Source organism: Vitis riparia, chromosome 18, assembly GCF_004353265.1.
Source record: "Vitis riparia cultivar Riparia Gloire de Montpellier isolate 1030 chromosome 18, EGFV_Vit.rip_1.0, whole genome shotgun sequence".
NCBI classification, from domain to species: Eukaryota; Viridiplantae; Streptophyta; class Magnoliopsida; order Vitales; family Vitaceae; genus Vitis; species Vitis riparia.
In genome coordinates, this window is record NC_048448.1 from 16,689,631 (window position 1) to 16,761,719 (window position 72,089).

At 40.2% G+C, this 72,089-nt stretch overlaps 1 pseudogene; it reads right to left on the bottom strand.

The window, feature by feature from the left end:
* Nucleotides 1-51,089: 51,089 nt before the first annotated feature.
* Nucleotides 51,090-57,149, bottom strand: LOC117905468 (annotated as a pseudogene).
* Between the last annotated feature and the right edge of the window lie 14,940 nt (nucleotides 57,150-72,089).

A 72,089-nucleotide genomic window follows, 5' to 3' on the forward strand; every position in this document is an offset into this window, starting at 1 on the left:
GCTTAGGGCTTTTGACATAATGAACAACTTTAGATAGTAGTTGGCTTGAGTGACTTCAGGTCATCAACTTACAACTTTAGATACTATGAAAAGCTCAAGGCTATGAATGACATGAATGACTCTGGGTCATAAGATAAGGGCTTTAAATGTTCTGAATAACATAGGACTGTGGATGACATGAACAACTTTGGGTCTTAAGATCAAGGCTCTATATGCTATCAATAGCTAAGGGCTATGGATGTGGAAAATAAATTTGGGTTGTGAGCCTAGGGCTCTAGATGCAATGAAAAGCTTAGGGTTATGGATGACATGAACGACTCCCAGTCATGAGCTCAAGGTCTTAGATGTTATGAACAACGCATGGTAGTGGTTGACATGCACGACTCTGGGTCATGCATTAAGCACTCTAGATGCCATGAACAACTTATGATTGTGGTTTACATGAATGACTCTGTGTCGTGAGATGAGTATTCTAGATTTGATGAACTACTTAGGGGTGTGCATGAAATGATCAACTTGGGGTGGTGTGCTTAGGGCTCTAGGTACTATGAATAACTCATGACTATGGTTGACATGAATGACTCTTGCATATGAGCTCAAGACTCTAGATGCTATGAGTAAGTTAGGGCTATAGATGACATGTGCTACTCCAAGTAGTGAGCTTAGGGCTCAAGATGCTATGAGTAGCTCAATATTATGGATGATATGAACGACTCGAGATCTTATGAGCTCAGGGCTTTAGATGTAATGAATAGTTCAGGGTTTTGCTTTACATCAACGACTCTAGGTTGAAGGTTCTAGATTATAGGAATAGGTCAGGGCTACAGATGACTTGAACGGCTATAGGTCATGAGTTGAGAACTCTTGAAGCTATGAATAGCTCATGGTTATGGTTAAAATAAGCGATACTGGGTCATAAATCAAGGTTTGAGATGCTATGAACAACTCAAGGCCGTGCATGATATGATCAACTTGGGGTCATGAGCTCAGGGCTTTAGATGTTATGAATAACTCAAGTTTATGGTTGACATGAAAGACTTGGGGTCACGATCTCAATGCTCGAGCAACTTAGGGTTATGGATGACATGAATGACTCCAAGTCGTGAGCTCAGGGCTATAGATACTATGAACAACTTAATGTTTTTTATGACATGAGTTACTCTGTGTCATGAGCTCAGGGTTCTATATTTTATGATCATCTTAGGGTTGTCGATGATATGAATGACTCGGGATCAAGTGAGCTCAGCCTCTAGATGTTATGACCAGCTCAAGGTTGTGGATGATATGAATGATTCTTGGTCCTGAGCCCACAGGCCTAGATGCTATGAATATCTTAGGGTCGTGGATGACATGAATGACTTTGGGTTATGAGCTCAAAACTCTAGATGCTATGAATAGCTCAAGGTTGTGGTTGACATTAATGACTACAGTCATGAGCTCAAGGTTGTGGATGACATGAATGACTCTGGGTTGTCCGCTCAAGGCTCTAGATGCTTTAAACAACATAGGGTTCCGGATGATAAGAACAACTTAAGATCTCATGAGCTCAGACCTCTAGATTTTATGAATAAGTCAAGGCTAAGGATGATATGGACGATTCTAGGTCATGAATTGAAAGCTCTAGATACTATGAATAGTTCAGGGCTGTGGATGAAATGAAAAACTTTAAGTCATGAGCTAAGGGCTCAAGATGAACGGTTTAGGGTTCTGCTTTACATCAATGACTTTGGGTCGTGAGCACAAGGCTTTAGATGCTAGGAACAACTCACAATTGTAGATGATAGGAACGACTCTAGGTTATGAGCTGAGGACTCTAGAAGCTATGAATAGCTTATGGTTATAGTTGACATGAACGATATGGGGTTGTGACAATAGGGTTTGAGATGTTATGAATAGCCTAGGATTGTGTATGATATGATCAACTTAGGGTCATGAGCTCACAACTCTAGATACTATGAATAGTCCAGGGCTGTGGATGAAATGAACAACTTTAAGTCATGAGCTAAGGGCTCGAGATGAACAGTTCAGGGTTTTGCTTTACATCAATAACTTTGGGTTGTGAGCTTAAGACTCTAGATGCTATGAACAACTCAGGGTTGCGGATGACATGAACGACTCTAGGTCATGAGCTGATGACTCTAGAAGCTATGAATAGATCATGGTTATGGTTGATATGAACAATATGGGGTTGTGAGAATAGGGTTTGAGATGTTATGAATAGCCTAGAGTTGTGTATGATCTGATCAACTTAAGGTCATGAGATCACAACTCTAGATGCTATGAATAGCTCAAGGTTATGATTGACATGAAAGACTTGCGGTCATGATCTTAGGGCTCTAGATGTTATGAAGAGCTTAAGGCTATGGTTGAGAGAAACTTCTTCGGGTCATGAGCTCTAGGCTCTATATGCTATGAATAACCCACGACTCTAGATAACATGAGCTACTCTCGTCGTTAGCAAAAGGCTCTAGATGCTATGAAACTCTTAGGGTTTTAGATAATTAGAATGACTCGGGATCTCATTGACTTAGTACTTTAGATGCTATGAACAACTAGGGGGTGTGGATGATAAGAACGATTCGTGGTCGGGAACCCGTAGCTCTTAATGCTATGAACAGTTAAGGGCTTTGGATAACATGAATGACTTTAGGTTGTAGATGACATGAACTACTCTAGGTCGTAAGCGTAAGGCTTTAGATACTCTTAACAACCTAGGGTAGTGGTTGACATGACCAACTTCATGCCGTGAGCTCATGGGTTTAGATGCGATAAACAACATAGGCTTATCGATGACATGAATGACTTCATCTTATGAGCTTAGGGCTTTAGATGGTATGAACAATTGAGGGTCATGAATGACTTTGATTCATGTGTTGGGGGCTTTAGATCATATGAACAACTCAAGGCTATGGTGGACATAAACGATTCCATGTTGTGAGTTGAGGACACTATATGCTATGAAAAGCTCATGGCAATGGATGATATGAAGCACTCTGGGTTGTGAGCTCAGGGTTGTGGCTAACATGAACAACTTCGAGTCGTGAGCTCAAGGCTTTAGATGCTATGAACAACTCAAGGTTGTGGATTTTATCAACTACTCAACATTATGGATAATATGAACAACTTGAGATCCCTTTAGGTGAAACATATAGAGGCTATGCATAGCTCAAGGTTGTGGATTAGATGAACGATTTTGCATCATGAGCTAAGGGTTATCGATGACATGAATGACTCTGGGTCATGCACTAAAGGCTCTAGATGCTATGAACAACACAGGGTTATGGTTGATATGAGCGACTCTGGGTCGTGAGCTCAAGGCTTTAGATGCAATGAAAAGCTCCAAGCTATGGAGGACATAAATGACTTTGGGTCATGAGCTCAAGGATCTAGATGCTATGAATAGTGTAAGGCTATGGTTGACATGAATGGCCTCAGGTTGTAAGGTAAAGGCTTCACATACTATGCACAACTCAGGGCTATGGTTGACAAGAACAAATCTAGGTTGTGAGCTTAAGGCTTTGGGTGCTATGAACACTCATAGTTATGGATGATATGAATGACTAGGGATCCCATGACCTCAGGCCTCTAGATGCTATGAGCAACTCAAGGTTGAGGATGATACGAACAATTCATGGTCATGAGCCTATGAGTCTAAATGCTATGAAAAACTCAAGGCTGTGGATGACATGAATAATTCCAACTCGTTAGCTCAGACCACTATATGTTATCCATAGCTCAGGGCTATCATTGACATGAATGATTCCGAGTCGTGAGCTTAGGATTCTAGATGCTATGAAAAGCTCTCGAGTATGGAGAACATGAATGACTTTGGGTCATGAGCTCAAGGCTCTAGATGGTATGAACAACTCAGGGTTGTGGTTGACATGAAGAACTCTAGGTTGTGAGCTTAAGGCTCCAAATACTATGAAAAGCTCATGGTGGTGGTTGACATGAACCACTCTGGATCATAAGCTCAGGGTTCCAAATGCAATGAACAATTGAGAGGTGTTGATGATATTCACAACTAGAGATCTTATGAGCTTAGACCTCTAGATTCTATGAACAATTAAGGGCTAAGATTTATATGAATGATTCTTGTTCGTGAGCCTATGAGTTTAAATGCTATGAATAACTCAGAGCTCTAGTTGACATGAATTACTCCATATCGTTATCTTAGGGCTCTAGATGCCATGAAAAGCTAAGAGTTGTGGATGACTTGAATACTCTAGGTTGTGAGCTCAGAGCTCTAAGTGGCATGAAAAACTCATGGTTATGGTTAACATCAATGATTTCGAGTCATGAGCACATGGCTCTAGATACTATGAAAAGCTCCAAGTTATAATGGACATGAATGACTCTCGATTGTGAGCTCAGGGATCTAGATACTATGAATAGCTGAGGCCAGTGGTTGATATGAACGACTCTGGGTCTTGAGTTTAGGGTTCTAGATGCTATGAATAACTCAAGATTAAGGTTTACTTGAATGACTCTAGGTCATGAGCTGAAAGCTTTAAATTCTATGAACAACTTAGAATTGTGGATGATATGAACGACTCGGGATCTTGCGAGCCAAGTCCTCTAGATGCTATGAACAACTTAGGGTTAAGGATGATACGAACAATTCTTGGTTATGAGCCTATGAGTCTAAATGTTATGAACAACTTAGGGTTCTGGCTGACATGAACAACTCCGGGTCCCGAGCACAAGGTCCTAGATGCTATGAATAGCTTAGGGTTGTGGTTGACATGAACGACTCCAAGTTATAAGCTCAGGACGCTAGATGCAATGAATAGCTCAAGGTTGTTGACGACATGAATGATTATGAGTTGTGAGCTTAGGGCTCTAGATACTATGAACAACTAAGGGTTATGGTTTACATGAATGAGTGTTGGTTGTGAGCTTAGGGCTCTAAATGCTATGAACAACTCAAGGCTATGCATGATATGAACAACTACAAGTCATGAGCTCAGGGCTTTAGATACTATGAGAAGCTTAGAGCTATGATTGATAAGAACAACTTTGAGTTGTGAGCTCAAGAATCTAGTTGCAATGAATAGCTCAAGGTTGTGGATGACATGAATGATTTCGGGTCATGAGCTTAGGGTTCTAGATGCTATGAACAACTTAGGGTTGTAGTTTACATGAACGACTCACAGTCATGAGCTTATGGCTCTAAATGCTATGAACAAGTCAAGACTATGGATGACATGAACAACTACAGGTCATGAGATCAGGGCTTTAGATACTATGAGTAGCTCAGAGATATGGTTGACCTAAACGATTGTGAGTTGTGAACTCAGAGCTTTAGATGCTATGCACAGCTGAATATTGTGGATGATATGAATGGCTCGAGATCCCGTGAACTCAGGCTTCTAGATACTATGAATAACTTAGGGTTGTGGATGATATGAACGATTCTATGTCATAAGCTCAAGGTAGTGGATGAGATGAATGACTCTGAGTCGTGATCTTAGAACTCTAGATATCATGAATAGCTCAGGGTTGTGGTTAACATGAACAACTTCAAGTTATGATCTAAGTGCTTTGGATGCTATGAAAAGCTCCAAGTCATGGTGGACATAAACTACATATAGTTGTGAGCTCAGGATTGTAGTTACTATGAACACCTAAGGGTAGCTGTTGACATGAAAAACTCTAGGTCATGACCTCAGGTCTCCAGATACTATGAATAACTCAGGTTGTGGTTGATATGAATGACTCCGGGTCGTGAGCTCAGGGATCTAGTTGTTATGAACAACTTAGAGTTATGGATTATATGAACAACTCGGGATCCTGTGAGCTAAGGTCTCTTGATGCTATGAACAACTTAGGGATATGGATGATATGAATGGTTCTTGGTCATGAGCCTATGAATTTAAATGTTATGAACAACTCAGGGTTATGGATGATATGAACAACTCTAGGTTGTGAGCTAAGGCTCTAGATTCTATGAACGACTTAGGGTTGTAGTAACATGAAGGACTTTGAGTTATGTGCTTTGGGGTCTAGATGCTATGAACAACTCAAAGTTATGGATGATATGAACAACTCAAGATCCTGTGATCTTAGACCTCTAGATGCTATGAACAACTCAAGATTGAGGATGATATGAACGATTCTTGGTTTTGAGCCTATGTCTCTAAATGTTAATAACAACTCAGGTTTGTGCATGGCATGAACGAGTCTCAATCATGAGCTTAGGACTCTGAATGCTATGAAAAACCCAAGGTTGTGGATGATATGGACAACTATGGATCCTATGAGCTTAGGCCTTTAGATGCTATGAAAAGCTCAAGAGTGTTGATTATATGAATGATTCTTAGTCATTTGGCCATGGCTCCAAATGCATGTATAGCTTATGGTAGTTGATTACTACTCAAAAAGTACATTTTTATATGTTGTTATAAACTATTTTAAACACTTTTGAGTAGTAATTAATACCTTTTAACGCAATTGGCATGTTAAGGACCCTTGCAAATGTTTTTAATCAATTTTTGGCTAGTTGATTACTACCCAAAAGTGCCATTTTACACCTTTAAGTCATTACGTTTTAAGCACTTTTGTGTAGTAATTCTTCACCTTTATTCCAATTGGCATGTTAAGGACCTAGCAATGACTTCTAATCATATTTGTGGCTAGTTTTAGTGTTTTGACATCTTTTTGGATCATTAAGACAAGCCAACCAAAGAAGAAAAGCAAAGAGAAGCAACGAAAATCAAAAGAGAAGCAAGGAGGAAATCTGAAGTCAGCAGCTGCAGTGTTCTTTGGCACTTTTGGAGCACTTCCCGAAGTCCATTTTTTACATGCTATATACCGTTTCAAAGCTCAAGAAGTCAAGAATCCAACGCTTCAAACCGTACATGATTTGGATCTGAAACGAGGAAGTTATGACCTTCGGAAGAGAACTGCTCCAGGTGTGCGAAAATTTCGCACACCTTCTGAATGGTGTGCGAATTTCGCACACCTGTGCGAAATCTCCTCTGAATGGTGTGCGAATTTTGCACGCCTGTGCGAAATCTCCTCTGTTTTTGCCGACTCCACTTTAGATATTTTCTTAAGTTTCTTTTGATGTAGTTTCCTTTCTTCTCCTTGTAGCAAGCCAATGAAAAGCTTTGCTTTTGTAAAAACTATATAAGGGGTGGAAATCACCTCTTGAAGACATGGAACACGGGTGTTAAGCTTAACACTTAGCAATATACAGAGCACTCTTATTTTCTATTTTCTCGTTACTATTTTCTCTTTCTTGGAAGCCAAACAACCTCTGAGGATGTTTTCTCAGAGGATGAGAGGCTAAACTCTTGGTTTCTTGGAGTGAAGGAAGCTAGGTGAAAAGTCCAGATGAAAAGTTGGAAAATGCTCGTGCATTAAATTCAGGTAGTTGAAGTTCATAAATGGCTTTTTAATCCAAAGTATTGCTTTAAATCCCTTAGAATCACTTTGAATGGCCAATACATGGTAAGCTTCAGGTCTTTATGGATGCTTATTGCTAGATCCATATTAGTCCATTAGTTATCATGTACGAGCCATTGGAAAGTGGTTCAAGGAGAAGACCTATATAGTGTCTAAAGCCATTAATGGACCTTGACTACCATTTCTATTGATTTTTATGGATTAAATCTTCATTGTTAAACCTACACCGGTTCGGGAAATAACTATAGGTTAAATCCCCAATGCGAGGAGAAAAATCCGGAATTTTCCACTTTGTATTCTAAACTTGATCCTAGCAATCCTTAGCTCCGAGAAACTTTCTTTCTTCCATTTTTAATTAGTTTATGTTAATTTAGGTTCAAATACTTTCAAAACAAATTTTATTTTCTTTTTAAGCTTTAAGTTTTTGATAAAGGAAATCATTAAATTTAATTTCTAATCATGAGTATATCACTGGTAGAATGAAAACCCATCCCAGAGTTCGACCCTAGAGCCACTATACTATAGTAGCTTTGCTACACTAGTATGAGGTCATAGGTTTTATAAATGTTTTTTATTAAATGACCCGACCGGGTATTCATGCGAATCAAAATGGCGTCGTTGCCGGGGATGGTGCCACAATACAGTGATCGAACCTTTTAGAGGCTACTTGTGATTTTCATCATAAGTTTGGTGGATTCCTTTTTCACTAACTTTATTTCCTTTCTTTTAATTCTAGAATTTCTTTTGTTTTCTTTCTAACCTTAACTTTCTTCTAGTTTTCTTTTGTTTTTGTTGTTTTTGTTTTGTTTTCAGATAAGTAGAGATTTGTGCATGCCCTATTGGATTCGGGACCAAGAGGGAAGATTAGTAAGGATTGAGAATCCTCAAGACACAGAGTTGAATATCTGTGTAAACATCATGGACCCTCCACAAGAGGATCAGAATTCTCAACAAGGTCAAGGGGGGGGGGGGGGGGGGGGGGGGGTAATCCAAATGCATATCTATCCATGAGGGATAGAATGCACCCACCAAGGATGAGTGCACCCTCATGCATAATACCTCCTCTTGAGCAGCTGATTATAAGGCCCCATATTGTGCCCCTTCTACCAAATTTCCATGGAATGGAGAGTGAGAATCCATATGCCCACATCAAGGAGTTTGAGGAGGTGTGCAATACCTTTAAAGAGGGAGGAGCTTCAATAGACTTGATGAGACTCAAGCTATTCCCTTTCACTTTGAAGGACAAGGCAAAAATATGGCTTAATTCTTTAAGGCCAAGGAGCATAAGGAATTGGGTTGATCTTCAGGCCGAGTTTTTGAAGAAATTTTTCCCCACCCATAGAACCAATGGGTTGAAGAGGCAAATCTCAAACTTTTCTGCTAAAGAAAATGAGAAATTCCATGAATGTTGGGAAAGGTATATGGAGGCTATCAATGCTTGTCCTCATCATGGCTTTGATACATGGCTCTTGGTGAGCTATTTCTATGATGGAATGTCTTCCTCCATGAAGCAAATTCTTGAAACCATGTGTGGGGGAGATTTTATGAGTAAGAATCCGGAAGAAGCCATGGATTTTTTAAGTTATGTATCTGAGGTAACAAGAGGATGGGATGAGCCCAACTCAAAGGAATTGGGAAGGATGAAAGCTCCTATGAATCCAAAGGGTGGAATGTACATGTTAAGTGAAGACATGGACATGAAAGCTAAAGTGGCAACAATAGCAAGGAGGTTGGAAGAACTTGAGTTGAAAAAGATGCATGAAGTCCAAGCCATTTCCGAGACTCAAGCCCATGCCATGCCATGCACCATTTGCCAATCATGTGACCATGTGGTAGATGAGTGCCCAACCATGCCAGCTGTGAGGGAGATGTTAGGTGATCAAGCCAATGTTGTGGGGCAATTTAGGCCTAACAACAATGCACCTTATGGAAACACCTATAATTCAAGCTGGAGAAACCATCCAAATTTTTCTTGGAGACCAAGACCACCTCCATACCAACCACAAGCCCAAACTCAAGCACCTCAACAAACCTCTTCAGTGGAGCAAGCCATGGCAAACCTAAGCAAAGTCATGAGTGACTTTGTGGGTGAACAAAGGGCAATCAACTCCCAATTGCACCAAAAGATTGAGAATGTTGAGAGTTCTCTAAATAAGAGAATGGATGGGATGCAAAATGATCTATATCAGAAGATAGATAACATCCAATACTCCATCTCTAGGCTTACCAACCTCAACACAGTGAATGAGAAAGGAAAGTTCCCCTCTCAACCAAGCCAAAATCCAAAGGGTGTTCATGAAGTTGAAACCCAAGAGGGGGATTCTTCAAAGTTGAGGGAGGTCAAAGCTGTGATCACATTGAGGAGTGGAAAGGAGGTTGATCAACCCTTGCCTAAGGTGAGGCAAGATGAAGAACCTTTGTCAAAGAAAACCTTGGTTAAAGAGAGCAATAACCAAGAAGAGAAGAGTGGGAAGAAAAGTGCATCCAAATCAAGCATTGAAGAAGAACCGAGGATAGTGATTAAAGAAGATATGATGAAGAAACATATGTCTCCCCCTTTTCCTCAAGCTTTACATGGAAAGAAGGAAATCAAGAATTCATCAGAAATTCTTGAAGTCTTGAGACAAGTGAAGGTGAATATACCCTTACTTGATATGATCAAGCAAGTCCCCACATATGCAAAGTTTCTGAAGGACTTGTGCATGGTCAAGAGAGGGTTACATGTGACAAAGAATGCATTCCTCACTGAGCAAGTAAGTGCTATCATTCAGAGTAAGTCTCCAGTCAAGTATAAAGATCCGGGTTGCCCCACCATTGCAGTCAACATTGGAGGGACACTGGTAGAGAAAGCTTTACTAGACTTGGGGGCAAGTGTGAATTTGCTCCCATACTCTGTGTACAAGCAACTGGGACTTGGAGGATTGAAGCCCACAGCCATCACTCTCTCCTTAGCTGATAGATCTGTCAAAATCCCAAGGGGAGTGATAGAGGATGTTCTAGTTCAAGTAGACAAATTCTACTATCCCGTGGATTTTGTTGTGCTTGATACCGATCCCACTGTTATGGAAGCCAATTACGTGCCAATCATCCTTGGGAGACCTTTTCTGGCTACCTCCAATGCCGTCATCAATTGTAGAAATGGGGTGATGCAGCTCACATTTGGAAACATGACCGTGGAATTAAACATATTCCATCTTTGCAAGAGGCATCTTCACCCAGAAGAGGATGAAGGATTGGAGGAGGTGTGCTTGATCAACACCATGGTTGAAGAGTATTGTGACAAGAACTTAGAAGAGAGCTTGAATGAAAGCCTTGAAGTTCTTGAAGAAGGGTTACCTAAACCCTCTGATGTGCTAGCTATCATGTCTCCTTGGAGGAGACGGGAAAAGATCTTACTACTGTTCGATAGGGAGGAAATCAAAGGAAAGAGAAAGGGGAAAAGTACAGAGAAAGATGACTACATAAATGAAGAACCACAGAGGATAGTCATCAAGGAAGAAATGATGAAGAATCACATCCCTCCACTTTTCCCCCAAGCTTTGTATGGCAAAATCATACAAACCAAGTCTCAAAAGAAGGATGCAAACTTCATATGGGATCCGGGCAAGCTAAATCAGGATCAAATTTCATGGGTGAACTTAGTCTCTCCAAAGACTAAAAAGTTCATCCTCTTTTTGTTTTCTTTTTAAGTTGATTTTAGTTTAACTTAGTGTTTTCTTGTATTTATGCATGTTTTGATTTCTATTTTTGATGTTAAATTCATTCTAATATGGTTTGAATTGTGTTTTTTTGTGTTAACATGTAGGTAGGAAGGCTTGAAGAATGGAGTCTTGGTGGAAACAGGGGAAAACAAGGGAGAAAAATCAAGTTTTAGCAAAATTCGCACACCCCCCCCTACCCGGTGCGAATTCATTTTTGCTCCACTTTTCAAAATTGCATACTCTCTGTCCCCCTGTGCGAATTTCACAGGTATGCGAACCTGGTGCGAATTTGTTTTTGCGCCAATTTTCAAGCATGCCCTCTGTCTTGGAGAATTACATGTATGCGAAATTTTCGCACACCATTTTAAGGTGTGCGAAACTCATTTTTCTCTTTAAAAGCTTTGATTCTCCACTTCAAACTTCAAGCCCCTTCTTCAATTCTCTCAAAACCTCTCTTCCGATCACCCATTCCCATCCATAAAACCCCTTTTCTTCATCAATCATCACCATCAACACCACCAAAGCAGCCCATCTCCAATATTCCACTCCATTCCCGCGGCAATCACTATTCATCATCTTCCAAATTCGGCAATTCCATCCTCCTCCACCATCAAAATCCTTCCAATTCATCACCCAACACTCTAAAAACTTCCATAATCCCATCCAAACCTTGTTCATGCTAATCCAAAGCCCAAACCATAAGCATCCAAGCCTTAATTTCTTCAAAAGAAATTCATTGCCGCCGGCCATGGGAGCTCCAATTCTCCAATTTTCCACTTGAAAAGCTCCAAATTCCAAGCCCATTCACCATGACAAATCCTTTCCTTACCTAAGCCGCCAATTCCCATCCTCAAAAGCCATAAATTCTCACCATTTCAAAATAGCCATCACTCTTTAGCCGCGTGGTGAATAGTGCCCTGTGCAAATTTCGCACACCCCCTTTTGAGGTGTGCGAAATTCGCACACCCCCCCCCCCTGTGCGAAAATTTTAGCTTCTCCACCCTTACCTTCCATAAATCCAAGCCTCTGAGCCTCGTTTCATCACTTCATCATGCCCAAGACCCAAGGAGGATCTACTTCAGCTCCCCAGAGCAGTCAGAGAGCCGCCCCTGTGCGGGCCCCACTTGATGCGCCCTCATTTTTACTTGATTCGGCACCTCAGAGCAGATACCATACGAGGAGAGCATCCGCTACGTCTGTGGCCCCTACACAAATTCCACCTCGGAGTCCTCCTTTAAAGAAAGCGAAGACTACAGAGCCAGGAGAGTCATCCAGAGCACCTCAGCCTTCTTCTGCCAGGCGCCCTAGACCCAGCTCGCCCATTGAGGGCAACTCCGATTGCCGATCGAAAGACTTTCATGTCGAGACATATTTCGATCACTCTCTGATGCGACAGCAGCCTCAGTTGCGGGATTCATACCGCCTACTTGAGAGGTACCATCTTGTACCCTTTATGACTTTGCCCCAGTTCTTCTATCCTCGAGTAGCTCTAGACTTTTACCAGTCTATGACTACTCGTGGCGTCCCGATTCCAGCCTCGCTCCTTTTTACCATTGATGGACGCCAGGGTATTTTGGGGGCTAGACAGATTGCCGATGCTTTCCATATCCCTTATGCACCGGCACATCCCGCTGCATTTAGACGCTGGGCCCCAATTTCTGAGTGGGACATGGTTCGTAGCCTATCTTGAGGGACATCTTCCCAGAGGACCATTTTGAGGAGAGAGCTCCCACCAGAGATGCTCTTAGTCGATGTGGTGCTTCGCGCCAATCTTTTTCCTCTCCAGCATAGAGTGCAGAGGCGAGGGGCCATTTTGGAGGCATTATTTCGTATCTATGAGGGCTACTACTTTGCCCCTCATCATTTGATTATGGCCGCTCTCCTCCATTTTGAGGAGAAGGTGCATAGGCGGCATCTTGCGAGGGCAGACTCCATTCCTTTACTTTTCCCTCGGCTGCTATGCCATGTTTTGGCGCATATGGGTTTTCCTGCAGACCCTCATTCTGAGCCTCGCCGCCATTGTCGAGAGACCTTCTCTCTTGACCAATGGACTCAGATATGGCTCCATCGCCAGTTGCCAGAACTTCCCGAGCCAAAGGAAGTCCCTCCTGCTCCATCCACTTCAGAGCCTCCACAGCCAGTACCAGAGGCCGCATCAGCTGATGCCCCACCTGCTGTTCCTCCTATATCAGAGCCGCCCATTACTATCCCTGGTGCCGAGTATCGTGCTTTGCTCGCTTCTTTCCAGACTTTGACCACTACTCAGACAGCCATTATGGAGCGCATGGACCACTTCCAGCTTCAGCAGGACCAGCAGACTCTCATTCTCCGAAAGATTCAGCAGCATCTCGGTCTTTCACCACCAGTTCCACCTGTAGAGGTTCCTTCCACAGTTGCAGCGGAGGACCCCTCCTATCCACCAGAGGAGCCTACCACTTGATCATACGATCACTCCTCTCCTTTTTTGTATCTATATGCTACGTGTTTAGATGTCTTATATATTTTGGACCACTGTTATACTGGGATTGGATGTACTCCATGTTTATTTTGTATATTGTACTCTCTCAGTTTATATAGACATCTTCTCTTTTTGTGTATTTTAGCTTCCATTTTATTTCCTCTATTCAGTACACTTATGATTTTTCTTTTCTTATGAAGCATGTGGTTTCTCCTGTTCATTCAGAGTCCCTTACTATCAGGAGGTATCACTTCCTCCCTTATTTTATCGTTTGTTTTTGGAACATTGGGGACAATGTTCGTCCTAGTTGGGGGGAGAATTGAGGAAGTAAGTTGTTGAATTGTTGGTTAAATTATTTTGCTAACAAAATTTTTTGCAAACTCTCTTTGTTTTCTCAAAGATAAATTCTCAAAAGTAAATGGGAGAAATTAAATTCTTATCTTATTGCCATAGTCTCAAAGTTTGTATTATACTTATTAAAGTTGATAAATTGTTGAAGCTCCTTTTGTTTTCAATCTTAAGTCCTCCACTCTAATCTTTTCACACACTGAACACATTAGATTCCAGTTATAAGATGGAAAACTTTTTCACTCCCTAAACTTAGGAAATTTTCGACTTGGTGCCATTGACTTCATTCTATTAGTGTTGGGACACCTTATAAAAGACCAATGTGTCTTATGAAAATAATCTTTGCTTCACTTGCTTTGAAACCCGAGCAAAGTCCGAGGGGTATATGGTGAAAATCTTTAAAGCCTGGTGCCCTAAGCCTTTACTGGTTGGGAGTTCACCGACCTCATTGCTCGTTACATGGGTGGATGGGTGAAGTATAAAAAATAAAAATAAAAAATAAAAATAAAAAAAAATAAAAAAAAAAAGAAAAAGAAAAGTGGTGCGTTCTTAGCCTTTTATATATGAGTAGTGTTGCTAAAGTTAGAGAAAAACCTTAGTTGGGGGAGAATATAGTTTGACATACTATAACTGGAAGCTAAGCACCTTAACACTTAGATTTTTGTGGAAGATTAAGTATTGATCCTTTGGGAGTGGAAATTATTTGGATACTCAAATTTGCATAATGCCCACTCTTTGCAAGTTGTGATTGGTAAGTTATTTGATAACTCTTGTTGATGATTGAGTTTTATATCTTTGACTTGCCATGTGAGAGTTTGATCCAATCATGCCACTTGATTATTTTTTGGAGTGATCAGCATGACTTTGTGAATTATTATTATCTATTTTTCTTTCTTTTTCTCTCCTTCATTGCTCAGGGACGAGCAATGTGTCAGTTGGGGGGAGTGATTACTACCCAAAAGTGCCATTTTACACCTTTAAGTCATTATGTTTTAAGCACTTTTGTGTAGTAATTCTTCACCTTTATTCCAATTGGCATGTTAAGGACCTAGCAATGACTTCTAATCATATTTGTGGCTAGTTTTAGTGTTTTGACATCTTTTTGGATCATTAAGACAAGCCAACCAAAGAAGAAAAGCAAAGAGAAGCAAAGAAAATCAAAAGAGAAGCAAGGAGGAAATCTGAAGTCAGCAGCTGCAGTGTTCTTTGGCACTTTTGGAGCACTTCCCGAAGTTCATTTTTTACATTCTATATACCGTTTCAAATCTCAAGAAGTTAAGAATCCAACGCTTCAAACCGTGCATGATTTGGAGCTGAAACGAGGAAGTTATGACCTTCGGAAGAGAACTGCTCCAGGTGTGCGAAAATTTCGCACACCTTCTGAATGGTGTGCGAATTTCGCACACCTGTGCGAATTTCGCACACCTGTGCGAATTTCGCACACCTGTGCGAAATCTCCTCTGAATGGTGTGCGAATTTCGCACACCTGTGCGAAATCTCCTCTGTTTTTGCCGACTCCACTTTAGATATTTTCTTAAGTTTCTTTTGATGTAATTTCCTTTCTTCTCCTTGTAGCAAGCCAATGAAAAGCTTTGCTTTTGTAAAAACTATATAAGGGGTGGAAATCACCTCTTGAAGACATGGAACACGGGTGTTAAGCTTAACACTTAGCAATATACAGAGCACTCTTATTTTCTATTTTCTCGTTACTATTTTCTCTTTCTTGGAAGCCAAACAACCTCTGAGGATGTTTTCTCAGAGGATGAGAGGCTAAACTCTTGGTTTCTTGGAGTGAAGGAAGCTAGGTGAAAAGTCCAGATGAAAAGTTGGAAAATGCTCGTGCATTAAATTCAGGTAGTTGAAGTTCATAAATGGCTTTTTAATCCAAAGTATTGCTTTAAATCCCTTAGAATCACTTTGAATGGCCAATACATGGTAAGCTTCAGGTCTTTATGGATGCTTATTGCTAGATGCATATTAGTCCATTAGTTATCATGTACGAGCCATTGGAAAGTGGTTCAAGGAGAAGACCTATATAGTGTCTAAAGCCATTAATGGACCTTGACTACCATTTCTATTGATTTTTATGGATTAAATCTTCATTGTTAAACCTACACCGGTTCGGGAAATAACTATAGGTTAAATCCCCAATGCGAGGAGAAAAATCCGGAATTTTCCACTTTGTATTCTAAACTTGATCCTAGCAATCCTTAGCTCCGAGAAACTTTCTTTCTTCCATTTTTAATTAGTTTATGTTAATTTAGATTCAAATACTTTCAAAACAAATTTTATTTTCTTTTTAAGCTTTAAGTTTTTTATAAAGGAAATCATTAAATTTAATTTCTAATCATGAGTATATCACTGGTAGAATGAAAACCCATCCCAGAGTTCGACCCTAGAGCCACTATACTATAGTAGCTTTGCTACACTAGTATGAGGTCATAGGTTTTATAAATGTTTTTTATTAAATGACCCGATTGGGTTTTGCGCGAATCACTAGTTTTGGTGTTTTTGGTAGCTTTTTGATCATTGAAGCAAGCCAAGAATGAGGGAGAACTTTGTGCAACCCTTGGGAATGATTTTCCAAGCCAATCAAGAGATGCAAGGAAGAAGATCAGAGAGAGAAATCCATCATGAAGCAATTTTGCATGGTGATGCGAAATCTTCACATGCTATGTGAAATTCAAAGGACAGCAACTGCAAGGAAAATTTGGAGCACTTCCTGGAGTCCAATTTTCACATGCTATATATCATTTTGAAGCTCAAGAATTCAGGAATCCAACGCTTTAAACAATGTGCAATTTAGAGCTGAAACGAAGAAGTTATGGCCATTTGAAGGCAACTGCGCAAAGCTGAAGAGGAATTTCGCATTGACATTTCTTGATGCGAAAATTTTTTACATTCCCTGATGCGAAAATTTTCGCACTGACATTCCCTAATGCGAAAATTTTCATAGCACACTTTCCCAATGTGAAAATTTTCACACTCACTTTCTCCGATGCGAAATTTTTTGCACTACCTGTCTCCAATGTGAAAATGTAATAGCTAGATATTTTACACCGACTATTTTAGATTTTTTGCCTTAAGATATTTGGTGTAATTATCAGTTCTCTCCTTGCAATCAGTTGAAGATCTTTTAAGATATTTAGGATATCTAATTAAGAGGTTGAAAATATCTCTCTTTATATATCCTAAGATATCTCCTTGTAATAGAATCCCCCGAATACAATCCCCGATACTCTCCCATATCAAAGAACCATCTCTGATATCTCTCGTCTCTCTGAAGAGGGGAAGATATTGGAGTGGGGATAACTTGTACATGTTTTTAGTAAGAAATATATAGAGCGTTGCTCTACCTAACCTTATCATTTTGACTGTATTTTTCATTCTAGCCAAACAACCTCTGAAGATGTTTTCTTAGAGGATGAGTGGCTAGACTTTTTGTCTCTTGGACGGAAGGGAGCTTGGTAAGGGACCCGACTACAAAAGTGGGAGTTTTCCTTGTTTCAGTTTTTAATGAAGAGGAAGTTATGACCCGTTAATGGTTTTTATATTTTTAGTTAACTTAAAATCACCTGGGCCAACACTTGATAAGGCAAGTGGACTCCATCCATTGAGTTACACTAGTTTATCTCTTGTGAGCCTCTAGTATGTGGTTTAAAGGTAGTGTTTTCTAGAATAGCCAACACTTGGTAAGCTTTTGCACTCTAAGGAGAGATCCATTAGTTATCTCTTGCGAGCTTGTGAAAGGTGATCCAAGGTTAAGGATCACCTTGAATGGCAAATGCTAGGTGAGAGGCACGAGCCATTGCAAGATGCATCAGTGAGAGGGAATTAGCATTGAAACCATTAATGGGAAGCAACTCTAACACACCAGTTGGGAGGATAACTATAGGTTAAATCCCCAATGGGAGGAAAGATCCGAAAATCTCCATTTTTGGTATAAGGGACCTAAGCTTAGTGACCTGAAAATCCAAGAGACCATTTTCTTTGTAATTAAAACTCAGTTACTATTTTTTTTTTTGGTTAGTTTACAACCAACCTTTTCCAAACCAAAGTTTATGTTTTCTTTTAAAGCTAACTTAGAAAATAAAAAGCACCAAACCAATTCTTTAAACTAATATCTGAGCCACTGTGCTATGCTAGCTGAGCCTATCCTAGTACATGGTGAACTAGGTTATAAATTTTGTTGATTACTCCCGTCTGAGGACTGAATTAGAAGACACCAGCTGGGGCAAATGAATCAGTTGTGCATGACATGAATGACTTCAGGTCATGAGCTCAAGGCTCTATATGCTATAAACAACTCAAGGTAGTTGTTGACCTGAGTGACTCTAAGTCATGAGCTTAGGACTCTAGATACTATGAACAACTAAGGCCTATGGTTGACATGAACGACTTTGAGTCATGAGCTCAGGGCTCTAGATGCAATGAACAACTTAGAGTTAGGATGATATGAACAAATCGACATCCTATGAGTTGAGGCTTCTAGATGTTATGAACAACATAGGGCTAAGGATGATACAAATGATTGTTCGTCATGAGCCTATGATCCTAAATGCAATGAACAACTTAGGGCTATGGATGACATGAATGATTGTAGGTCATGAGCTCAAGGGTCTAAATGCTATGAAAAGCTCAAGGTTGTGGTTGACGTGAAGGACTCTGAGTCATGTGCTCAGGGCTTTAAATGTTATGAACAACTCAAAGTTCTAGACTACATGAATGACTCAATTCCCATGATCTAAGGCCTCTAGAGTCTATGAACAACTCAAGGCTGACGATGACATGAATGATTTTTGGTTGTGAGCTAATGACACTAAATATTATGAATAGCTTAGGGTTGTGCATGAAATGAATGGCTCCTAGTCATGTGGTTAGGACTTTGGATGTTATGAATGACTACGAATCCCGTGAGTTCAGGCCTCTCGAAGCCATGAAAAGCTCAGGGGGTGATATGAACGATTTTTGGTCATGTGCCCATGGCTTTAAATGCTATGAACAACTCTGGGTTATGGATGACTGAATGACTTTGGGTCATGAGCTTAGGGCTTTGAATGTTGTGAATAGCTTAGGGTTGTTTTTTATGTGAACAACTCTAGGTCGTGAGCTTAAGATTCTGGATGCTATGGGCAGCTCAGGGTTGTGGATGACATGAATAACTCTAGGTCATGAGCTTAGGTCTTTCGATACTATGAGCAACTCAAGGTTTTGGTTGATATGAATGACTCCGAGTTGTAAGCTCAAGGCTCTAGATGCTATGAGCAACTCAAGACTGTTGATGATATGAGCTACTCCAGGTTGTGAAGTTAGAGCTATTGATGGTACAAACAACTTAGTGTTGTTGATGATATGAACGACTCAGGATCCCATAAGCTTAAACCTCTAGATGCTAAGAACATTTTAGGACTATGGATAATATGGCCAATTCTATGTCATGAGCTTAGGGTTGTGGATGACATGAATGACTCTACGTCGTGAGCTTAGGGCTTTTGATACTATGAACAACTCAAGGTTGTGATTGACTTCAATGACTTTGAGTCATGAGCTTAGGGCTTTAGAGGCTATCAAAAGCTCAGGTCTATGGATGATATGAGCTACTTTAGGTTGTGAGCGCAAAGCCATGGATGCTTTGAATAACTCAATGTTCTGGATGGTATCAATGACTCGAGATCCCATGTGCTCACACCTTTAGATGCTATGAATAACTCAAGGTTGAGGATGACATTAATGATTCTTAGTCCTAAGCCAATGACTCTAAATGTTATGAATAACTCAAAGCTATGGCTGACATGAATGACTTTAGGTCATGAGCTCAAGCTCAGGGTTGTGGTTGACATGAAGAATTTGGGTTGTGAGCCTAGGACTCTTGATGCTATGAAGAGCTCAAGACCGTGGCTTACATGAGCTACTCCAAGTCGTTAGCTTAAGGCCTTGGATGCTTGTAATAGCTAAGGGTTATGGATGATATGAAAGATTATAGATCATGTGAGCTTATGCCTTTAGATGCTATGAACAACTCAGTGGTGTGGATGATATGAAAGATTCTTGGTCGTGTATCCATGGCTCTAAATTCTATGAAGAACTCAAGGTTGTAGATGACATGAATGGCTCTAGGTCGTGAGCTCAAGGATTTGTATGTTATGAGCAACTTAGAGCTTTGGTTGACATAAACAACTCTAGGTCTTGAGCTAAGGGTTTTAGATACTATGTACAACTCAGGGTTGTGGATAACATGAATAACTCTAGGTCGTGAGCTCAAGGTTGTACAAACTATGAACAACCCAAGGTTGTGGTTGACATAAAAAACTTCAGGTCATGAGCTCAAGCCTCTACATGCTATGAAAAGCTCAGGGTTGTAAATGATATGAACGATTCTGCATCATGAGCTTGGAGTTATGGATGACATAAATGACTTTGGTACATGAGCTTATTATCCTAGATACTATGAACAACTTAGATATTTCGTTGACATGAAAGACTCTGGGTTGTGATCTTAGGGCTCAACATGCTATGAATAAATCAAGGCATTTGATTACATGAGCTACTTTGAGTCGTGAGCTCAAGGCATTGCATGCTATGAACAACTCAACTTTGTGCATGATATGAATGACTCAAGGATCCTATGAGCTAAGGGCTCTAGATGCTATGAGCAACTAAGGGTTGTGGTTGACATGAACGACTAACAGCTCAAGGCTATGGACGATATGAATGATTCTTGGTCAAGATCCTAATGCTCTAGATGTTATAAACAGCTCAGGGTTGTGGATGACATGAATAAGTTTGGGTCGTGAGCTTAGGGCTCTAAATGCTATGAATAGCTCAGGGCAGTGGTTGACATGAATGACTCTGGGTTATGAGCTTAGTGCTTTAGATGTTATGAACAACTCGGGATTGTGAATGAGATGAACAACTCCAAGTCGTGAGCTCACAACTCTAGATGTTGTGAACAACTCAAGCTTGTGGATGACATGAGCTACTCTAGGTCCTGAGCTAAGGGTTGTGGATGAAATGAATGATTATTGGTCACGAGCCCAAGGCTCTAAATCTTAGGAATAGCTTAGGACTATATATGACATGAACAACTCAAGGTAGTGAGCTCAAGGCACTAAATTCTATGAACAACTCATGTTTATGGTAAATATGAACGACTCTGAATCTTGAGCTTAGGGCACTAAATGCTATGAACAACTCATGTTTATGGTCGATGATTACTACTGAAAAAGTGTTATTTTGTAGCTTGTAATTAACTCTTTTAAACACTTCTGAGCAGTAGTTATTACCTTTTAACTCAATTAGCATATTAAGTACTTTTTCAATCGTTTCTAATCAAATTGTGTTAAGTTTTGGTGTTGTTGATAGTATTTTGATCACCAACGCAATCCAAGATTGAGGAGAGTTCTATAGAATCCATGGTAAAGCAATTGGAAGCTCATTTATAAGAATAACCCAAGCCTTGAAGCTTTATAATTCTTTGCCAAAAGAAAATCATGAATGCAATGAGGGAAAGCAAAGAGAGAAATCTAACATGAAGAATTCAAGAGGACAGAAACTATTGGACACTTTTGGAGCACTTTATAGAGTCCATTTCATGAATACTATATTTCGTTTCAAAGCTTAGGAAGTCACAAATCCAACGCTTCAAACGGTTCATGAATCGGAGTTGAAATGAAGAAGTTAGAGCCATTGGAATCCAATCACACCAAGCTGAAGGCCAATTTTGCAGTTGTGAAATCAGCCTTTGGCTGCGAAATGGAGACCTTCAGCTTGCGAAATTTCCCAGCCCATCTTGCATGCCTACGAAATCCTCCTGAGTGCTTCCAGATATTTGTGACTGACTCTTTTATATTTTTTTCTTCAGATATTTGTTGTTTAAATTCCCATTCTCTCCTTGTAACCCACAAATCATAGGATTCCTTAGTTAATAAGTAAGAACTAAGGGGTGAATAACCTCATATATATAGTTTGTAATTTTCTTTACACAGAGATCTCGGGAGCTTGTTCTCAAAGACAACCTTTTGTATAGTTTTGAAGGAAGTAATATACAGAGCTTTGCTCTGCCTTACAAACTCATTTTGATTATATTTTCTTTACTAGCCAAACAAGCTCTAAGGATGTTTCCTCAGAGAATGGGTGGCTAGACTTTTTGTCTTTTGGAGGCAAGGTAGTTGGGTAAGGTGCCAAATGCAAGAATTGGAAGTTTTGCTATTTCAGCTATTAATGAAGAGAAAGTGTGACCCGTTAATGGTTTCTATGTTTTTAGTTAACTTAAAACGCCTTTAAATCACCTGGGCCAACACTTGATAAGGCAAGTGATCTCCGTCCATGGAGATGCACTAGTTTATCTCTTGCGAGCCTTTAAGGTGGTTTAAAGGTAGGATTTTCTAGAATAGCCAACACTTGGTAAGCTTTTGGACTCCAAGGAGACATCCATTAGTTATCTCTTGCGAGCTTTTGAAGGGAAATCCAAGGTTAATGATCACCTTGAATGGAAAATGCTAGGTGAGAGGCACGAGCCATTGCAAGATGAATCAGTGAGAGGGATTTAGTGTTAGAATCCATAAAAAGGAAGCATCTGCACCACATCGGTTAGAGAAATAAATATATGTTAATTCTCCAATGCGAGGAAAAGATTCAAGTGACCGGAACTCTATTTTTATATTAAGAGCCTGACCCCAGTGATCCTAAAACTCCAAGAAACATTTTTCTTTATAAGTAATTTCTGTTACTCTATTTTTTTGTTAGCTTAAAACCAATCCTTTTTAAACCAAAGTTTATGTTTTCTTTTGAAGCTAACCTTGAAATGAAAAAGCATCAATTCAACTTTGAATTATTATTAGTTGTAAGTTGAAAACCCTTCCTAGTGAACGATCCTAGAGCCACTATGCTATACTAGTTGAGGCTATCCTAGTACATGGTGATATAGGTTATAAATTTTGTTGATTACTCATATCTGAGGGCCAAAATCTAGGTACACCAGCGAAACTACGAATCAAATGGCGTCGTTGCCGGGGAAGGTGCTAACTTCACAGTGATATTATCTTTTCAAAGTACTTGTGATTTTCATCACAAGTTTGGTGATTTTTCTTTCATATTACTAACTCTTTTAATCATTTCTTTTACTTGTTTATATTTTAGCATATCTTTTAATTTAGTTTTAGTTAATCTTAGTCTTTTTGTAGTATTGTTTTCTTTTATTTTCTTTTGTTTTTGTTTTTGTTATAGTTGATACTAGTTGTGTATGCCAAATTGGATACGAGACAGTGGTGGAAGGCTTATGAAACATGAAACACCTCATAGCAAGGAATTGGAATTGAGCTTGAACATCATGGAAGCTACACCTGAAGTTCAGCATAGTCACCATGGTCACCAGGACAATCCCAATGCATTCAGATCAATGAGGGACCGCATGCATCCACCTCGTATGAGTGCACCATCATGTATAGTGCCCCCTACAGAGTAGCTAGTGATTAGACCGCATATTGTTCCACTCTCTACCAACTTTCCATGGGATGGAAAGTGAGAAACCCTATGCACATATCAAGGAATTTGAAGATGTTTGTAATACATTCCAAGAATGAGGAGCTTCAATCGACTTGATGAGGCTTAGCCATTTCCTTTTACTTTAAAGGATAAGGCCAAGATTTGACTTATTTTTTTAAGGCTAAGGAGTATCCGGACTTGGACTGATTTGCAAGATGAATTCCTCAAGAAAGGTTTTCCTACTCATAGAACAAATGGCTTGAAAAGGCAAATTTCAAACTTCTCAATGAAAAAGAATGAGAAATTATATGAGTGTTGGGAAAGATACATGGAAGCCATCAATGCTTGTCCTCACCATGGTTTTGATACATGGCTATTGGTGAGTTACTTTTATGATGGAATGTCTTCCTCAATGAAGCAACTCCTCGAGACAATGTGTGGAGGAGATTTCATGAGTAAGAATCCGGAGGAAGCTATGGATTTCGTGAGTTATGTGGCTGAAGTTTCAAGGGGATGGGATGAACTGAACAAAGGAGAAGTGGGGAAGATGAAGTCTCAATCGAATGCCTTTAACACTAAGGCTAGGATGTATACCTTGAATGAAGATGTTGATATGAGGGCAAAGTTTGCAGTTATGACAAGAAGATTGGAGGAGCTAGAACTGAAAAAGATACATGAAGCTCTAGTTGTTGCTGAAACACCAGTGCAAGTCAAGCCATGTCCTATTTATCAATCTTATGAACACTTGGTGGAGGAGTGCCCTATAATTCCAGCTGCTAGAGAAATGTTTGGAGATCAAGCAAATGTCATTGGACAATTCAAGGCCAACAACAGTGCTTCGTATGGAAACACTTACAACTCAAGCTGGAGGAACCATCCAAATTTCTCCTGGAAGCCAAGAGCACCTTAGTACCAATAGCCAGCTCAACCATCTCAACAAGCTTCAAATCTTGAACAAGCAATAGTGAATCTAAGCAAGGTTGTGGGAGATTTTGTTGGAGATAAAAAATCCATCAATGCTCAACTCAGTCAAAGAATTGACAGTGTAGAGAATACATTGAATAAAATGATGGATTGAATGGAAAATGACTTATCTCAGAAAATAGATAATCTCCAATACTCAATCTCAAGGCTCACTAACTTGAACACAGTGTAAGAGAAGGGTAGATTTCCTTCTCAACCTCACCAAAACCCCAAGGGTATCCATGAAGTGGAAAATCATGAAGGAGAGTCTTCACAAGTGAGAGATGTCAAAGCCTTGATCACTCTAGGGAGTGGTAAAAAAGTTGAGTTTCCAACACCTAAGCCACATGTTGAAGAAGAAGAAGAGACAGAGAAGAGGGAGGAAATCAGAGGAAAGAAGAAAGAGACTAGTGAAAGGAAAGAGGACCATGATTCAATAGTGAATGCAAATCCGGAGAAAGTACTTATCAAGGGAGATGTGATGAAGAAACACACACCTCCACCTTTTCCTCAAGCTTTGCATGGGAAAAAGGGAATCAGAAATGCATTAGAAATTCTTGAAGTATTGTGACAAGTGAAAGTCAATATCCCATTGCTGGATATGATTAAACAAGTTCCAACATATGCAAAATTCCTAAAGGACTTGTGTACTATCAAAAGAGGGTTGAATGTGAATAAGAAAGCCTTCTTGACTGAGCAAGTAAGTGCTATCATACAATGTAAGTCTCCTTTGAAGTACAAAGATCCAGGTTGTCCTACCATTTCAGTCATGATTGGAGGAAAAGTAGTGGAAAAAGCTTTGTTAGACTTGGGAGCAAGTGTGAATTTGCTACCATACTCTATCTACAAGCAATTGGGACTTGGTGAATTGAAGCCAACATCAATCACTCTATCTCTAGCAGATAGATCAGTGAAAATTCAAAGGGGGATAATTGAAGATGTCTTAGTTCAAGTTGATAATTTCTACTATCCAGTAGACTTTGTTGTTCTTGACACGGACCAATTGTCAAGGAAACTAATTATGTTCCTATTGATCCGACTTATGGTAGCTTAGCTTTAAAGGCGTATCAACAAAATTTATACCTTAAATACTATTACTAAAGTAGCCAAGCTACTATAGCATAGTGGTTCTAGGATCGTTCACTGGGAAGGGTTTTCGCAAACACAAGTGATATTCAAATTAGGAAAATAGGTGATTTTCTTATGGATGTTAGCTTTAAAAGAAGATGAAAATGTTTTAGAGAGATTTAAACTAATCTAAGCTAACATTAAAGACTAAAATGAAAGGGTGTAAAAACAAGTTTCTCAAAGATAGGATAGCTATGATTTGGCTCTTATGCAAATTGGAAATCTCAGGATAGGCTCCTCGCGTTGGGGTTGCAACTATGGTGATGCTTGCTTCCCGAACCGGTATGGATTTAGCAAATCAAGTTTTAATCCTTTAAAATGGCAAAACAGATGGTAGTGGATTTTATCAATGGTTATTCACCTTAGACTTCCTTTGAATGGCTCGTAAGAGATAACTAATGGTCTAAAGCCAAAAGCTTACCAAATATTGGCAACTCAAAGTCATTCTAGGTGATAAACTCACCTTTCAATGGCCATTGAAATTGGTTCTAACGGATTAATGCAAAACTTGGAATTGAAAACCTCACCTTCCAATAGCTCGTAGGAGATAACTAATGGATAGAAATCCAAAAGCTTATCAAGTATTGGCCGTTGGAAGTTGTCCAAAGGAAATAAAAACCAAAATTTACATTAATGAACCATTAATGAAAAACGACTACCTTACCTTCCGGGTGCGAGAAATTTCCATGGGATTGCATCCAAGCCATCACATAACATCCATACTTTGAGAAACTTAAAGGTTTTAGCCAATCATCCTCTGAGGAAAAGTCCTCAGAGGTTGTTTGGCTACTAAGAAAATGAGAAAGAAAAGAGAAAAGAAGAAAAACAGAGCTTTATATAATTCTAATTTAATCTACAGAGGATCGATCACCCCATCCGTCCATTTTCCAATCTCTCGTTTGGAGGTGTTGTGCACCTCTATATATAGCAAAATTACAAGATAAAGCCTTATGATGGCTGAATACAAGGTTACAAAAGGAATTTACATGAGAAAATATCAAGCTAAAAATATCTGAGAAGTCGGTGGTGTGTGCGTGGAGAAACAGAGGAGATTTTGGCATTTTCGCAATGTGCCTAAATCCTCCTTGCGAAATTTCGCAAGGAGAAATTCACCTTGCGAAATTTTCACAAGATTTGATGCAGTTGTCTTCCGAAGGCCATATCTTCCTCATTTCAGCTCCAAATTGTACATGGTTTGAAGCGTTGGATTCTTGACTTCCTGAGCTTTGAAATGGTATATAGCATGTAGAAAATGGACTTCGGGAAGTGCTCCAAAAGTTCGAAAGAAGACTGCAGCTGCTGTCCTCTGTTTTCCTCTTCACTTTGCTTGTTTTTCCTCTTTGCATTCTCTTTGCTTGTGCTCGTGTTTCCACTTGAAATTCAAGCCTGTAAACTTCCAAAATCCTTGCTTTAACTTGTCCAATTAGCTCCTCCATCATTTGGCATGCTTGAATTGATTCATAAGCTGATAAAAACATGTAAACTTGCCACAAAATGGTTAAAACCAATTACTAAGGACCTTAATGAATTAATTGGGTTAAATGAATATGATTACTACACAAAGGTGCTTAAAACCATTACAATTAGGTCTACAAAATAGCACTTTTTGGTAGTAATCACATATCATCCTTGGAAGGCCATTCCTTGCTACATCAAATGCAATTATAAATTGTAGGAATGGACTCATGCAACTCACGTTTGGCAACATGACACTGGAGCTCAATATCTTCTACATGTCCAAAAAGCTAATCACTCCGGAAGAGGAAGAAGGTCCAGAAGAGGTGTGCATTATTGACACTCTAGTGGAGAAGCACTGTAATCAGAAGAAGCAAGACAAGTTGAATGAAAGTCTTGGGGATCTTGAAGAAGGGTTGCCTGAACCCTCAGATGTGCTTGCTACTCTACAAGGTTGGAGGAGGAGAGAAGAGATTCTACATTTGTTCAATAAAGAGGAGGCACAAGAAGCTGCTAAATAAGAGACCCCAAAGCTCAATCTGAAGCCTCTACCCACGGAGTTGAAATATACATACCTAGAAGAAAATCAAAAGTGCCCTGTTGTTATATCTTCATCTCTTACTAGTCCTCAGGAGATGTGTCTACTTGAAGTTCTCAAGAGGTGTAAGAAAGCAATAGGATGGCAAATATCTGACTTCAAAGGCATCAGTCCTTTGATCTGTTCACATCATATATATATATGGAAGAAGAAGCTAAACTAATTCGTCAACCTCAAAGAAGATTAAATCCTCATTTGCAAGAGGTGGTGCGAGCTGAGGTTCTGAAGCTACTTCAAGCAGGTATTATCTACCCTATATTCGATAGCCCTTGGGTGAGTCCTACTTAAGTGGTACTAAAGAAGTCATGGATCACGATGGTTCAAAATGAAAGGGGAGAAGAAGTTGCTACACGCCTCATTTCATGTTGGAGGGTGTGTATTGATTATAGAAAATTGAATGTTGTGACAAGGAAGGATCATTTTCCACTGCCATTTATTGATCAAGTGTTGGAGAGAGTCTCTGACCATCCTTTCTATTGTTTCTTGGACGGCTACTCCAGGTATTTTCAAATTGAAATTGATGTTGAAGATCAGGAGAAGACCACTTTCACATGTCCATTTGGAACATATGCCTATAGAAGAATGCCTTTTGGTTTATGTAATGAACCTGATACATTCTAAAGATATATGCTAAGTATCTTTAGTGATATGGTGGAGCGAATTATGGAGGTTTTCATGGATGACATCACCATATATGGAAGAACATTTGAAGAATGCTTAGTCAACTTGGAAGCGGTTATGAACAGATGCATTGAAAAAGACTTGGTGCTCAACTGGGAGAAATGCCATTTTATGGTACAATAAGGAATTGTCCTTGGCCATATCATCTCCGAGAAAGGCATTGATGTTGATAAAGCAAAGGTGGAACTTATTGTCAAATTGTCATCCCCAACAATTGTAAAAGGAGTAAGGCAATTCCTTGGCCATGCAGGGTTCTATAGGAGGTTTATAAAAGATTTCTCTAAGCTTTCAAATCCTGTTTGTGAACTTTTGGCTAAAGATGCTAAGTTTGTATGGGATGAAAGATGTCAAAGGAGTTTTGATCAACTGAAGCAATTCTTGACAACTACTCCAATAGCGAGGGCTCCCAACTGGCAACTACCTTTTGAAGTGATGTGTGATGCCAGTGACTTTGCTATAGGAGTTGTGCTTGGCCAAAGAGAAGATGGAAAGCCCTATGTGATCTACTATGCAAGCAAGACATTGAACGAAGCTCAAAGGAACTACACAACTAGAGAGAAAGAATTGTTAGCTATAGTGTTTGCCTTAGACAAGTTTCGTGCTAATCTAGTAGGGTCTTTCATCATTGCTTTCATTGACCATTCAGCCTTGAAGTATTTATTGACAAAGCAAGATGCAAAGGCAAGGTTGATTAGATGTATTCTTTTACTACAAGAGTTCGATCTCCAAATCAGAGATAAGGAATGAGTGGAGAATGTGGTAGCTGACCACCTTTCAAGGTTGGCTATAGCACACAATTCCCATGTCTTACCTATTAATGATGACTTTCCAGAGGAATCACTTATGTTGCTAGAAAAAACTCCTTGGTATGCTCATATCGCTAACTATCTAGTTACTGGTGAAGTTCCAAGTGAGTGGAAAGCACAAGACGGAAAGCACTTCTTTGCAAAGATTCATGCTTATTATTGGGAAGAACCTTTCCTTTTTAAGTATTGTGTAGATCAAATAATAAGGACATGTGTCCTTGAAGAAGAGCAACAAGGAATCCTCAGCCATTGCCATGAAAGTGCATGTGGAGGCCACTTTGCCTCTCAAAAAACAGCCATGAAGGTGTTGCAATCAGGGTTTAATTGGCCATCACTTTTCAAAGATGCCCACACCATGTGTAGGAGCTGTGATAGATGCCAAAGGCTTGGGAAGCTTACACGAAGAAATGAAATGCCTATGAACCCCATTCTAATAGTTGATCTCTTTGATGTTTGGGGCATTGATTTCATGGGACCTTTCCCAATGTCTTTTGGTAACTCTTATATCCTGGTGGGGGTGGACTATGTTTCTAAATGGGTTGAGGCAATCCCCTATAAACACAATGATCACAGGGTGGTTCTCAAATTTCTCAAAGAGAACATCTTCTTAAGATTTGGGGTGCCCAAGGCCATAATCAGTGATGGAGGTAATCATTTTTGCAACAAGCCTTTTGAAACCCTATTAACCAAGTATGGGGTGAAGCATAAGGTAGCTACACCTTATCACCCTCAGACTTTTGGGCAAGTTGAGCTAGCAAACAGGGAAATCAAGAACATATTGATGAAGGTGGTGAACACGAGCGGAAGAGATTGGTCTATTAAGCTCCATGATTCACTATGGGCATATAGAACAGCTTACAAGACTATTCTTGGCATGTCTCCCTATCGCCTAGTCTATGGCAAAGCATGCCATCTGCCTGTAGAAGTTGAATATAAGGCTTGGTGGGCAATCAAGAAGGTTAACATGGACTTGATCAGAGCCAGGGCAATGAGGTGCTTAGACCTTAATGAGATGGAGGAATTAAGAAATGATGCCTATATCAATTCCAAAGTTGCAAAACAGAGGATGAAGAGGTGGCATGATCAGTTAATCTCCAACAAAGAATTTCGGAAAGGACAAGAAGTCTTACTCTATGACTCAAGGCTCCATATCTTTCCTAGGAAGCTGAAGTCAAGGTGGATAGGCCCTTTCATTATTCACCAAGTGCATCTCAATGGAGTGGTGGAATTACTAAATTCCAACAGCACAGACACTTTTAAAGTCAATGGCCATTGTCTCAAACCGTTCATTGAGCCATTCAAGCAAGATAAAGAGGAAATCAACCTTCTTGAGCCACAGAAAGCCTAATCAAAATGGGGTTAGATGGACTTGCTCTCACCAAATTCCATATTTTTGTTTAATTTTGTTAATTTAAGAGCTTTATTAATTGTTTTGATTTTAATTTTGGTCTTAATTTATGTTATTTTTATGTAACTTAGACTTTTTGAATGATCTAATTTATGAGGAATTGCAAAAGAGGTGAAGAAAGTTCTCAGGGAGCTAATAGGAGCTCTGAACCAGGTTATGAGCTCAAGGCTCTAGATGCTATGAATAGCTCAAGGATGTGGAATACATAAGCCACTCTGGGTCTTAAGCTCAAAACTATAGATGCTATGAATAGCTTAGGCCTATGGTTGACATGAACGACTTTAGGTTCTTAGCTCATAGCTTTAGATGCTTTAAACAACTCAAGGTCATCGATGACATGAGCCACTCTTGGGCATGAGCTTAGGGTTTTAGATGCTACAAACAGCTCTGGGCTATGGTTGAAATTAATGACTTTAGGTCGTGAGCTTAGGGCTTTAGATGCTATGTGCAGCTAAGGGCTATTGATGACAAGAAACACTCCGGGTCATGAACTCAGGGCATTAGATGTTATGAATAGCTTTGGGTTGTTGTAGACATGAACCACTATAGTTCATGAGCTCTGGGCTCTTGATGCTATGAACAACTCAGGGCTGTCGATGATAGGAAAGACTTCGGGTCATGAGGTCAGGGCTCTTAATGCTATGAATAGCTGAACATTGTGGATGACATGAGCTACTCTGGGTGGTGATCTCCAGGCTCTAAATGCTATGAATAGCTTATGGATATGGATGACATGAGCTCCTCTAGGTCATGATCTCAAGGCTCTAGATGCTATGAACAATTTTAGGATGTGCTTGACATGAATGACTCCGGGTCATGAGCTCAAAGGTTTAGATGCTATGAACATATCAAGGTTATGGATAACATGAATGACTCTGGTTCATCAACTCAAGGCCCTAGATGTAATGAAAAGTTCTAGGTTGTGGTTGACATATAAGACTCCGAGTCGTGAACTTAGGGTTTCAAATGATATGAACAACTCTAGGTTGTGGTTAGCATGAACGACTTTGATTCATGAGCATAGGGCTTGAGATTCTAAGAATAGCTTAGAGCTATCAACGACATAAGCGAATTTAGGTCATGAGCTCAGAGATTTAGATGCTCTTAACCACTCTAGGTTGAGGTTGACATAAACGACTCTAGGTCATGAGCTCATGGCTTTAGATTTTATGAATAGCTCAAGGCTAATGATGACATGAAAGACTCTAGGTTATGAGCTTAGGGCTTTAGATTCTATGAACAACTTATTGTTGTGAATGATATCATTGACTAGATTGTGAGCACAAAGCCCTAGATGCAATGACTAGCTCTTGGTTGTGCTTGACATGAAAAACACTAGGTCATGGGCTCAAAGCACTAGATGCTATGAACAACTCATGGTTATGGATGACATGAATCACTTTAGGTCTTGAGATCAAGGCTCTAGATGCTATGAACAACTCTAGGCTATGGTTGACATGAACGATCCTAGGTCATGAGCTGAGGGATTCAAATGCTATGAACAACTCAGAGTTATTGATGACATGAGCCTCTCTGGGTCATAAGCCGAGGGCTTTAGATGTTATGAACTCCTTTAGGTTGTGGTTGAAATGAACAACTATAGGTCATGAGCTTAGGGCTCTAGATGCTATGAATAGCTCAGGGCTATCGATAACATAAAAGACTCTAGGTCGTTAGCTCAAGGCTCCAGATGTTATGAATAGCTCAGGGTTATCGATGACATGAAATACTCTAGGTCGTGAGATCAGGGGTCTAGATTCTACGAACAACTTAGTGTTGTGGATGGTATGAATGACACTGGGTCATGAGTTCAAGGCCCTAAATGTAATGAACAATGTTGGGTTGTGGTTGACATGAAAGACTCTGGGTCGTGAGCTCATAGCTCTAGATGCTATGAACAACTCTTCGTTGTGGTTGATATGAACTACTCTGGGTCATGAGATCAAGGATTTAGATGCTATGAACAACTCAGGGCTGTCAATGACATGAAAGACTTTAGGTCATGAGCTTAGGACTCTAAATTCTATGAGCAAGTTGTGGATAACTTGAACAACTCTAAGTCATGAGCTCAAGTACCTAGATGCGATGAACAACTCTAGGCAGTGGTTCACATGAAAGACTTTGGGTCGTCAGCTCCGAGCTTTAGATGTTATGAACAACTCAGTCTTGTGGATAACATGAACCACTCTATGTCTTGAGATCAAAGCTCTAGATACTATGAGCAGCTCTAAGCTATGATTAACATGATCGACTTTGAGTCATCAGCTTAAGACTCTACATGTTATTAACAGCTTAGGTTGTTGATGACATGAGGTACACTATGTCATGACCTGAGAGCTCTAGATGCTATGAACAACTTTAGGCTGTGGTTGACATTAATGACTCTAGGTTGTGTGCTCAAGTCTCTTGATGCTATGAACAACTTAGGCTTATCGATGATATGAAAGACTACGGATCGTGAGCTTAGAGCACTTAATGCTATGAATAGCTCAGTGTTGTGGATGACATAAGCCACTCTGTGTATGAACAACTCAGGGCTCTAGATGCTATGAATAGCTCTAGGTTGTGGTTAACCTAGACAACTCCAAGTCATGAGCTTAGGGCTCTAGATACTATTAACAACTAAGGATTATGGATAGCATGAGCTACTCAAGGTCATGAGCTCAGGATCTATAACAACTCTAGGTTGTGGTTGACATGAAGGACTATGGGTTGTGTGCTCAATGTTATTTATACTATGAACAACTCAAGGCTATTAATGATATGAAAGACTATGGGTTGTGAGCTTAGGGCTCTTGATCCTATGAACTACTCGAGGCCATGGATGACAAGAGCTATTCTATGTCATGAACATATGTTTCTAAATGCTATGAACAACTAAGGTTTGTGGATGACATGAGCACCTCTCAGTGGTGAGCTTAGGGCTTTAAATGTTATGAACAACTCTAGGTTGTGTTTGACAAGAACGACTATGGGTTGTTAGCTTAAGGTTATAGATGCTATGAAAAAATCAAGGTTACGGATGACATGAGCTACTTTGGGTTGTGAGCTCAGGCCTCTAGATGTGATGTACAACTCTAGGCAGTGGTTAACATGAACAACCCCAGGTCATAAGCTGAAGGCATTTGATGCTATGAACATCTCAAGGCTATAAATGACATCAACGAATCTAGGTCATCAACTAAAGGCCCTAAATGCAATGAACAACTCTGGGTTGTGGTTGATATGAAAGACTTCGGGTCATAAGCTCACAACTCTAGATGCCATGAATAGCTTAAGGCTATAGATGACATGCGCTACTTTGGGTCTTAAGCTTAGGGCTCTAGATTCTATAAATAGTTGGGTTATGGCTGGCATGAATGACTCTAGGTTGTATGCTCTGGGCTTTAGATGCTATGAATAGCCCAGGGCTATCAATGACATTACTCACTTTGGGTCATGAGCCTTCTTTAAATGCTATGAACAACTTTGGGCTATGGTTGACATAACTGACTCCGGGTCATGAGCTCAAGGCTCTAGATGCCATGAACAACTCAGGGTTGTTGATAACATTGAAGGCTCTAGGTCGTGACATAAGGGCTAAAGATTCAATGAACAACTCAAGGTTGTCGATCACATGAAATAATCTAGGCCATGAGCTCAAGGCTTTAGATTCATTGAACATCTCGGGGCTGTGGATGATACGAATGACTCTTAATCGTGAGCTTAAGCCCTAGATGTAATGAACAACTCTAGTTTGTGCTTGAAAGGAAATACTCTATGTCATGAGTTGAGAGCTATAGATGCTATGAACAACTCAAGCTTGTGGATGACATGAGCCACTCTAGGTCTTGAGCTCAGGGCTCTAGATGGTATTAACTCCTCCAGGTTGGGGTTGACACAAACGACTCTAAATCACTAGCTCAGGCCTTTAGATGTTATGAACAACTCAGGGTCGTTGGTGACATGAGTCACTCTCAATTGTGAGTTCATGGCTTTAGATATTATGCACAACTCTGGGTTATGGTTGACATGAAAAAGTCCAGGTCATGAGTTGAGGGATCTAGATGGTATGAAGCGCTCAGGGTTGTTGATGACAAGAAAGGCTCCAGGTCGTGAGCTCAGGACCCTAGATTCTATGAACTACTCAAGGTTATGGATAACATGAATGACTTTAAGTCATGAGCTTAGGGCCAGGGATGTAATGAACAACTCTAAGTTGGGGTTGACACAAAAGACTTTGAGTTGTGAGCTCACGGCTCTAGATGCTATGAACAACTTAAGGTTATGGATGACATCAGCCACTTTAGGTCTTGAGCTCAAGGCTCTAGATGTTATGAACAACTCTACCCTATGGTTGACATGAATGACTCTGGTTTGTGAGCTCAAGGCTCTAGATGCTATTAACAGCTTAGGTTTGTAGATGACATGAGCTCAAGACTCTAGATGCTATGAGCAACTGTAGGTTGTGGTTGGCATGAACAATTCTCGGTTGTGGGCTTATGGCTTTTGATGCTATGAATAACTCAAGGTTGTCGATGACATGAAAGAAAATGGGTCATGAGTTAAGGGTTCGTGATACTATGAACAACTCAGAGTTGTGTTTGACATGAACGACTCGTGGTCATGAGCTCAGAGCACTAGTTGCTATGAATAGTTAAGGGTTGCGGATAACATAAGTTACTTTGGGTCGTTAGCTCAAGGCTCTAAATCTTATGAATTGCATTGGGCAATGGTTGACATGAATAACTCTAGCTCATGAGCTGATTCATGCCTAATTGGTGTCTCAGCTGATTCGTGTCCAGCTGGTGCTCCTTGATTGAGGAAGTAATCAACAAAATTTATAACCTATTACACCATAAACTAGGGTAGCAAAGACAAAGCTACTATAGCATAGTGGCTCTAGGATCGTTCACTGGGATGGGTTTTCACTTTACAAATGATATTAATTCAAAGCTGAATTGGTGTCTTTTCATTTCAAGGTTAGCTTTAAAAGAAAACATAAAGATGTTTAAATGAAAAAGGTTCAATTTTAAACTAACGAAAAATAGTAACTGATTTTAATTACAAAGAAAAGTGTTGGAGTTTCAGATCACTAGGCTCAGATTCCTTGTACAAAAAGGGAGTTCCGGTCACTTGTTTCTTTTCCTCGCATTAGAGAATTAACATATAGTTCCTTCTCCAACCGGTGTTGTACAGATGCTTCCCTTTAATGGGTTCAAACACTAAATCCCTCTCACTGATGCAACTTGCAATGGCTCGTGCCTCTCACCTAGCACTTGCCATTCAAGGTGATCTTTAACCTTGGATTTCCCGTCAAAAGCTCGCAAGAGATAACTAATGGATGTCTCCTTGGAGTCCAAAAGCTTACCAAGTGTTGGCAATTCTAGAAAATCCTACCTTCAAGTCACCTCCCAGAGGCTCGCAAGGGGTAAACTAGTGAATCTCCATGGACGGAGATCACTTGCCTTACCAAGTGTTGGCCCAGGTGATTAAAAGGCGTTTTAAGTTAACTAAAAAGATAAAAACCATTAACGGGTCACACTTTCTCTTCATTAAAAACTAAAACAACAAAACTTCCAATTTATGCATGTGGAAACTTACCTAGCTTTCTTCACTCCAAGAGACAAAGAGCCTAGCCACTCATCCTCTAAGGAAAAATCCTTAGAGTTTGATTGACTAAAAAGAAAAAGAATGAGAAAACAAAAATATATATGATAAGCAGAGCAAGTGCTCTGTATTTTACTTCCTTGCAAATTTGTACAAATGATCCTTCGTCACCACCCCTCAAGAACAAGCTCCCGAGAGATATATATAAAGAAAATTACAAAACAAAATATCTGAGGTTATTCACCCCTTTTCCAAACTTAATAACTAAGGAATCCTATAATTGGTGGGTTACAAGGAGAAAATAGGGATTTAGACATCAAAAATCTGAAGAAAAATATCTCCAAGTGTCGGTTACAAATATCGGGAAGCACTAAGGACCATTTCGCAAGAGAAAATGAGGTCTGCGAAATTTCGCAAGTGCACAAAAAGGGCTGCGAAATTACTTCGTAGCAAAAGGCTGATTCTACAACGCTGCGAAGTTGGCTTTCATCTTGTGGTTCTTGGCTTCCATGGCGTCGTGAAACTTCAGGGGAAATCCATAGCACTGTGCAAAAAGGCTGCGAAATCATTTCGTAACAAAAGGGTGATTTCGTAGCACTTTTCTGAATCCTTCCTTCAACTTGATGCAGTTGTCTTCCAAAGGCTGTAACTTCCTCATTTCAGCTCCAAATCAACACGGTTTGAAGCTTTGGATTCTTGACTTCCTGAGCTTTGAAATGGTATATAGCATATAGAAAATGGACTTCGGGAAGTGCTCCAAAAGTGCAAAGGAAGACTGCAGCTGTTGTCCTCTGTTTTCCTCTTTGTTTTTCTCCTCTTTGCTTCTCTCCTTGCATTCCGGATTGCTTATGGCAAAGGACTTCAAAGATTTGGTTCTTCATGTTTCTGAGCTCTTCATTGCTTTGCCATGGATTCCAAATAACTCTCCTCAATCTTGGATTGCTTTGGTGATCAAATTACTAACAAAAACACCAAAACTTACACAATTTGATTAGAATTGATTGCAAGGGTCCTTAACATGTCAATTGGGTTAAAAGGCAATAACTACTACTCAAAAGTGTTTAAAAGAGTTAATTACAAGCTATGGAATAGCACTTTTTGAGTAGTAATCATGAACTCAAGGCTTTAGATGTTATGAACAACTTTTTGTTATGGTTGACATGAATGACTCTGCGTCATGAGCTCAGAGCTCAAGATTCTATGAATAGCTCAAAGTTGTGGATGACATGAATGACTCTGTTTCATGAGCTTAGGGCCCTAGATGTGAGGAACAACTCTAGGTTATGGTTGGCATGAAAGACTCTAATTTGTGAGCTCATGGCTCTAGATGCTATGAACAACTCAAGGCTATGGATGACATTAGCCACTTTAGGTCTTGAGCTCAGGGCTTTAAATGCTATGAACAACTCTGGGTTGTGGTTGTCATCAACGACTCTAAGTCGTGAGTTCTAGGCTCTAGATGCTCTTAATAGCTTAGGGTTGTGGAAGACATGAGGTACTTTAGGTAGTGAGCATAAGGCTTTAGATACTATGAACAAATTTGGGTTATGGTTGACATGAATGGCTCTGGGTTGTGAGCTTGGGGTTCTTTATGCTATGAACAACTTAGAGCTATCAATGACATGAAAGACTATGGGTCATGGGCTCAGCATTATAGATACTATGAATAACTCAGGCTTATGGTTGACATGAATGACTCTCGATCATGAGCTCAAGGCTTTATTTGGTATCAATAGTTAAGAGCTGTGGATAACATGGGATACTTTGGGTTGTGAGCTCAGGGCTCTAAATGCTATGAACAACATTGGGTTGTGGTTGACATGAATGACTCCGTGTCGTGAACTCATGGCTCTAAATGCTATGAACAAGTTAGGGTTATGGATGACATGAATGACTCTAAGTTGTGAGATCAAGGCTCTAGATTCTATAAACATCTATACACTATGGTTGAAATGAATGACTATGGGTTATGAACTTAGGGCTCTAAATGCTATGAACAACGTTGAGTTATGGTTGAAATGAACAAATCCGGGTTGTGAGCTTAGGGCTTTAGATGCTATTAACAACTCAAGAATGTGGATGACATGAGCTGCTCTAGTTCGTGAGCTCAAGGCACTAGATTATATGAACAACTTTGGGTAATGGTTGACATAAACAACTCCTCGTCCTGAGCTCAGAGCTTTAAATGCTATGAACAAATCTAGGTTGTGGTTGTCATCAACGACTCTAAGTCGTGAGTTCTAGGCTCTAGATGCTCTTAATAGCTTAGGGTTGTGGAAGACATAAGGTACTTTAGGTAGTGATCATAAGGCTTTAGATGCTATGAACAAATTTGGGTTATGGTTGACATCAATGGCTCTGGGTTGTGAGTTCGGGGTTCTTTATGCTATGAACAACTTAGAGCTATCAATGACATGAAAGATTATGGGTCATGGGCTCAACATTATAGATACTATGAATAACTCAGGCTTATGGTTGACATGAATGACTCTTGATCATGAGCTCAAGGCTTTATTTGCTATGAATAGCTAAGAACTGTGGATAACATGGGATACTTTGGGTTGTGAGCTCAGGGCTGTAAATGCTATGAACAACATTGGGTTGTGGTTAACATGAATGACTCCGTGTCGTGAGCTCATGGCTCTAGATGCTATGAACAAGTTAGGGTTATGGATGACATGAATGACTCTAAGTTGTGAGATCAAGGCTCTAGATTCTATAAACAACTATACACTATGGTTGAAATGAATGACTATGGGTTATGAACTTACGGCTCTAAATGCTATGAACAACGTTGAGTTATGGTTGAAATGAACAAATACGGGTTGTGAGCTTAGGGCTTTAGATGCTATTAACAACTCAAGAATGTGGATGACATGAGCTGCTCTAGTTCGTGAACTCAAGGCACTAGATTATATGAACAACTTTGGGCAATGGTTGACATAAACGACTCCTCGTCCTGAGCTTAGGGCTTTAAATGCTATGAACAACTCTGGGTTATGGTTGTCATCAACGACTCTAAGTCGTGAGTTCTAGGCTTTAGATGCTCTTAATAGCTTAGGGTTGTGGAAGACATGAGGTACTTTAGGTAGTGAGCATAAGGCTTTAGATGCTATGAACAAATTTGGGTTATGGTTGACATCAATGGCTCTAGGTTGTGAGCTCGGGGTTCTTTATGCTATGAACAACTTAGAGCTATCAATGACATGGAAGACTATGGGTCATGGGCTCAGCATTATAGATACTATGAATAAATCAGGCAAATGGTTGACATGAATGACTCTCGATCATGAGCTCAAGGCTTTAGTTGCTATGAATAGCTAAGAGCTGTGGATAACATGGGATACTTTGGGTTGTGAGCTCAGGGCTCTAAATGCTATGAACAACATTGGGTTGTGGTTGACATGAATGACTCTGTGTCGTGAGCTCATGGCTCTAGATGCTATGAACAAGTTAGGGTTATGGATGACATGAATGACTTTAAGTTGTGAGATCAAGGCTCTAGATTATATAAACAACTATACACTACGGTTGAAATGAATGACTATGGGTTATGAACTTAGGGCTCTAAATGCTATGAACAACGTTGAGTTATGGTTGAAATGAACAAATCCGGATTGTGAGTTTAGGGCTTTAGATGCTATTAACAACTCAAGAATGTGGATGACATGAGCTGCTCTAGTTCGTGAGCTCAAGGCACTAGATTATATGAACAACTTTGGGCAATGGTTGACATAAACGACTCCTCGTCCTGAGCTCAAGGCTTTAAATGCTATGAACAACTCAGGGTTGTCCATGACATGACCTAATTTGGGTCATGAACTTAAGGCTTTAAATGTTATGAACAACTTTAGGTTATGGTTGACATGAGTGACTCTAGGTCGTGAGCTCAGAGCTTTAGATGTTGTGAACAACTCAGGGCTATCAATGACATGGAAGACTCTGGGTCATGAGCTTAGGGATCTAGATGTTATGAAGACTTAGGGCTGTTGATGACATTAGTCGTTTTGGGTCTTGTACTCAAGGCTCTAGATGCTATGAATCACTCTAGGCTATGGTTGATATGAATGACTCTAGGTCGTGGGATCAGGGCTCTAGATGCTATTAATAGCTCAAAGTTGTGGATGAAATGAGCTTCTCTTGCTTATAAGCTTAAGGCTCAAGATGCTATGAACAAATCTAGGTTGTGTTTGACATGAACGACTCTAGGTCATGAGCTTATGGCTCTTGATGCTATGAACAACTCAAGGTTGTCAATGACATGAAATAATATGGGTCATGAGCTTAGGGCTCTAGATACTATGAACAACTCAGAGTTGTGGACTACATGAATGACTTTGGGTCCTGAGCTCAAGGCCCTAGACGCAATGAACAACTCTAGGCTATGGTTGGCATGAAAGACTCCAAGTTGTGAGCTCATGGTTCTACATGCTATGAATAACTCAAGGCTATGGATGACATTAGCCACTCTAGGTCTTTAGCTTAAGGCTTTAAATGCTATGAACAACTCTAAGTTGTGGTTGACATGAACAACTCCGAGTCATGAGCTCCAGGCTTTAAATGTTATTAATAGCTCAGGGTTGTGGAAGACATGAGATACTCTAGGTCATAAGCTCGGGGTTCTAAATGATATGAACAACTTCGGGCTATGGTTGAGATGAACGACTCGGGGTAGTGAGCTTAGGGCTCTTGGTGCTATGAACAACTTAAAGTTGCTAATGACATGAAAGACTATGGGTCATGAGCTTAGTGTTGTAGATACTATGAAGAACTCAGGGTTATGGTTAACATGAACAACTCTCGATCATGAGCTCAAGGCTCTAGTTTCTATGCACAACTAAGGGTTGTGGATAACATGGGATACTTTTGGTTGTGAGCTCAGGGCTCTAAATTCTATGAATAACGTTGGGTTGTGGTTGACATGAATGAATATGTGTCATGAGATCATGGCTCTAGATGCTATGAACAGTTCAAAGTTAGGGATGACATGAACGACTTTAGGTCGTGGGCTCAAGGCCCTAGATACAATGAATAGGTCTAGGTTGTGGTTGACATGAAAGACTCTGAGTTGTGAGCTCATGACTCTAGATACTATGAACAACTCAGGGCTATGAATGACATTAGCTAGTCTAGGTCTTGAGCTCAGGGCTCTAAATGTTATAAGCAGTTCTCAGTTGTGGTTGACATGAACGACTCCGAGTTGTGAGCTCCAGGCTCTAGATGCTATTAATAGCTCAGGGTTATGGAAGACATGAGGTACTTTAGATCTTGAGCTCAGGGATTTAAATGATATGAACAAATTTGGGCTATGGTTGAGAGGAAAGGTTCTAGGTCGTGAGCTCAGGGCTCTAGATGCTATGAACACTCAGGGCTATTGATGACATCGATCGTTCTAGGTCTTGTGCTAAAGGCTTTAGATGCTATGAACAACTCTGGGTTTTGGTTGACATGAATGATTATAGGTCGTGAGCTTAGGGCTTTAGATGCTATTAACAACTCAAGGTTGTGGATGAAATGAGCTTCTCTTGCTTGTGATCTGAAGGCAGCAGATGTTATGAACAGTTCTAAGTTGTGGTTGACATGAACTACTCTGGGTCATGAGCTCAAGGCTCTTGATGCTATGAACAACTAAGGGTTATTGATGACATGAAAGACTATGGCTCATGAGCTCAAGGCTCTAGATAATGTAAACAACTTAAAGTTGTGGTTTACATGAATCACTCTTAGTCGTGAGCTCAAGCGACTAGTTGCTATAAACAATTGAGGACTATGGATAATAAGGGCTACTCTCGGTCATGAGCTTAGGGCTTTAGATGCAATGAATAGTGTTGGGTTGTGGTTGACATGAATGACTCTATGTCATGAGCTCAAGGCTCTAAATGCTATGAACAACTCAGGGTTATTGATGACATGAAAGACTTTAGATCGTGAGGTTAAGGCTTTAAATGATATGAACAACTCTGAGTTGTGGTTGACATGAACCACTCCAGGTCAAGATATGAGGACTCTAGATGCAAAGAATGGAATGGGGATGTGGATAACATTATCTACTTTGGGTCGTGAGCTCAAGACTCAAAATTTTATGAATGACGCTTGTGGTTAACATAAGCGACTCTAGGTTGTGATCTTAGGGTTCTAAATGCAATTAACAACTCAGGGTTGTTAACAACATAAAAGAATATGGGTTATAAGCTTAAGGCTCTAGATACTATGAACAACTCAAGGTTGTGTTTGACATGAACAACTTTGGGTCATGAGCACAAGTCTTTAGATGCTATGAATAGCTTAGGGCTGTGCATAACATGGGTTACTCTAGGTTATGAGCTCATGACTTTAGATGTTATGAACAACATTAGGTTGTGGTTGACATGAACAACTTTGTTTCATGAGTTCAGGGCCCTAGATGCTATAAATAACTCTAAGTGGTGGTTTACATGAATGACTCTAAGTCGTCACATGAGGGCTTTATATGCTATTAGCAACTCTGGGCAATGGTTGACATGAATGAGTTCGGGTTGTGAGCTCTTGACTTTAGATGTTATGAATATCTCAAGGTTGTTAATGATATGAAAGACTCCGAATCATGAGCTTAGGGTTGTCAATGACATGAATGACTCGGGATTTTGAGCTAAGGGCTACAAATACTATAACATCTTCAGGCTATGGTTGACATGAATGACTACAGATCATGCATTTAAGTCTTTTGATGCTATGAACAGCTCAAGGTTGTCAATGACATGAGCCACTTTGGGTCTTTAGCTTAAGGCTCTATATGCTATGAATAACACTAGGTTATAGTTGATATAATCGACTCCAGGTCATGAGCTCATGACTTTAGATGCTATTAAAAGCTTAGGGCTATGGATGGCATGAGCTACTCTTGTTCGTGAGCTCAAGGTAGTAGATACTATATACAACTCTTGGTTGTGGCTGATATGAATGACTCTAGGTCTTGAGCAGAGGGCTCTTAATGTTATGAATAGCTCAGGGTTGTCGATGACATAAAAGACTATAGGTCGTGAGCTTAGGGTTCTTGGTGCTATGAACAACTTAGGTCTATGGATGACATAAGCTACTCTAGGTCGTGAACTCAAGGCTCTAAATGCTATGAACAACTCAGTCTTGTGGATGACATGAGCTCCTCTTGGTCATGAGTTGAGGTCTTTAAATTCTATGAACAGGTCAGGATTATGGATGACATGAATGACCTTGGGTCATGCATTAAGCACTTTAGATGCTATGAACAGCTCAAGGCTGTGAATGACAAGAGCCACTCTAGGTCTTAAGCTTATGGCTCTATAGGCTATGAATAACACTAGGTTATGGTGGATATCAATGACTCTAGGTCATGAGCTCAGGGCTATGGATGACATGAGCTACTCTTGTTCATGAGCTCAATGCACTAGATGTTATGAACAACTCTTGGTTGTGGCTGACATGAGCGACTCTGGGTTGTGAGCTGAGAAATCTTGATGCTATGAATAGCTCAGGGTTGTCAATGACATAAAAGACTACAAGTCGTGAGCTCAGGGATCTTGGTGCTATGAACAACTTAGGGCTATGGATGACATAAGCTACTCTAGGTCATGAACTCAAGGCTCTAAATGCTATGAACAACTCAAGCCTGTGGATGACATGAGCTCCTCTTGGTCATGAGTTGAGGTCTTTAAATGCTATGAACAGGTCAAGACTGTGGATGACATGAATGACCTAGGGTCATGGACTAAAGGTTATATATATACTACGAACATCTCAGTGTTGTGGTTGACATGAATGACTTTGGGTCATGACCTTAGGGCTTTAGATGCTATGAAAAACTCAAGGTTGTCAATGACATGTGCCACTTTGGGTCATTGATTACTACCAAAAAGTGCTATTTTGTAGACCTAATTATAATGGTTTTAAGCACCTTTGAGTAGTAATCATATTCATTTAACCCAATTAATTCATTAAGGTCCTTAGTAATTGGTTTTAACCATTTTGTGGCAAGTTTACATGTTTATATCAGCTTATGAATCAATTCAAGCATGCCAAATGATGGAGGAGCTACTTAGACAAGCCAACCAAAGAAGAAAAGCAAAGAAAAGCAAAGAGAAGCAAAGAAAAGCAAAAGAAAAGCAAAGAGAAGCAAGGAGGAAATCTGAGGACAGCAGATGCAGTCTTCTTTGGAACTTTTGGAGCACTTCCCGAAGTCCATTTTCTACATTCTATATACCGTTGCAAAGCTCAGGAAGTCAAGAATCCAACGCTTCAAACCATGCACGATTTGGAGCTGAAACGAGGAAGTTATGACCTTTGGAAGAAAACTGCTCCAGGTGTGCGAAAATTTCGCACACCTTCTAAATGGTGCGCAAATTTCGCACACCTGTGCGAAATCTCTTCTGAATGGTGTGCGAATTTCGCACACCTGTGCGAATTTCGCACCCCTATGCGAAACCTCCCCTGTTTTGCCGACTCCACATGAGATCTTTTCTTTTTAGATATTTTTGTATAAATTTCCATTCTTCTCCTTGTAATCCACCAATCATAAGATCTCTTAGCTAGGAAGGTTGGAAAAACTTCTCTATTTATACTCCTTTGCATCCGTTGAAACATATGGAGAAATTTATGTAATATACCCATATATATTGAAATATACCACAGAGCCTTGCTTTGTTTCTCCTTCTCTTCTCTTTCTTATTTTCTTAGTAGCCAAACATCCTTGGTGGATGAAATCCCCAAGGATGAGAGGCTAACCTTTTAAGTTTCTCAAAGTATGGATGTTATGTGATGGCTTGGATGCATTTCCCATGGAAATTTCTCGCACCCGGAAGGTAAGGTAGTCGTTTTTCATTAATGGTTCATTAATGCAAATTTTAGTTTTTATTTCCATTGGACAACTTCCAACGGCCAATACTTGATAAGCTTTTGGATTTCTATCCATTAGTTATCTCCTACGAGCTATTGGAAGGTGAGGTTTTCAATTCCAAGTTTTGCATTAATCCATTAGAACCAATTTCAATGGCCATTGAAAGGTGAGTTTATCACTTGGAATGACTTTGAGTTGCCAATATTTGGTAAGCTTTTGGCTTTAGACCATTAGTTATCTCTTACGAGCCATTCAAAGGAAGTCTAAGGTGACTAACCATTGATGAAATTCACTACCATATGTTTTTCCATTTTAAAGGATTAAAACTTGATTTGCTAAATCCATACCGGTTCGGGAAGCAAGCATCACCATAGTTGCAACCCCAACGCGAGGAGCCTATCCTGAGATTTCCAATTTGCATAAGAGCCAGAGCATAGCTATCCTATCTTTGAGAAACTTGTTTTTACACCCTTTCATTTTAGTCTTTAATGTTAGCTTAAATTAGTTTAAATCTTTCTAAAATATTTACATCTTCTTTTAAAGCTAACATCCATAAGAAAATCACCTATTTTCCTAATTTGAATATCACTTGTGTTTGCGAAAACCCTTCCCAGTGAACGATCCTAGAACCACTATGCTATAGTAGCTTGGCTACTTTAGTAATAGTATCTAAGGTATAAATTTTGTTGATACGCCTTTAAAGCTAAGCTACCATGAGTCGCATCAGTCATGAGCTCAAGGCTTTAGTTTCTATGAACTGCTTTGGGATGTGGTTGACATGAATGACTCCAGGGGATGAGCTCAAGGTTTTAGGTGCTATGAACAACTCAAGGTTTCTCATGACGTGAAAGGCTCCAGGTCGTGAGCTTAAGGCTCTAGATTTTATTAGCAACATATGGTTTTGGATGACATGAATGAATCTAGGTCGGGAGCTTAAGGCCCTAGATGTTATGAACAACATTGGGCTACTATTGACATGAATGACTTTGTTTCGTGAGTTCAAGACCCGAGATGCTAAGAACAGATCCGGGCGGTGGTTTACATGAATGACTCTAAGTCGTCAGGTCAGGGCTCTATATGCAATTAGTAGCTCTAAGCAATGGTTGATATGAATGAGTCTGGGTCGTGAGCTCTAGACTTTAGATGTTATGAACTACTCAGGATTGTTAATGAAATGAAAGACTCCGAATCATGAGCTTAGGGTTGTGCATGACATGAATGACTCGAGGTTTTGAGCTAATGGCTACAAATACTATAATAATATAACATCTTCGGGTTGTGGTTGACATGAATGACTTTAGGTCATGCATTCTGGGCTTTAGATGCTATAAATATCTCAAGGTTATGAATGACATGAGCCACTTTGGGTCATCATCTTAGCACTTTAGATGCTATGAATAACACTAGGTTGTGGTTGATATAAACGACTCCAGGTCGTGAGCTCACGACTTTGGATGCTATTAAAAGCTCAGGGCAATGGATGGCATAAGTTACTCTTGTTTGTGAGCTCAAGGCACTAGATGCTATCGAAAGCTCTTGGTTGTGGCTTACATGAATTACTCTGGGTTGTGAGCTAAGGGCTCTTGATGCCATGAATAACTCAAGGTTATCGATGACATAAAAGACTATAAGTTATGAGCTTAGGGCTCTTAGTGCTATGAACAACTTAGGGCTATGGATGACATGAGCTACTCTAGGTCGTGAACTCGAGGCTCTAAATGCTATGAACAGCTTAGGCCTGTAGATGACATGAGCTCCTCCTGGTCATGTGTTGAGGTCTTTAAATGCTATTAATAGGTCAGGATTGTTGATGACATGAATGACTTGGGGTCATGAACTAAAATCTATATATATATATATATATATATACTACGAACATCTCAAGGTTATGGTTGACATGAGCGACTCTAGGTCATTAGCTTAGGGCTTTAGATGCTATAAACAACTTAGGGTTGTTGATGACATGTGCCACATTGGTCATGAGCTTAGGGTTTTAGGTGCTATGGACTGCTCTGGGATGTGGTTAACATGAACGACTCCAGGGGGTGATCTCAAGATTCTAGGTGCTATGAACAACACAAGGTTCTTGATGACATGAAGGACTCCATGTTGTGAGCTCAAGGCTCTAGATTCTATTAGCACCATAGGGTTGTGAATGATATGAATGGCTCTAGGTCTGGAGCTTAGGGCCCTATATGCTATGAACAACGTTGGGCTATGGTTGACATGAACGACTCCTTTTTGTGAGTTTAGGGCCCAAGATGCTATGAATAGCTCTGGGCGGTGGTTTACATGAATGACTCTCAATTGTCAAGTCAGGGCTCTATATGCTATTAGCAGCTTTGGGCAATGGTTGACATGAATGAGTCCGGGTCATGAGCTATAGACTTTAGATGTTATGAACAACTCAGGATTGTTAATGACATGAAAGACTCTAAATCATGAGTTTAGGGTTGTGCATGACATGAATGACTTAAGGTTTTGAGCTAAGGGCTACAGATACTATAACATCTTAAGGTTATGGTTGACATGAACGACTTTACGTCATGCATTCAGGGCTTTAGATGCTATGAAAAGCTCATGGCTATGAATGACAAGAGCCACTCTGGGCCTTCATATTAAGGCTTTAGATGCTATGAATAACACTAGATTGTGATTGATATAAATGATTATAGGTCATGAGTTCACGACTTCGAATGCTATTAAAAGCTCAGTTGGGTATTTTAATCAAAAAATATTTATAAATCCTATGACCTCATACTAGCGTAGCAAATCTACTATAGTATAGCAGCTCTAGGGTCGAACTCTGGGATGGGGTTTCATTCTACCAGTGATAGACTCAAGATTAGAAATTGAATATGATGATTTCCTTTGTCAAAAACTTAAAGTTTAAAAGAAAATAAAACTTGTTTTGAAAATGGTGTTTAGAACTAAAATAACATAGAACTAGGTAAAAATGGAAGAAAGAAAGTCTCTCGGAGCTAGAGGTTGCTAGGATCAAGTTCAGAATGCAAAGTGGGAAATTCCGGATTTTTCTTCTCGTATTGGGGACAACAACATAAAGGATGGTTGTTTCCCGAACCGGTATAGGTTTAGCAATGAAGATTTAATCCATAAAAAGTCAATAGAAATGGTAGTCAAGTTCCATTAATGGCTTTAGACACTATGGGTCTTCACCTTGAGCCACTTTCCAATGGCTCGTACATGATAACTAATGGTCTGATGTGGATCTAGCAATAAGTATCCATAGAGACTTAAAGCTTATCATGTATTGGCCATTCAAAGTGATTCTAAGGGATTTAAAGCAAAACTTTAGATTTAAAACCCATTTATGAACTCCAACTACCTGTATTTAATGCACGAGAGTTTTCCACTTTTGCATCTGGACTTTTCACCTAGCTTCCTTCACTCCAAGAAACTAAAGGTTTAGCCTCTCATCCTCTGGGAAAACATCCTCAGAGGTTGTTTGGCTTCCAAGAAAAAGGAAATAGAATATAGTAGAGAGAAAAGGAAAGCAAAGAGATCTCTCTATTTCACTAAGTGTAAAATATACATATATCTTTTCGAGAGATGATTTCCACCCCTCTTAAAGTCTTTACAAAGCAAAGTCTGTGATTGGCTAATTACAAGGATAAGAAAGGAATTTACATCAAAAAATACAAATGAAAAGATCTCATGTGGAGTCGGCAGAACAGAGGAGATTTCGCACCAAAGTCACATGGGCTGGTGCGAAATTCGCACTTGCATGGGCTGCTGGTGCAAAATTCGCACTTGCATGGGCTGGTGCGAAAATTGCCATTTTGTGCTCCTTATACGAATGGCAATATACCACTATAGGTACTTGATTTGTCAGCAATTCCGAGCCGGTTGCGAATATGGGATTCTTGAAAGGTGATTTTGCACGATGAACAAAATAGAGCATCCCAAAGTGATAGTGCACGGCTACAAAAACTACTTCTTTCCTCTGTTTTTCCTCTTTGCTTCTCTCCTTTACTTGGCTTGTCTTAATGATCCAAAAAGCTGTCAAAACACTAAAACTAGCCACAAATATGATTAGAAGTCATTGCTAGGTCCTTAACATGCCAATTGGAATAAAAATGGAGAACTACTACACAAAAGTGCTTAAAACATATTGAATTAAAGGCACAAAATAGCACTTTTTGGGTAGTAATCACTCCCCCCAACTGACACATTGCTAGTCCCTGAGCAATGAAGGGAAGAAAAAGAAAGAAAAATAGATAATATAATAATTTACAAAATCATGCTGATCACTCCAAAAAATAATCAAGTGGCATGATTGGATCAAACTCTCACATGGCAAGTCAAGGATATAAAACTCACTCATCAACAAGAGTCATCAAATAACTTACCTATCACAACATACAAAGAGTGGACATTATGCAAATTTGAGTATCAAAATAATTTCCACTCCCAAAGGACCAACTCTTAATTTTCCACAAAAATCTAAGTGTTAAGGTGCTTAGTTTCCAGTTATAGTATGTCAAACTATATTCTCCCCCCAATTAAGGTTTTTCTCTGACTTTAGCAACACTAACCCCCATATTAAAGGCTAAGAACGCACCTTTTTTTAATTTTATATATATATAAACTCCACCCATCCACCCATGTAACGAGCAGTGAGGTCGGTGACTCCCAACCAATAAAGGCTTAGGGCACCAGGCTTCAAAGATTTTCACCATATACCCCTCGGACCTTGCTCGGGTTTCAAAGCAAGTGAAGCAAATTTTTTTTCATAAGACACATTGGCCTTTTATAAGGTGTCCCAACACTAATAGAATGAGGTCAAAGGCACCAAGTCAAAAATTTCCTAAGTTTAGGGGGTAAGAAAGTTTTCCATCTTATAACTGGAATCTAATGTGTTCAGCGTGTGAAAAGATTAGAGTGGAAGACTTAAGATTGAAATCAAAAGGAGCGTCAACAAGTTATCAACTTTAATAAGCATAGTACAAACTCTGAGACTATGGCAATAAGATAAGAATTTAATTTCTCCCATTTACTTTTGAGAATTTATCTTTGAGAAACAAAGAGAGTTTGCAAAAAAATTGTTAGCAAAATAACTTAACCAAAAATCCAACAAATTACTTCCTCAACTCTCCCCCCAACTAGGATGAACATTGTCCCCAATGTTCCAAAAGCAAGTGATAATAAAAGGGAGGAAGTGATACCTCCTGATAGTAAGGGACTCTGAATGGACAGGAGAAACCACATGTTGCAAAAGAAAAAAAAAAATCATAAGAGTGATGAGTAGAGGAAATAAAAAGGAATAGCTAAAATACACAAAAAGGAAGATGTCTACATAAACTGAGAGAGTACAATATACAAAATAAACATGGAATACATCCAATCCCAGTATAAAAGTGGTCCAAAATATATAACACATCCAAAAACATAGAATATAGATACAAAACAAAAAGGGAGAGGAGTGATCGTATGATCAAGTAGTAGGCTCCTCTGGTGGATAGGAGGGGTTCTCAACTGCAACTGTGGAAGGTACCGCTACAGGTGTAGCATCATCAGCTGGAGCAAAAGGCCCTGAGGGCATAGGAGAAACAGGTGGAGCTGGTGGCAAAAGACTGAGGTGCTGCTGAATCTCAAGGAGAATGAGAGTCTGCTGGTCCTGCCGAATCTGGAAGTGGTCCATCCGCTCCAATATGGCCATCTGAGTAGTGGTCAGAGTCTGGAAAGAAGCGAGCAAGTCACGATACTCTACACCAGGGATAGTAATGGGCGACTCTGGGGTAGGAGGAACAGCAGGTGGGGCATCAGACGATGCTGCCTCTGGTACGGGCTGAGGGAGCTAAAGTGGACGGAGCAAATATAGATGGTAAGGGCTGTGGAGGAACTTCCCTTGGCTCAGGAAGTTCTGGGGAATGCTGATGGAGCAATACCTGATTCCATTGGTCAATAGAGAAGCTCTCTTGACAATTGTGGCGGGTCTTAGAATGAGGGTTTGCAGGGAAACCCATATGTGCCAGAACATGGCATAGCAGCCGAGGGAAAAGTAAAAGAATGGTGTCTGCCCTCGTAAGACGCCTCTTATGCTCCTTCTCCTCAAAATGGAGGAGGGAAGCCATAATCAAATGATGGGGGCCAAAGTAATAGCCCTCAGAGATAAGGAATAACGCCTCTAGAATGGCCCCTCGCCTCTGCACTCTATGCTGAAGAGGAAAAAGATTGGTGCGAAGCACCACATCAACTAGGAGCATCGCAGGGGGAAGCTCCTTCCTCATAATGATCCTGTCTGAAGATGTCCCTCGAGATAGTATACGAACCATGTCCCATTCAGAAAGTGGGGCCCACCGTCTAAATGCAGTTGGATCTACTGGTGCATAAGGGATATGGAAAGCCTCGACAATCTGTCTAGCCCCCAAAATACCCTGGCGTCCATCAATGGTAAAAAGGATCGAGGCGGGTACCGGGACGCCACGAGTAGTCATAGACTGGTAAAAGTCTAAAGCTACTCGAGGATAAAAGAATTGTGGTGGCGTCATAAAGGGTACAAGATGGTACCTCTCAAGTAGGCGGTATGAATCCCCCAACTCAGGTTGTTGTCGCAAAACAAAGTGATCAAAATATGCCTCGACATGGAATGCTCTCGCGCGGCAATCGGAGCTGCCCTCAATGGGCGAGCTGGTGACGATAGGGCGTTTGGTGGGAGGAGGCTGAGACTGTGAATCTCGAGGTGCTCTGGAGGACTCTCCTAGCTCTGAAGTCTTGGCCTTCTTTGTAGGAGGACTCCTAGCTGGAATCTGAGTAGGGGCCACAGGCGTGGCAACTGCTCTCCTCATATGGTATCTGCGCTGGGGGACAGAATAAGGTAAATATGGGGGTGCATCTAGCGGGGCCCGCACAGGGGCAGCTCTATGACTGCTTTGGGGAGCTGAGGCATAGCCTCCTCGGGTCTTAGGCATAAGAGAGCAAAGAAATGAGGCTCAAAGGCTTGGGATTGGGGAGGGTAGGGATGAAAAATCCCAAAAATTCGCACAAGGGGATGGGTTGTGCGAATTTCACACAAGTGGATAGTGTTGTGCGAATTTCGCACAATGCACTAATCACTCGTCCGAAATTCGAAATTGGATTCTTTCAAATGGCAAAAATCTTTGGTTTTTAAGGGTGGGAAATGTTGGTTGAGGTAGGAAAGGGGTTTTTCATGGTGGGCAAGCTTGGAAATGGGAGCTTTACAATAAGAAAATGAAGGATTTTGAAGCTCCCATAGCGGCGGAAATGGGTTTCTAATGAAGAAACCGTGGCTTTGAATCCTTAGCTTGAGGTTTTGGATTTCAAAAATCAAGGTTGAGATTTGTTGAGGGATGGATTTGGAATGTTGAGTGAAGAAATGAAGGGTTTTTTATGGTGGAAGGAGGAGAAAAAACTGAAAATGGAAGGCACGGACTGTTGTGAATAGTGTGGTGCCGCGACTATGGGATGAATCTCTTAAGATGGCCGGCCATGGTGGGATTGAGGATGGGAGATGATGAAGGAGAGGACCTTGTGGATGGAAAGGAGTGATCGGAAGAGAGGTGTTGAGAGGATTGAAGAAGAACAAGTTTAAACTTGAAGAAGAGAAAATGGCTTTTAAAGAACAAATGCGAATATCGCATAAGGTGAATAGTGAAGTGCGAAAATTTTCGCATTCCTGTGGTTTTCCAAGACCGAGAGCATGCATTTTTGGAAAATAGTCACAAAAGCAATTTCGCACAAGGTTCGCATTCCTGTGCATTTTCGCATTGAGATTTTGGGTAGGGACCGAGAGCATGCTTTTTGGAAAATGCTCACAAAAGTAATTTCGCACAAGGGTAGGGTGGTGCGAATTTCGCACCAGAGAATTGGGTGGTGCGAATTTCATTGTATCTTGGCTTTTCTCCCCTATTTTCCCTTGTTTTCCTCTTTGACTTCATTCTTCAAGCTTTCCTACCTGCATGTTAACACAAAAACCAGTTCAAACCAAATTAAAATGAAATTAAAGTCAAAAATAAAAATCAAAACATGCATATACACAAGAAAAAACACTAGATTAAACTAAAATCAACGTAAAAGGAAACAAAAAGAGGATGAACTTTTTAGTCTTTGAAGAGACTAAGTTCAACCATGAACTAAGTGTTTTCATGTTAGAGGTGGATCAAGGAGGATGAATTCCTCCTTCTCTCGGGAAAATGATTCCATATAGGGCTTGAGACGATGCCCATTCACTTTGAAAGTTCGAGTGCTATTGAAGTTGAGTAGTTCCACTACTTCATTTGATTGCACTTCATGAATTATGAAAGGACCCGTCCACCTTGATTTCAATTTTCCTGGAAAAAGATGAAGTTTAGAGTCATAAAGCAAGACTCTTTGTCCCTTGGTAAAATTCTTTTGATTTACCAACTGATCATGCCATTTCTTCAACCTCTCTTTTGCAATTTTTGAATTAAGGTAAGCATCATTCCTCATTTCCTCCAATTTGTTCAAATCCAAACATCTCTTTAACCCAGCTCTTGTCAAATCCATGTTGAGCTTCTTGATTGCCCACCATGCTTTATATTCAACCTCCACTGGGAGATGGCACGCTTTGCCATAAACAAGGCAATAAGGAGACATTCCAAGAATGGTCTTATAAGCGGTCCTATAAGCCCATAATGAATCCAGGAGCTTAATAGACCAATCCTTCCTATTCACATTCACCACCTTCATCAGTATATTCTTGATTTCCTGGTTGGCTAACTCAACTTGGCCACTTGTTTGAGGGTGATAAGGTGTAGCTACCTTGTGCTTGACCCCATATTTGGCTAGAAGAGTCTCAAAAGGCTTGTTGCAAAAGTGGGTTCCTCCATCACTGATAATGGCCTTAGGCACTCCAAATCTTGAAAAGATGTTCTCCTTGAGAAATTTGAGAACCACCTTATGATCATTGCTCCTACATGGGATTGCTTCTACCCACTTAGAGACATAATCCACTCTCACCAAAATGTAGGAGTGTCCAAATGACATGGGAAATGGTCTCATGAAGTCTATCCCCCAAACATCAAAGACATCCACTATCAAGATGGGGTTCAAGGGCATCATATTCCGACGTGTTAGCTTCCCTAGCCTTTGACACCGATCACATCCCTTGCACATAGAGTGAGCATCCTTGAAAAGAGAGGGCCACCAAAAATCTGATTGGACCACTCTCATGGCTGTTTTCTGGGAAGCAAAATGACCTCCACATGCACTATCATGACAATGGGATAGAATTCCTGATTACTCTTGTTCAGGAACACATTTCCTTATGATTTGATCCGCACAATATTTGAAGAGAAAAGGCTCCTCCCAATAATAGGCATGGATCTTAGCAAAGAAATGCTTCTTGTCTTGGGCACTCCACTCACTTGGAACTTCCCCAGTAACCAAGTAATTTGCAATGTGAGAATACCATGGAGCTACCTCTATTGACATGAGAGACTCCTCAGGGAAGTCATCATTGATAGGTAGACCATGTGAGTCATGTGCTATCACAAGTCTTGACAAGTGGTCTGCTACCACATTTTCTACTCACTTTTTATCTCGGATTTGGAGATTGAATTCTTGAAGCAAAAGGATCCATCTTATCAATCTTGCCTTGGCATCTTGCTTGGTTAGCAAGTACTTCAAAGCAGAAGGGTCAGTGAACACCACTATAAAGGACCCTACCAAATAGGCACGAAACTTATCCAAGGCAAAAACTACTGCCAACAACTCCTTCTCAGTAGTTGTGTAGTTCCTTTGAGCCTCATTCAAAGTTTTGCTTGCATAATAAATCACATAGGGCTTTCCATCTTCTCTTTGTCCCAAAACAACCCCCATAGCAAGATCACTTGCATCACACATTACCTCAAAAGGTAATTTCCAATTTGGGGCTCTCACTATTGGTGCTGTTGTGAGGAATTGCTTCAGTTCCTCAAAACTCTTCTGACATTTCTCATCCCACACAAACTTGACATCCTTTACCAAGAGTTCACAAAGAGGTTTTGAGATTTTTGAGAAATCCTTAATGAACCTCCTATAGAACCCGACATGTCCTAGGAATTACCTAATTCCTTTAACATTTGTGGGAGGTGGCAACTTAACAATTAGCTCCACCTTTGCCTTATCTACCTCAATGCCATTCTTGGAGATTATATGTCCTAAGACAATTCCTTGTTGTACCATAAAATGGCACTTCTCCCAATTTAGTACTAGGTCATTCTCAATACATCTTTGGAGAACAGCTTCTAAATGCAACAAACACTCCTTATAAGAACCTCCATACACAGTGATGTCATCCATGAAGACTTTCATGATGCGCTCCACCATATCACTGAAGATGCTTAACATACATCTTTGGAAAGTTGCAGGTGCATTACATAGACCAAAGGGCATCCTCCTATAGGCAAAAGTACCAAAGGGGCAAGTGAAGGTTGTCTTTTCTTGATCTTCCAAATCAATCTCTATTTGGAAGTACCCTGAGTAACCATCCAAAAAATAATAGAAAGGATGCCTTGAGACTCTCTCAAGGACTTGGTCCATGAAAGGTAATGGGAAATGGTCCTTCCTAGTCACTGAATTCAACCTCCTGTAGTCTATACACACCCTCCATCCTGAGGTAAGACATGTAGAAACTTCCTCCCCTTTTTCATTCTGGATCATAGTGATTCCAGATTTCTTTGGGACTACTTGGGTTGGGCTCACCCACAAGCTATCTGAAATGGGATATATGATCTCTGCTTAAAGCAGCTTCAGAACTTCACCCCTTACCACCTCTTGCATGTGAGGATTCAACCTCCTCTGGGGCTGCCTCACTGGTTTTTCATCTTCTTCCCTGTAGATAAGGTGGGTGCATACCGAAGGGCTAATCCCTTTCAGATCAGAAATTTGCCATCCAATGGCTTTTTTTGCATTTTCTGAGGACTCCCAAAAGACTATCCTCTTGATCACTTGTGAGAGTTGAGGAAACCACCACTGGACATTTCTCATCTTCCTCCAAATATGCATACTTCAAATCAACAGGAAGTGGCTTCAAAACTAGCTTTGGAGGGTCCTCCGTAGCTGTTCCTTGTGAGTCCTCCTTATTGAACAGTGGTAAGATCTCTTCCCGTCTCCTCCAAGGAGACGTGATGGCTAACACATTAGAGGGTTCAGGTAACCCTGCTTCAAGCACTCCAAGGCTTTCATTCAAGCTCTCTTCTAAATGCTTGTCACAATGCTCTTCAACAAAGTGTTGATCAAGCACACCTCCTCCAATCCTTCCTCATCTTCTGGGTGAAGATGCCTCTTGCATAGGTGGAATATGTTTAATTCCAAGGTCATGTTTCCAAATGTGAGCTGCATCCCCCCATTCCTACAATTGATGATGGCATTGGAGGTAGCTAGGAAAGGTCTCCCAAGGATGATTGGCACATAATTTGCTTCATTAACAGTGGGATCAGTATCAAGCACCACAAAATCCACGGGATAGTAGAATTTGTCCACTTGAACTAGAACATCCTCTATCACCCCCCTAGGGAGTTTGACTGACCTATCAGCTAAGGAGAGAGTTATGGTTGTGGGCTTCAATCCTCCAAGTCCCAGTTGCTTATACACAGAGTATGGGAACAAATTCACACTTGCCCCCAAGTCTAGTAAAGCCTTCTCCACATGTGTCCCTCCAATGTTGATTGAAATGGTGGGACATCCCGGATCTTTGTACTTAACTGGAGACTTACACTGAATGATGGCACTTACTTGCTCAGTGAGGAATGCCTTCTTTGTCACATGTAACCCTCTCTTGACCGTGCACAAGTCCTTTAAAAATTTTGCATATGTGGGGACTTGCTTGATCATATCAAGTAAGGGTATATTCACCTTCACTTGTCTCAAAACTTCAAGAATTTCTGATGAATTCTTGATTCCCTTCTTTCCATGTAAAGCTTGAGGAAAAGGGGGAGGCATATGTTTCTTCATCCTATCCTCTTTAATCACTATCCTTGGCACTTCTTCAATGCTTGATTTAGATGCATTTTTCTTCCCACTCTTCTCTTCTTGGTTATTGCTCTCTTTAACCAAGGTTCTCTTTGACATGAGTTCTTCATCTTGCCTCACCTTAGGCAAGGGTTGATCAACCTCCTTCCCACTCCTCAAGGTGATCACAGCTTTGACCTCCCTCAACTTTGAAGACTCCCTATCTTGGGCTTCAACTTTATGAACACCCTTTGGATTTTGGCTTGGTTGAGAAGGAAACTTTCCTTTCTCATTCACTGTGTTGAGGTTGGTAAGCCTAGAGATGGAGTATTGAATATTATCTATCTTCTGAGATAGATCATTTTGCATCCCATCCATTCTCTTAATTTGAGAACTCTCAACATTTTCAATCTTTTGGTCCAATTGGGAGTTGATTACCTTTTGTTCACCCACAAAGTCACCCATGACTTTACTTAGGTTCACAATGGCTTGCTCCACTGAAGAGGTTTGTTGAGGTGCTTGGGTTTGGGCTTGTGGTTGGTATGGAGGTGGCCTTGGTTTCCAAGAAAAATTTGGATGGTTTCTCCAACTTGAATTATAGGTGTTTCCATAAGGTGCATTGTTGTTGGGCCTAAATTGTCCCACAACATTGGCTTTGATCACCTAACATCTCCCTCACAGTTGGGATGGTTGGGCACTCATCTACCACATGATCACATGATTGGCAAATGGTACATGGCATGACATGTGCTTGTGTCTCGGAAATGGCTTGGACTTCATGCATTTTTTTCAACTTAAGTTCTTCCAACCTCCTTGCCATTGTTGCCACCTTAGCTTTCATGTCCATGTCCTCACTTAACATGTACATTCCACCCTTTGGATTTTGGGTTGGTTGAGAGGGAAACTTTCATTTTTCTCTTGAGTTGGGCTCATCCCATCCTCTTGATACCTCAGATACATAACTTAAAAAGTTCATGGCTTCTTCTGGATTCTTGCTCATAAAATCTCCTCCACACATGGTTTTAAGAATTTGCTTCATGGAGGAAGACATCCCATCATAAAAATAGCTCACCAAGAGCCATGTATCAAAGCCATGACGAGGACAGGCATTGATGGCCTCCATATACCTTTCCCAACATTCATAGAACTTCTCATTTTCTTTGGCAGAAAAGTTTGAGATTTGTCTCTTCAACCCATTGGTCCTATGGGTTGGGAAAAATTTCTTCAAAAATTCGGCCTGAAGATCAACCCAATTCCTTATGCTCCTTGGCCTTAAAGAGTTAAGCCATATTTTTGCCTTGTCCTTCAAAGTAAAAGGGAATAGCTTGAGTCTCATCAAGTCTATTGAAGCTCCTCCCTCTCTAAAAGTATTGCACACCTCCTCAAACTCCTTGATGTGGGCATATGGGTTCTCACTCTCCATTCCATGGAAATTTGGTAGGAGGGGCACAATATAAGGCCTTATAATCAGCTGCTCAAGAGGAGGTACGATGCATGAGGGTGCACTCATCCTTGGTGGGTGCATTCTATCCCTCATGGATAGATATGCATTTGGATTACCCCCTTGACCGTGTTGAGAATTCTGATCCTCTAATGGAGGGTCCATGATGTTTACACAGATATCCAACTCTGTGTCATGAGGATTCTCTATCCTTACTAGTCTTCCCTCTTGGTCTCGAATCCAATAGGGCATGCACAAGTTACAAATTCCCTGAAAACAAAACAAAGACAACAAAAACAAAAGAAAGCTAGAAGAAAGTTAAGGTTAGAAAGAAATGAAAGTAAACTTAACAAAAGGAATTCTACAATTAAAAGAAAGGAAATGAAGTTAGTGAAAAAGGAATTCACCAAACTTGTGATGGAAATCACACGTAGCCTCTAAAAAGTTGTATCACTGTATCGTGGCACCATCCCCGGCAACGGCGCCATTTTGATTCGTGCCCAGTTGGGTATTTTAATCAAAAAAATATTTATAAATCCTATGACCTCATACTAGCGTAGCAAAGCTACTATAGTATAGCAGCTCTAGGGTCGAACTCTGGGATGGGTTTTCATTCTACCAGTGATAGACTCAAGATTAGAAATTGAATCTGATGATTTCCTTTGTCAAAAACTTAAAGTTTAAAAGAAAATAAAATTTGTTTTGAAAATGGTGTTTAGAAATAAACTAACATAGAACTAGGTAAAAATGGAAGAAAGAAAGTCTCCCGGAGCTAGAGGTTGCTAGGATCAAGTTCAAAATGCAAAGTGGGAAATTCCAGATTCTCGTATTGGGGACAACAACATAAAGGATGGTTGTTTCCCGAACCAGTATAGGTTTAGCAATGAAGATTTAATCCATAAAAAGTCAATAGAAATGGTAGTCAAGTTCCATTAATGGCTTTAGACACTATGGGTCTTCACCTTGAGCCACTTTCCAATGGCTCGTACAAGATAACTAATGGTCTGATGTGGATCTAGCAATAAGTATCCACAGAGACCTAAAGCTTATCATGTATTGGCCATTCAAAGTTATTCTAAGGGATTTAAAGCAAAACTTTAGATTTAAAAGCCATTTATGAACTCCAACTACCTGTATTTAATGCACGAGAGTTTTCCACTTTTGCATCTGGACTTTTCACCTAGCTTCCTTCACTCCAAGAAACTAAAGGTTTAGCCTCTCATCCTCTGGGAAAACATCCTCAGAGGTTGTTTGACTTCCAAGAAAAAGAAAATAGAATATAGTAGAGAGAAAAGGAAAGCAAAGAGATCTCTCTATTTCACTAAGTGTAAAATATACATATATCTTTTCGAGAGATGATTTCCACCCCTCTTAAAGTCTTTACAAAGCAAAGCCTGTGATTGGCTAATTACAAGGATAAGAAAGGAATTTACATCAAAAAATACAAAAGAAAAGATCTCATGTGGAGTCGGTAGAACAGAGGAGATTTCGCACCAAAGTCGCATGGGCTGGTGTGAAATTCGCACTTGCATGGGCTGGTGCAAAAATTGCCATTTTGAGCTCCTTATACGAATGGCAATATACCACTATAGGTACTTGATTTGTTAGCAATTCCGAGCCGGTTCCGAATATGGGATTCTTGAAAGGTGATTTTGCACGATGAACAAAATAGAGCCTCCCAAAGTGACAGTGCACGGCTACAAAAACTACTTCTTTCCTCTGTTTTTCCTCTTTGATTCTCTCCTTTACTTGGCTTGTCTCAATGATCCAAAAAGCTGTCAAAACACTAAACTAGCCACAAATATGATTAGAAGTCATTGCTAGGTCCTTAACATGCCAATTGGAATAAAAATGGAGAACTACTACACAAAAGTGCTTAAAACATAATGAATTAAAGGCGCAAAATAGCACTTTTTGGGTAGTAATCAGTTTGTGAGCTCAAGACACTAGATGCTATTAACAACCCTTGGTTGTGGCTGACATAAACGACTCTGGGTCACGAGCTGACAACTCTTGATGTTATCAATAACTCAAGGTTGTTGATGATATAAAAGACTACAGGTCGTGAGCTCAAGGCTCTTGGTGTTGTGAACAACTTAGAGCTATGGATAACATGCGCTCCTCTTGGTCATGAGTTGAGGTTTCTAAATGCTATAAATGGGTCAGAATTATGGATGACATGAATGACTTGGGGTCGTGAACTAAAGGATATATATATACTACGAACGACTCTAAGTTGTCAAGTCAGGGCTCTATTGCTATTAGCAGCTCCGGGCAATGGTTGACATGAATGAGTTTGAGTCGTGAGCTCTTGAATTTAGATGTTATGAATAGCTTAGGTAAAGACTCTGAATCATTAGCTTAGGGTTTTTCATGACATGAATAACTCAAGGTTTTGGGCTAAGGGCTATAGATACTATGACATCTTAAGGCTATGGTTGACATGAACGACTTTACGTCATGCATTCAGGGCTTTAGATGCTATGAACAGCTCAAGGTTGTGAATGGCATGATCCACTTTGGGTCTTGAGCTTAAGGCTCTAGATGCTATGAATAACACTAGGTTATGGTTGATATAAACGACTCCAGGTCATGAGCTCATGACTCTAGATGCTATTAAAAGCTTAGGGTTATGAATGGCATGAGCTACTCTTATTCGTGAGCTCAAGCTAGTAGATGCTATATACAACTTGATTACTACTCAAAAAGTGCTATTTCATAGCTTGTAATTAACTCTTTTAAACACTTTTGAGTAGTAGTTATTGCCTTTTAACTCAATTGGCATGTTAAGGACCCTTGCAATCAATTCTAATCAAATTGTGTAAGTTTTGGTGTTTTTGTTAGTAGTTTGATCACCAAAGCAATCCAAGATTGAGGAGAGTTATTTGAAATCCATGGCAAAGCAATGAAGAGCTCAGAAACATGAAGAACCAAAGCTTTGAAGTCCTTTGCCATAAGCAAATCCGGAATGCAAGGAGAGAAGCAAAGAGGAGAAAAGCAAAGAAATTGAAAACAGAGGACAGCAGCTGCAGTCTTCCTTGCACTTTTGGAGCACTTCCCGAAGTCCATTTTCTACATTCTATATACCATTTCAAAGCTCAGGAAGTCAAGAATCTAACGCTTCAAACTGTGTACGATTTGGAGCTGAAATGATGAAGTAACAGCCATTGGAAGCCGATCACTCCAAGCTAAAGGAAGGATTTAGCAAAGTGTTGCGAAATCACCCTTTTGTTGCGGAATGATTTCGCAGCCTTTTTGCACGGTGCTGTGGATTCCCCTCTGAAATTTCACGACGCGATGGAAGCCAAACACCACAAGATGAAAGCCAACTTCGCAGCGGTGCAAAATCAGCTGGTTGTTGCGAAGTAAATTCGCAGCCCTTTTTGTTCATCTGCGAAATCTCGCAGACCTCATTTTCACCTGCGAAACGGTCCTGAAGCTTCCCGATAGTTGTGCACCGACTCTTTTAGATCTTTTCTTCTGATATTTTTGTGTCTAAATTTCCATTTTCTCCTTGTATTCAGCCACTCATGTAATTCCTTAGCTATGAAGTATCCAAGGAAGGGTAAATTACCTTCCTATATAAACTCCCTTGCATCCATTGTAAAAAAATATAATCCATTATATAATATATCATATATAGAATCAACAAACATAGCACTTGCTCTGTTTTTCCTATATATTCTTGTTTTCTCTTTAGTTTTCTTTCTAGCCAATCAAACTCTGAGGATTTTTCCTCAGAGGATGAGAGGCTAGGCTCTTCGTATCTTGGAGTAAGGTAACCGGGTAAGTTCCCTCATGCATAAATTGGAAGTTTTGTTGTTTTAGTTTTTAATGAAGAGAAAGTGTGACCCGTTAATGGTTTTTATCTTTTTAGTTAACTTAAAACGCCTTTAAATCACCTGGGCCAACACTTGGTAAGGCAAGTGATCTTCGTCCATGGAGATGCACTAGTTTACCCCTTGCGAGCCTCTGGGAGGTGACTTGAAGGTAGGATTTTCTAGAATAGCCAACACTTGGTAAGCTTTTGGACTCCAAGGAGACATCCATTAGTTATCTCTTGCGAGCTTTTGACAGGTAATCCAAGGTTAAAGATCACCTTGAATGGCAAGTGCTAGGTGAGAGGTATGAGCCATTGCAAGATGCATCAGTGAGAGGGATTTAGTGTTTGAACCCATTAATGGGAAGAATCTGTACAACACCGGTTGGAGAAGGAACTATATGTTAATTCTCTAATGCGAGGAAAAGAAAGAAGTGACCGGAACTCCCTTTTTGTATGAGGAATCTGAGCCTAGTGATCTGAAACTCCAAGAAACACTTTTCTTTGTAAGTAAAATCAGTTACTATTTTTGGTTAGCTTAAAACCAATCCTTTTTCTACCATCTTTATGTTTTCTTTTAAAGCTAACCTTGAAATGAAAAGGCACCAATTCAGCTTTGAATTAATATCATTTGTGAAATGAAAACCCATCCCAATGAACGATCCTAGAGACACTATGCTATAGTAGCTTTGTCTTTGCTACCCTAGTATATGGTGTAATAGGTTATAAATTTTGTTGATTAATCCCTCAATCAAGGAGCACCAGCTGGACACGAATCAGCTGAGACACCAATTAGGCATGAATCACAACTCTTGGTTGTGGCTGATATAAATGACTCCAAGTCATAAGCTTAGGGCTCTAGATGTTATTAACAGCTCAGGGTTGTGGATGACATGAGGTACTATAGGTTGTGAGCTCAAGGCTCTAAATGCTATGAACTTTGGGTAGTGGTTGACATGAACTACTCTAGGTCGTGAGCTCAAGGCTCTAGTTGCTATAAACAACTAAGGGTTGTGGATAACATGGGCTACTCTAGGTCATGAGCTCAAGGCTCTAGATGCTATGAACGACGTCATGTTGTGAGCTCAAAGCTCTAGAAGCTATGAACAAGTCAGGGCTATGGATGACATGAATGACTTTAGGTCATGAGGTAAGGGCTCTAGATTCAATGAATAGATTTGGGTTGTGGTTGAGATGAATGACTCCTAGTTGTGAGCTCAGGGTTTTATATGCTAAGAACGACTCAAGGCTCTAGATGTTGTGAACAACGTTGGGCTGTGGTTGACATGAATCAATTTGGGTTATGAGCTTAAAGCTCTAGATGATATGAATAACTTAGGGCTGTCGATGATATGAAAGACTTTGAGTTGTCAGCTTAGGCTTTAGATTCTACGAATAGATCAGGGGTGTTGAGGATATGTATGAGACTAGTTCATGAGCTCAAGGCCCTAGATGTAACGAACAACTCTAGGTTGAGAGCTCAAAACTCTAAATCCTATGAACAACTCAAGGTTGTGGATGACATCAACCACTTTAGGCCTTGAGCTTAGGGCTCTAGATGCTATGAATAACTCTAGGTTGTGGTTGACATGAACAACTCCAGGTTGTGAGCTTAGGGCTATAGATGCTATTAATAGCACAGGGCTATTGCTAATATGAGCTACTCTACGTCGTGAGCTCAGGGCTTTAGATGATATGAACAACTCTAGGCAGTGGTTAACATGAACGGCTCCGAGTCGTGAGCTTAGGGCTCCTAATTCTTAGAACAAATCAAGGTTATCAATGACATGAAAAACTATGGGCATGAGCTCAAGGCTCTAGATACTATGAACAACTTAAAGTTATGGTTGACATGAATGAATCTAGGTCGCGAGATTAGGGCACTAGTTGCTATGAACAATGTTAGGTTGTGGTTCATATGAATGACTCTGTGTCATGAGCTTTGAGCTCTAGATGCTATGAATAACTCAGGGATATGGATTACATGAAAGACTTTAGGTTGTGAGGTCAAGGCTCTAGATGCTATGAACAGATCTGGGTTGTGGTTGACATGAATGACTCCACGTCATGAGCTAAGGACTCTAGATGCAAAGAATGGCTTGAGGATGTGCATAACATAGGCTACTCTGGGTCGTGAGCTTAAGGCTCTAAATGCTATGAACAACACTAGGTTGTGGTTGACATGAACAACTTCAAGTTGTAAGCTTAGGGCTTTAGATGTTGTTAAGAGCTTAGGGTTGTAGATGACATGAAAGACTATGGGTTGTGAGCTTGGGGCTCTAGATACTATGAACAACTTAGGGCTATGGTTGACATGAATAACTCTTGGTCATGAGCTCAAGGCTCTAGATTCTATGAATAGCTCAAGGCTATGGATAACGTGGGTTACTTTGGGTCATGACCTCAAGGCTTTAGATGTTATGAGTAGCTTTGGGTTGTGGTTGAAATGAATGAGTCTATGTCATGAGCTCAAGGCCCTAGATGCTTTGAATAACTTTGGGTTATGGTTGACATGAATGAGTCTATGTCATGAGCTCAAGGTCTCAGATGCTATGAACGACTCTAGGTCTTCAGGTCAAGGCTCTAGATTTTATGAGCAACTTTGGACTGTGGTTGACATGAATGACTCCGAGCCGTTAGCTCTAAACATTATATGTTTTTTAACAGCTTAGGGTTGTTAAAGACATGAAAGACTCTAGGTGATTCGTGCCCAGCTGGTGTACCTTGATTTTGGTCCTCAGACAGGAGTAATCAACAAAATTTATAACCTATATCACCATGCACTAGGATAGGCTCAGCTAGCATAGCATAGTGGCTCTAGGATCATTAGGAAGGGTTTTCAACTTACAATTGATAATAATTCAAAGTTGAATTGATGCTTTTTCATTTCAAGGTTAACTTTAAAAGAAAACATAAACTTTGGTTTAAAAAGGATTGGTTTTAAGCTAACTAAAATAAAGTAATGGGAATTACTTATAAAGAAAAGCGTTTCTTGGAGTTTTAGGATTACTGGGGTTAGGTTCCTAATACAAAAATAAAGTTTTGGTCACTTGAATCTTTTCCTCGCATTAGAGAATTAACATATAGTTATTTCTCTAACTGGTGTGGTACAGATGCTTCCCTTTTATGGAATCAAACACTAAATCTCTCTCACTGATTCATCTTGCAATGACTCATGCCTCTCACCTAGCATTTGCCATTCAAGGTGATTCTTAACCTTGGATTTCCATTCTCAAGCTCACAAGAGATAACTAATGGATGTCTCTTTAGAGTCCAAAAGCTTACCAAGTGTTGGCAATTCTAGAAAATCCTACCTTCAAATCACCTCCCAAAGGCTCGCAAGAGATAAACTAGTGCATCTCAATGGACGGAGATCACTTGCCTTACCAAGTGTTGCCCCAGGTGATTTAAAGGTGTTCTAAGTTAACTAAAAAGATAAAAACCATTAAAGGGTCATACTTTCTCTTCATTAAAAGCTGAAACAACAAAACTTCCAATTCTTGCATTCGACACCTGATCGCGTGCCTAGCTGGTGTACCTTGAGTTTGGTCCTCAGACAAGAGTAATCAACAAAATTTATAACCTATATCACCATGCACTAGGATAGCCTTAGCTAATATAGCATAGTGGCTCTAGGATCGTTCACTGGGAAGGGTTTTCAACTTACAACTGATACCACTTCAAAGTTGAATTGGTGCTTTTTCATTTCAAGGTTAGCTTAAGAAGAAAACATAAACTTTGGTTGAAAAAAGATTTGTCTTAAGCTAACTAAAAAGAAAGTAATGGGAATTACTTATGAAGAAAAGTGTTCCTTGGAGTTTTAGGTTCACAGGGAAGGCTCCTCATGCAAAAATAGAGCTCCGATCACTTGAATCTTTTCCTCGCATTAGAGAATTAACAAATAGTTAATTCTCTAACCGGTGTTGTACAGATGTTTCCCTTTAATGGATTTCAGCACTAATTCCCTCTCACTTATACAACTTGCAATGGCTCATGCCCTCTCACCTAGCATTCGCCATCTTTGGACTTTCCTTCTCAAGCTCGCAAGAGATAACTAATGGATGTCTCCTTAGAGTCTAAAAGCTTACCAAGTGTTGGCAATTCTAGAAAATCCTACCTTTAAGTCACCTCCCAAAGGCTCGCAAGAGATAAACTAGTGCATCTCCATGGACGGAGATCACTTGCCTTACCAAGTGTTGGCCCAGGTGAATTGAAGGTGTTTTAAGTTAACTAAAAACATAGAAATCATTAATGGGTCACACTTTCTCTTCATTAACAGCTAAAACAACAAAACTACCAATTATTGCATTTGGGGCCTTACCCGGCTACCTTAGCTCCAAGGAACTAAAAGCCTAGCCACTCATTCTCTGAGGAAACATCCTCAGAGCTTGTTTGGCTAGTAAGAAAAAATAAATACAATACAATCAAATTGAGTAGGTAAGGCAGAGCAAAGCTCTATATTTTACTTCTTTTTAAAACTATACAAAAAGTTGTCTCTGAGAACAAGCTCCTGAGATATGTCTGTAATGGAAATTACAAATAATATATATGAGGCTATTGACCCTTTGTTTTTACTTAATAACTAAGGAATCCTATACTTGGTGGATTACAAGGAGAAAATGGGGATTTAGACATCAAATATCTCAAGCAAAAAAATCTAAAAATGTCGGTCGCAAATGTCTAGAAGCACTCAGGAGGATTTCGCAGGTGTGTAAGATGGCTACGAAATTTCGCAACCTGAAGGATAGCATTTCTCAGCCAAAGGCTGATTTCGCAGCCATCGTCTTGTGATTTCACAGCCAAAGGCTGATTTCGCCGCCCGCGAAATTGGCCTTCAGCTTGGTGTGATCGGCTTCCAATGGCTCTAACTCCTTCATTTCAACTTCGAATCGTGCACCGTTTAAAGCGTTGGATTGCTGACTTCCCGAGCTTCGAAAAAAAATATAGTATGCAACAAATGGGCTCCAAGAAGTGCTCCAAAAGTGGCTGACAATTTTTGTCCTCTTGAATGCTTCATGTTAGATTTCTCTCTTTGCTTTCCCTCCTTTCATTCATGATTTGCTTATGGAAAAGGACTACAAAGCTTCAAAGCTTTGGTTCTTCATGTTACTGGGCTTTCCATTGCTTTGCCATGGATTTCAAAGAACTCTCCTCAATCTTGAATTGCTTTGGTGATCAAATTACTAACAAAAACACCAAAACTTACACAATTTGATTAGAAATGATTGCAAAGGCCCTTAATATGTTAATTGAGTTAAAAGGTAATAACTACTACTCAAAAGTGTTTAAAAGAGTTAATTACAAGCTATCAAATAGTACTTTTTGAGTAGTAATCACTCCCCCCAACCGACATATTGCTAGTCCTTTAGCAATAAAGGAGAGAAAAAGTAAACTAAAAAGTAATATACTTTACAAGATCATGCTTATCACTTCAAAAAAATTTAAGTGGCATGATGATCAAACTCTCACATGGAACATTAAAGAAATATAAACTCAAATTTCAACAAGAGTTATCAAATACCTTGCCTAATCACAATTCATAAAGAGAAGGCATTATGCAAATTGAAGTTTAAAAATCATTTCCACTTCCAAAGGACCAAACCTTACTCTTCCACAAAAATCTAAGTGTTAGTTGATAGTTTTCGAATATAGTATGCTAAACTAATCTCTCCCCCCAACCTATCTCTTTTTCAACACTTAGCAAACTGACCAAATTCAATAGGCTAAGAACGCACCCTTTTGTTTCACAATTTTTTTTCATTGTAGGAGTACGAAGCTTAAGGGCATTCTTTTCTAAATTGTCCATGTAACGGGGGTCCATCGATGACTCCCAACCAATTAAGGTTTAGGGCATCAAGCTTTAAGGATCTTTTTCAAGCACTAACTCCTCAGATTTTACCCTAGACTTTTGAGAATGAATTTTAATACCCAAGCACCTACAGTATGTTAAACTCCACATATTCACCCTTGTAACGAGCATTGAGGTCGGTGACTCCCAACCAATGAACGCTTAGGGCACTAGGTTTTAAAGATTTTCACCATAAACCCCTCAGACCTTGCTCGGGTTTCAAGGCAAGTAAAACATTTTTTTTTTTCTTTTCTTTTTCAAAGGCTCATTGGCCTTTTATAAGGTGTCCCAACACTATTAAAACAAGGTCAAATGTACCAAGTCTAAATTTTCCTAAGTCAAGAGGAAAATAGTTTCTCATCTTATAATCGGAACATATTGTGCACAGTGTGTGGTAAGCTTAAAGTGGAAGAAATAAGGTTGAATTCAATAGAAGTTTCAGCAATTCATCAGCTTTAGTAAGCATAATACAAACTCTAAGTCAAATGAAAAACAAAAATTCAATTTCTCCCATTTCATTTTGAGAATTTTTCCTTAATAACTGTAGAGAGTAGAAAAAAAACTTTAAAAATTTTTAAAATTAAACAAAAATCAACTAAATTACCAAAATAACTTTGCATAAATAACAAAAAAAAATTTCCTCAACTCTCCCCCTAACTAAGCTGAACATTGTCCTCAATGTGGCATGAGCGATTGAGATTATAGAGAGGAAGTGGTACCTCCTGAGTGATATAAATTTCGAGTATTGATTGGATAAACCACATGTTTCAAAAACAATAAAAGATATGAGTAGAAGAATTAGAATAAAATAATGCTAAGAGTGCTAAAAAATTGATAGATTTGTATTACTTCATTTAATGAAAGTACAAAAAGAGAACAAGTAATACAATTAATTCTAATATATGAAATATCAAAAACATGGGATGATAAGTGCTACTAAAGTAGGGAAAACATAAGGGAAATACATAAAGGAAGTATATAAAGGAAACTAGGCAAATGATTAGATGGTGGTTAGAGGATGATGTGGAGATGATGGCTCAGCTGTAGAGGCCTGAATGCTCGGGGCGGATGCCTCTGCCTCTCCTGTAGTCGGCTCCTCAGGAGGCATAGTCGGATGTACGAAATGAGGGGCCTATGATGGCTCTGGTGAGATATGAATGGCATGCTCAGGAGTGGATATAATACCCAGATGGTGCTGAATCTGCCTCAGGATGGCAGTATGCTGGGTCTGAGTGGCAATAATCTGCTCCTGATGAGAACTAAGAGTTGTGATCTGCTGAGTGAGGATGCTCTGAGAAGTGGCTAATGCCTGGAAAGTGTGGCATAGGCCTCTATACTTGATAATGGATATAGCAATCCTTGGCTCAGATGAAGGAGATGGCCCTGATATGGGTGGAATAACAGGGGGAGTCCGTGGTGTGGCCTGAGGAGCAGAGGGTGCAACCACAGGACTAGGCTCTGGAGAGGCCACTGTAGGGGCTGCCTGGGCTAGTGCTCTCATGTCAGCTAGTATCTCAACCGGTTGTGGCTCCTCTTTGGTCCTGCCGGGGCTTCCTGGTCTGCACCATAGGCTGTCATACTCGTCCATTTTTCAAGAGTGAATATCTCTCGACAAATCGTCTACGCTCAAGCTGAGGCTCTGCTGGGTATCCCAAATGCTCCAAAATCTGTCATAACAATCTGGGAAAAAGAAGTGGAATAACATCTGCTCGGAGTAGCTTCTTCCTATGGACCTTATCTTCAAAGTACAGAAGAGCGGCCATAATGAGATGATGAGGGCCAAAGAAGTATCCCTCATATATCCTGAACAATGCCTCCAGTAAAACTCCTCTCCTCTGCACCCAATGCTGAAGTGGAAAGATGTTATGGCGCAGGAGTGCATCAATGAAGAACATGCTGGGAGGAAGCTCCTTCCTCAACAGATACTGGCTTGAGGATGCCCCTCTGGACAGAATATGAACTATGTTGCTCTGTGCAGGATGAGTCCAGACTTAAAAATCCTCTGGACGTGCTAGCTCATAAGGAATACGAGTGCCTCTACTATATGTCGGGCTCCCAGAATACCATGGAGTCCGTCTATGGTAAAATGGATGATAGTAGGGTCCTGGATCTGGTGTGTGGTCATGCACTGATAAAAGTCCAATGCTATACGGGGATAGAAAAAATCCATGGGAGTTAGCAAGTGCTCCATGTGGTACCTCTGTAGCAGATGGAAGGAATCCCTGAGCTCGGGCTGAAGTCTGAAAGTGGCTGCGTCAAAACAGAGCTCGGAGTAGAATGGCCTTGCACTGCAATCTAAATTACCCTCAATGGGTGCCTATGTAACAATGGGGCATCCGATAACCACCTCGAGAGTCATGCCTGAGGGAATTTAAGACTCTTTAGCTGGTGGCTGAGATGACTGCGGCTTTTTGACAGATGGTTGAGATGGCCGAGGCTCTGATTCAGGCTCTGAAGACAACTATGTTAAATCAATTGGCTCTGAGACCCTGGCTTTCTTCTCTGGGGAACCGTGACCTGACTTTTGGGCTCGGGAAGAGCTCGCTCCTGCCATGGTAAGTGACCTCCGTGTTTGATAGCGCCTCACAGGAGGACTCATGGGTGCGTCCTCAATTGGAGGTGGGACGACCAGTGGCCGCGGAGGCTTGGGTGTGGTAGCTTGGACAGGGCTCTCTCTTGGGATTCTCAGGCGAGATGATGGGGACGAGGACTTAGCTCATTGGGTTCTAGCCATGGCTGTCTCAAAGAAGACTGCCGGAGGTGCACGCGGCTTGGCTTAAGTGGAAGGGACAGATGGAAAGTTTCTCTGGTTTGGCTCCTCTTTGGTACCTATTTGAAGTTCAAATGACCGGTTAAAAAATGAAATAGGGAATTTATAACGTTTAAAAAGGATGCTAAGGGACGATTTTTATTTTCGCAGTAGAAGGTCGATTTCGCAGCAAGAGGTGGATTTTGTAGAGGATGGGCATTTTCGCAGCCCATTTCGCAACTGCGAAATGAGGGTGGAGGGCTGCGAAATGGCACTCGTGTGCCAAGGGGTGGTTTCGTAGCTGTGAAAGCACCTACGAAATAGGGGCTCGGCTACGAAAATGGGAATTTTTAAGCGTGGAGGATTTCGCAAGCATTTCCCAGCTGCGAAATGAGAGGGGAGGGTTTGCGAAATGGCACTCGTGTGCCAAAGAGGTGCTTTGATGCTGCGAAAATTTTCTTAGAGGGGGGTATGAGGCTGCGAAATCATTTCGCAGCCAAGGGGCAATTTCGCAGCTGCTAATTTTGCAGCCAAGGGCCATTTTCGCAGGGGCCCTTTTTAGGCTGTGAAATTTCACAGACCATGTATTTTCCTTGCTTTTGAGCTCCTCTTGATTCCTAGAGACCTTCCTTCAATTTCTTTGCAATTCCTCCTAATTTTGATCATTCAAAAAGATTAAGTTACATATAAATAACACAATTTAAGATCAAAATTAAAATCAAAACAATTTATAAAGCTTATAAATTAACACAATTAAACAAAAAATATGGACTTTGGTGAAACCAAGTCCATCAAACCCTTTTCTGATTAGGCTTTATGTGGCTCAAGGAGGTTGATTTCCTCATTTTCTTGCTTGAATGGCTCAATGAATGGCTTGAGATGATGACCATTGACTTTAAAAGTGTCAGTGCTATTGGAATTCAGTAATTCCACCACTCCATTGAGATGCACTTGGTGAATAATGACAGGACCTGTCCACCTTGACTTGAGCTTCCCGGGAAAGATATGGAGCCTTGAATCATAGAGTAAGACTCTTTGTCCTTTTTGGAATTCTTTGTTGGAGATTAATTGATCATGCCACCTCTTCATCCTCTGTTTTGCAACTTTGGAATTGATGTAAGCATCATTTCTTAATTCCTCCATCTCATTGAGGTCTAAGCACCTTTTTGCTTCGGCTCTGATCAAGTCCATGTTTAACCTCTTGATTGCCCACCAAGCCTTATATTCAACTTCCATAGGGAGATGCATGCTTTGCCATAGACTAGGCGATAGGGAGACATGCCAAGAATAGTCTTGTAAGTTGTTCTATATGCCCATAATGAATCATGAAGCTTAATAGACCAATCTTTTTTGCTTGTGATCACCACCTTCATCAATATGTTCTTGATTTCCCTGTTTGCTAGCTCAACTTGTCTGGAAGT